The following is a 61,679-nucleotide window of genomic DNA, read 5'->3' as shown; positions in this document are numbered from 1 at the left end:
TCAGCCTGCTTAGCCGAGAAATGGCGTTTAAGGCGTTTATGGGTGATTTTTATGAATTTATGATTCTTTGGGCCCTCGATAAATCCTCTGTTGTTTAATTTCTCTGGAATATCTTTCGTAAATCCTTTTATGTTTTGTAAAATTCCAAATAAGAATCTTATATTCATTATTATTCTGGAGTTTAAATTTCTCCTTTTCTTATCTCAGTTTGAGTTGAAAATGGTATATAGGCTGGAAACCAATAACTTCCATGTGTGCGAAAGCCACTAAGGAAAAGTTTGGTAAAACAATGCCACGTATCATATTCTTCTTTGATTCCAAGCCTCAGATGGTATCAGAGCCATGGAAATAGTCTGGTTAATAATTTAACACTTTTTATTCAAATGAATATTTTCAGCATGAAAGAAATTGTTCATAACAGTTTAAATGAAGAATATGATTTACCTGAAAATTTAGATTTATTGAATAAATGGACTATTCCTAAGATAGAATCTAAAATGATCTATAAGTTAGGAACCTTTGAAAGAATTGGTTTTAAACAGGTAGTTAAAACTACAGAATCATCTGTACCTCTTCATAATAATGAAATGGTGATAAGATTGTTAAACAATAAAGACATTATGCCTTATATGAAAAATTATAAATTTATTCATATAGGATTAATTCAAATTGCTTTTAGACCTTTAACATTAGAAGGTTTACCAGAAAGCTTTATAGCAGCTTTAAGAGATGGAAGAAATTTGAATTGGAAACAATCCCTAATGGGAATAATTCAATCTAGTCTGGCACATGGTCCAGTATACTTTGATGTTTATCCTAATTTATCTTTATCTTTGTTTGATCCAAATATATTAGATGCCTTAACATTAAATGTTAAAACTCATGGTTATAATTATACTCCTGGAACAGAAGTTATATGTATCTGTTATCGTATTTATTATAAACCATTATTTACACTAAATCCTATGTGTAAAAGAATAGATAAAAAATTAAATGAAACTATTCTCATAGAAACTAATTTTAATAGATCTAATATTACAACTCGTAGATCTATAAAATGGGAAGAAATAGAATTTCCAGAAAACTGGATAATTGAACAAGCTGTTCCTAGAAATCCTATAATAAATAGAGATTTAGAACAAGTCATACAAACTAATGAAGGATCTGTTCAAATACAGTTTAATAATGAACAAAGAAGATTATTACCCTCTTCTGTTTATGCTAGATCAAGATCTAGTCATTCTTTTATTTCTCCTCTAGATTATATGGTAGATATACCACAAACTTCTAGAGCATCTACTTCTCAAGTTAGAGAAGAATTAGAATCTACTAATACAGTAGATGATTTAATTATAAATCAAAACAATATAGTTCATAAGAGTAACTTTCAAAAAGTTAGAGAAACTGATACAGTTTCAGAAATGAATTTTAGTATTTAATGGATAGTAAACCAAAAATTGATTTTACTAAAGGATCTTCTGCTAGAGCAAAGATCAATGCAGAATTTTATTTACCCAAATGGGAATCGTTCAGAAATTGGTACTTTAAAAGTTTTTCTGAAGAAGAGTTTGAATATATTGTTTCAACATTTTATAAATATTGTGAAAACCATAATAAATTAATACATTTTGTTCCTTGGTTTTTCAAAACATTTATTATAGATTATATTTCTATTCTTGAAAGAAATTATAAACTTTCTTCAGAACAGATTCAAAAATCTGTTTATCCTCCTCAACAATCTTTTATTATAGAAAAGAATAATAAAATTTTAAATTTTACTGCTTTTTCAAAATTATTTGAGAATGATATGTTACAAATTACTGTTAAACATATTAATCAGATAATTGAAAAACAGAATTATACCAACTTATATCTTACGATTATAGGAGAAGAAATAAACTCTCTTAAAGATCGCATTGACAAGATTATTTTAGCTATTAATAAAATTAAACCAGATGTTCATATAGAAGAACCAGAAAATAATATTGTTTCTGTTGCTACCTCATCCATTCAATCCCCTCCTGATATAAAGGATTTTAAATTTAAATCTTCTGTTTCTGATATAGAAAAATTATTAGAAGAAAAATTTAGAAATCTTAATTTAAATACTCTTAATGAAGAATTTGAAGAATTAGATAAGATTAATAATCATTCTGATGATGAAATTAATAAAATTAAATGGGCTGATATACCTACTACATCCAAATATTATTATAATAAACCAACTCCTATGGATGTTCTTATTGAAGAAAATGAATATATTTCCACTAATAGTTATAATGGGAAAAACATTTATGAATGGAATATAGATGGTTTTAGTGATAGGCAAATCTATAATACTGCTCACAGAATGCTAATGTATAGTACTGTGTGTAAATCATCAGGTAATACTGATAAAAATATTGCTAAAATGATAACAGCAGGTTTTACTGGCCAACTTAAAGGTTGGTGGGATAACTATTTACATTATTCCCAAAAAGATGAAATTTATAATTCAATAAAAATGGAAAATAATATACAATCAGAAAATGTAGTTTATACTTTAGTATTAACTATAATTGAGCATTTCACAGGAAAATTCACTGATAATAGTGAACAAATTAGAACTTTATTAAGTAATCTAAAATGTAAAACACTTACTGATTTTAGATGGTATAAAGATACTTTCTTATCTCGTATTTATGAGATTCCAGACTGTAATAATAGTCTTTGGAAAGCTAAATTCATAGATGGCTTACCTTTCTTATTTGCTGAAAGGGTTAGAAAAGTACTAAGAAAAGATGATATAAATATCTCTTATGATAATTATACTTATGGTAACTTAATTAATACTTGTATTCAAGAGGGTTTAGCTCTCTGTAATGAATTAAAATTAAATAATCAAATTAAAAGACAGAATTTACTAGAGAAAAAACAACTAGGTAAATTTTGTGATCAATTTGGTATGTTCATTGTGACATAAACAAATAGACCTTTGAATCCCCATTACATAGGATGGATGAGTTGGTATGGATTTGGGATGCTTTACGAGACGAGTCAAACCGGAATCGGTCGAGAACCGACCCAAACCCATTAGAAAATTGGTTTTTTATAACGGGAAGTGAGTTATTTTAACATTTTTTTTAAAAAATAAAACATACATAAAAATTATAATTTTGAAGAATAAAAAAAATTAGAAGGACAGTAATATTTCAATATATAATAATAGAGAAGAAAAAATCATTTAAACTAATAAATCAAATATTGATGATAGAAAGGGATGGTGTAAGACGAGACATGAGGAATTATTGGGTCGATTATTTGAATGATAGAGCATCCAAGTCCACTTTCACCACCTACTCGAAAACCCTTAATTTTTTTTTCCTTCTTTTTTTTCCCTAAAAAAAAATAAAAAAAACTAAAAATTCATAAATAATATTTTTGTATCTAAAGAGCACTCATAGTTATTTTATTTCTAAAAGTTTTCGAACAAAAATCTAACGTATTATTCAAACAATTTTTCATTTTCACCCGAAATGGTGGACAATAGTCTGATTTGAAATATCGATTTTTTTAAAGATCGGAGATGAATTATTAATCGGATCTTAAACTCGAAACCTCGTTCCAAACATGAGATATTGATGTCAAATTGAAAACAAGCTGGTTGCTAACAAAAAGAACTTGGAGAATAAGTATATAGTTCAAAATAGTTAAATATAACATAAATAATAAGATATATACAAATGTAATTATTTCCACATATTCCAAACGTACTCTCCGTGACGTTTAAATTATTTATTGAAAGAATTATTGTTGTCATGATTCAACATCGATGGCTCTCAAATGACAAATCCAATAAATTTTGTATCTCTCAATGTCCAAGCAGTTTAGTGACGTCTTCGTTCTCTGATAAGTACTTCAATGTGTATTATATGGTCCATATTTTAGGTCTGGTGCGCGCGCGCACATACACACAAACAATTTTGGTCCTATATATATTTGAATTTTACGGTTCTATATTGTCCAATTTCAATTTTAATATATCAGCTTTGTTCGTTTGTTTTAAAATTTAATCATATTTTAGACATGGCGGAGATGCAATATCAATATGACATTGACACTGTTATGTACACTTTCAAAGAAATATGATTTAAATTATGTATGTATGTATTGGATGCACAAGTTTATCAAAAATCAATGTACGAGTGCGACTATTATAAAATCGTGTTACACTCGATCCCTCCACCAGAAAAATTCTGAGAAGTCAATTCCACAAATTTAATGCTCCATTGATTTTTAGAACACACAAATATAATATATATATACACTGTTTTATTAAATCTGAGACACTTATAGTAATTAATTTTGGTGTCATGGTCTGTTCTAATAATTATATATATTAATAAAAGGTGAAAATTTTAATGCAAGTTATATGTAGTTCAGTGGATAGAGTCATTGTTTCTTGGTGTTTAGGTTATATGTTCAATTTTTTATTATTTTATTTTTCAATATATTTTTTATTTTATATATCAAAATTACAGTGTATTCACTCACTGTTTTTTATAATTATATTTTGATCTGCGTTTAAATATAAATCAAAAATATTATATAAGCAGACAACGCGTGTGTCGATGCATTATTATATATAAATGATTGGGCTGGCGGGCGTACGTGTGAATATGGAAAAGAAAAAGACGCAACATCACACGGCGGCAGCGCAAGCTGGCACGAGACATGATCTTATTCCAAGTCAAAGGTCTACACTACTTTACTCGGTTTTTTTGACTTATTTTGACTTTATTTATTATTATTGATTAATATCATAACAATCGACCTATCTATTAATAGCAGTTGAAATTGAGTCAAAGCAAGCTTTCCCCTTTCACCATAATAATACACATTTTATTACAAGATTATAAAATGATCGATTCATCACGGAGACGAAAAATAATATATGTTACATAAAATTTGTTGCATGGAAGACAAGTTGTTTAATGGAAGCATGTAAAAAGAAGAAGAAAAAATTATGAACCTGATATAATGATATAATTAACTATTCGTTGACACAAACAGACAAAAGTATTTGATACGACATCATATGAAGGAAAAAAAATGCATGTAAAGCTTTTAAGACAATGATACGATGTCTCGAGAAGATCAGTTATGATCATTAACGAAGTCGACATATAAAGAAGAAATATTGAAGAAGTTGTAGTGATTTTTAGAGAGCACAAATATTGTCAATCAAAATTGATAAAATATGTAAAAATATCTCAAATTATCAGTTCTATTCAATTATTGAAGAAGAGTGATTGTAGAATTAGATTGTAGAATTAGAGTATATCAATAGGGTTTTGTTTGGTGAATAATTGTTAGACAAGCATTAACATCTCATCAAACTGATTGAATTGTTGATGTTAGTTCTATCTATGAGTCGGACATCAGTTGAATCGAGTTTGTATGACATAATTGTATAATCTAATGGAATCCTTACATTCATATAAGAAAAAGAGACGTAGAAACATGTAACCTTCAAAGTTCCATAAACAAATATCACGTGTCTATTTATTTGTTTTACACAATCAACTTTGTCACACACTATTTAGCGATTCACAAGCTTTGTTTATTCATCGTTTTGGATAATTATTTCTTACGTCAAATCGAATTGTTTCCGCACTTTATATTAAGTTATACTCGACTTATCGGTTCAAATCAAGAATTATTTTATTGGTTCTTAACCCATTCATGGACGATATATGTGTCCGAGTTGAAGAAAAAACTATGAACTCCAAGTGTGTAAGAAATAGATGGTGTCCACAAGGCAGAAACAAAAATTGAAAACTGGCTTCAATTACTTCACCAGACAACTTGACTGACAATTCATAACAAACAGACAAAAATTAATTTTTTTTCACAGTTTCCAATTCAAATTTCATACTCAATAATACCAAATCTTTGTCCGATCTATTTGTCACATCCGAGACTGAATTGGACAAAATAATTGTACTCTGTTAATCAATTAATTAATTATATTAAACAATTCAACTACTACTCAAGTTTAATTTAACATGGATTTTTTAATTAGTGGTGCTTTGCAATCTCGTATTATTTTTTTGGGAATGATTAATTTGAGGAAAAAGGGGTGATAATAACATATTTTCCAATTGGTGTTGTATTTTCTTAATTTTGAGGGGGTTTAAGTTATTTATTTTTCGATATACGATGGAATTCAAGGGCAGAAGTTGAAAAACATCATTAATACTATCAAGAAATTTAGGGCATGATTCCAGTAAATATCACTAGTCTAGACACATGTTTCAAAATTATCACGAGCCTGAAATCACGAATAAGACCGTTAGAAGGGGGTCAGGATGGTGTCCTGACGTAGTCCCTCCGACGCTCAAGTCAAAGATTAAGAATATAAATGGAGAGCAGCTAAGGGTGCTGCTGAAAAACAATATGGTGAATGAATTATCATACGCTCAAACCTGAACCTTGGTATTTATAGGAAAATGCATGGACCTTTGATGAGCTTGTCTTCCATTTGGACTAAGGATGAGTCAGGAGTAGTGGGCACATATATGAGATATCAATCATAGAGATCAGAGATATTAAAAAATATATATATATATATATATTTTTTATTTTAAATTAAAAGGACAAACTCTTATTTTGTATTGTTTTTTTGTCTCTGAACGATAAAATCACACTTTGAGGATCACATGATATAGTCAAATTAAATGTGCGTGTCCATAAGTCATATTCAAAAAACGTTGTTTTGATTCCAACGAAAAATAAAAAATGTTCAAGTTCGATTACATATCAGAATACTTTTAAATAAAGATATTGTTCGAAGACCAAGTGTATTGGTTAATAATATCGTAAAATAATCAGACTAATCAAGTTTTATTATTTATTTAATTTATTACAAAATATAAGTCGATTATTATTTTTCTTAGATAGATAAAAAAAATAAAGTTTCAAATTAATTTGAATATATATCACGTAATTGTTTAAATATATATAGAGTAGGTCTCTTGTGAGACGGTCTCACGAGTCTTTATTTGTGAGACGGATCAACCTATCAATATTCACAATAAAAAGTAATATTTTTTCATAGATGACCCAAATAAGAGATCTGTCTATCATAAAATACAACCCGCTGAGACTGTCTCACACAAGTTTTTGTCATATATTAACAGGTCTCATGTGCAACGATATCAAATATATATCCATGACACCAGACGGAATTGCTCCATACATGTATAAAAAATGTTACTTTTAACTCAAAACAACATATATACACAATATTTCTTCATAACTAAGAATAATAATACTTTTGATAAAAAAATAATATCTTTTATGAGTTAAGCATAATCGATCAGTTTCACTAAATTGATACGTGAGACGATCTCATATGAACTCGATTATAATTTGATGTGATTTTGTTCCCAATTTCTATGAAAATATTTGGTTTTGGTTTAAATTGAAACCAAACCATAGGTAGTACCTATCTATAAAAGATTATATATATTAAAAACAGCTTAGGATAATCTCTTCTTATGGTCCCCCATATATGCATGACTAGATAAGATATTTTTGAAATTTAAAAATATATAATATAAGATACCTTTTTTCACAAGGATTAAATGATAATGGAAAGATTTTGACTTTAAATATGAAAGGAAATCTGATATAGAAAAGAAACCACATTACATTAAATACACTCTATTACGATTGATGTTTCTTTTTGGTAAACTGCAAGAATGAATTATAAAATTTTCGTGTTCTCTATTTTCGTTAATTATTCTAAAAAAAAAAATTTATGGAAATTTAAAAAATCAAAAGAAATTACTCTAAAATTTTACTGATATAATATAATATAAAAATTGTGAGAATTGTACTTTCTAGTGAGAGTTTCAAAATAAAATTAAGTGTGCCAACGCTGTCTACAGCAACATTTTGACTTGAGACCTTCTAGGCTTTCTTGAATTGAATTAAATTGTAACAGCTGGAACACGGTTTTGATTATCCTCCGATATTAATTTGAAATGTTTAATTTTTATCGGGTCAAACACACACATATATATTTTTTGAACAGGTCTCTTGTGAAATAATACCACGAATCTTTATCTGTGAGACGGGTCAACTCTATCGATATTCACACTAAAAAGTAAGAATCTTAGCATAAAAAAAGTGATATTTTTTCATAGATGACTCAAAAAAGATATATGTCTCACGAAATACGACCCGTGAGACAGTCGCACACAATTTTTTGTCAAATTTTTTTTTTACTAGAAAACTTGCACTCTTTATTCAATAATCAAATGTCATCGGTTACAAGTTTGTCAAAAACGAAAAATCACCCGACGCCTAAAATAAAAGTGTAGGAGATGGAATAGAAAATTTTGCCACAACATGTACTATCGCGTTAGGCAATCAGGGTCAAACCCATATATTAATTAGTCACTTCTACATTTATTTATATACGTATTATATGTTATATAAAATCTTTGTGTTACATTTAATTAATTGTTGTATTAAGTAGTTTGAAAATTAATCAGACTATAATTATAGAGTTGAAATGCTTTCAAACCATTCTATTTTACACTGATTACATACTTTATACCGATGAATAAATAATGGATTATCCCAAAAAACTACTAATAATCTATAAATGCGGCACCAAACCAAGAGGGTTTTTAATTAGTCTATTATTATGAGCTGTAGCTCAAGATTTTTTTACAATAAAAAAATCTTCAAACCTCTACCAAAATTTATCTAAATTTAAGGGGCAACAAACATGGCTTCGTGTATGTACATGGACTAGTCGATGTTGGTAAAAAGATAAACGATGCGCACAACAAATATTTGGCTACGTGTGGTAAGATGACTCGGATCAATTGTCGTATCTATACTTTTTTGGTGGTTTGGTAGATACTGCTCATATAGACAGTGTCTTCATCTACTCAGTACATAATACGTGTGTTGAATGATAAATCATGGTTGAAATAGTGACCATGATTTATCCCTTGAACACATGTGTCATGTGTTTAGTGAATAAAGACGTCGTCTATGTGGGTAACATGAACCAAACCGATTGAACTGAAATGGTAAAGAAATCGAGTTCGATTTACTGCGACAATCCCAGCCGTTGGCTTGCTAAATCGCATCTAAACTCGGCCCATCCGACCCTTGAATTCGCCAGATCAAACTCCATCCACATATCCTGCTGGTGATGGTGCCCAATCACATAAGCCTCGACTCCCAATAAATCTGAGTTCCCAAAAGTGAAGCAGAAGATCCCATCACTCCCCCGGGTCATACCCGGAACCCGGTACAGCAACTTCTCACCCGAAACACTCATTTCAACGCCTCGAAACATCAGATTCACGCTCGGCAATGGCGGCAAACCCGCCCTGTTCAGCTCCACTCTGTAGCACAAATCCATCGCCCCTTGGAACACGAAGTTGGGATCCTCGTACGGCCGCAGAACCCCCCTTGTCTGACTCAAGAACTCGTTTTTCAGCGCCGTGTAAGCCGAACCGAGCAAGAAGGTGAACTGCGTGCCCGAATCCACCATGGTTTGGCCTGCGCCGGTGTGATCGGGCTCGTATACCGACTTGGGCAGTGGAAGGATCGTGTTCGAGACCCGTATGCCTTCGAGCTGGACTGTGTACGCGACTCTGTCGAAATACGGCAGAGGAACCGACATCTGAACCATAGGAGTGTAATTCAACGGCCGCAGCCACTGGAAATTCGCCACGCCGAAGAGCAGAACGCCCGACGAGCCACTGCCCGATATGCAATACGAGAATTGAGGGTAACCCATCTGCGAAACGAATGATAAAGCGCCTCTGTTCAACCCGATTAACCCGGTGGTTTTCGAGTCTTCATCAGGGGTGGTTGTGGAGCTGGAATCCATGCACCCGAACGCCATTTGTGGAGCACTACTCGGCCCGCCGATACTGAAAGTTTCGGACGCTAAACTACCTTCGACAGATGACATATCCGCGTACGAGAGAACCACGTGACAGAGCTTATTTGCATCGCAAGAAACGGGTATGGTGAAGTCCCGGGTCCTGGAAGTGCAGGTGGGTGAGGAACATGGGACCGGGCGGTAGGAGGTGGAGATTTGTGGGCTGAAAGACATTGGTGTGGAGGTTGTTTTCTTGCAGTGGAGCCATGAAAGCTCGCTCCCTGTGTCGAGCACCATGGTGACTTGCTGAGGAGGCGAGCCTACTGCGAGGGAGACGGTGAGAGACACGTTGTGGCGGAAAGAGAGCTTGTTGGGTGGTTTTGGGATGATTTGAGTCGAAATTTGCTGTGCTTTTAGTGGCAGAATCAGTGAAGAAGGAGGGTTCGCAGGTTTGCAGGAACCCAACTGCATGAAAAATGTACAGAACATGAGAAATTCAGCAAAAAGAAAGCAGCGAAACTCCATTAGCTTTGTGTTTGAGCTGTGTGGCATACGCAAGGATGGAATAGTTCTTTTTTTTGGCTTTGTGGGTTTTAAAGGCACGACACAGGTTTTATAAAGGGAATCGAGGAGTAGTAGAAAACAGGGCACACGGGCATATTGGTCCACTTCAAAAGTAGTAATATTCCAACAAAATCGATCTACAAATTGGTCCTGTTTTAAATTTTGATTGTTAATAGTTAAAAGTTTTTATTGTGAGACGGTCTCACCAATTTTTATTCATGAAACGGGTCAATCCTACCGATATTCACAATAAAAAATAGAGTATGTCTCTTGTGACACGGTCTCACGAATCTTTATCTGTGAGACGGGTCAACTCTATCGATATTTATAATAAAAAGTAATACTCTTAACATAAAAAGTATTATTTTTTCATGATTGACCCAAATAAGACACCAGTATCACAAAATACGACCCGTGAGACCGTCTCACACAAGTTTTTGCCTAAAAAACAATACTCTTAACATAAAAAATAATATTTTTTCATGGATGACCCAAATAAGAGACTCGTCTAAAAAAATTAGACCGATTAGATCGTCTAATACAAGTTTTTGGTAATAGTTAAAATTTGGTTTTGGTTTAATCAGTTGATTTTTCTTTTAATTCTGCATTGTTTAATATTGATATGATATTAGATATTAACAATTTTATGTCCAGAGTTACGTTAAGGAAAAAATAACAATGAAATAATTAAATTATGAAAATCCATTTAAAATATTAGTGTTTTTATTTATGAAAAAAAAAATATTTTTGTTTTAGAAAAGAATGTATCTTCTTATCGGTACTCGAAAACAGCATGCTAAGCCTCAAGCAAAAACTCCTATTCGGGTCAAAACCAGGAAAACAACAAAATGTATATAATAATTATTACAACACAATCCATATAATTTGATAAATTTAATATAAAATCTCATAAGATAAAAATAAAATATCACGATATCATTTATATAAATATCATTGCACGATATATTTGTTATATATTCTGATCATGATTCACATTCTGCTTTTTAAAACTTTACTATTTTTTTTTTTAAAACCGTGCCATAAATATTTCATACATTTTCTGAATTAAATAGAAATACTAAGAGAACTTAATTAGTTCATTTGAATTAAAATAAACCTGCACTAAAGATCTGACATCTGGCTGGTATTTATAATATAGCAATAAACAATCTACACAAAAATAATGTGTTAGCTTTAACCAAATCATTGTCCTAATTATTATTACTAGATTACGATGAACAACAACTTTGATAGAGACCTTAAAATTATCATTCAAATCAAATCTATGAAAATATAATTTGGCAAATATCATAATATTGATCTATATCATAAAAGATAAAAATTTGTGTGAGACGGTCTCACGGATCGTATTTTGTGAGATAAATCTCTTATTTGTGTCATTAATGAAAAATTATTACTTTTTATGTTAAGGAGATTATTTTTATTATGAATATCGGTAGGGTTGGTCTGTCTCACATATAAAGATTCGTGAGACCGTCTCACAAAAGACATACTCATCAGAAAATGTAGCTGATGATTTTATCCCATAATCAAAGGTTAAAAACTTTAATTTAGTGTCTTAAAAATATAAAAGTTAAAATAATCCTAGAAGATCATGGAAGACATTAAAAAAGTAGAAGAAAATAAAAAAGCATCGAAATTCCAGCTTGGTGAATCAACAACTACCAACTATTAATTTACGATTGGAAAAAAAAGTGCAGAACATATGAATAAACAAATGGTTAATGACATTATTTAATTAAATGGCTGATACAGCAGACAAGAGTCTCCCATTTCCATGCTTGTAAGAAATTCAAATCTTTGTTTAATTTACGAGTCATAATCACATTTAAAACATCACAATTATTTTTTATCTAATTTGACAACTATTATATTATTGATCACTATTTTCTTATGACTTTAAAACCTCCAAGAAATTGATGTGGAATGTTTCGATTGAGGATTAACTTCAAGTGTCTCGTCGCGCTTTCATTTTCTTGTTCAAATTACATTTTAAAAGTTAATTTTATATATTAATCGAAAAATAAACATCTATGATTTAATTATATATATGTGTTGCATTAAACGTGTGCGAGTCAGAGATTTCTAGGATGGATGGCATCCTAATAAATTTTAATGCGTCGAGCTGTTAATGTTCCAAATCACCTTAGAGAACTGACATCGCCTTTTAAAAAAATTGAGAGAAAAAAATTGTTGATGTTGTACTATTTAAACTAGTTAGCCGGCTAGGTTAGTTGTAAAAGAAAAACATCATATTTTAAAAAAAATTATATTTGTATTATTTGCAAAATAATCTTAATTAATCTACAAAATCCTATTATAAATATTAAAAACACAGACAAAACAAAACTAAAATAAATGTTATTGAAAATTTTAAAACATATACAAAAATTAGTCGATCGAATTAAATAAAATCATAAAACGATTTAAAATAAAATAAAATGTTTTTTTTTATACAAAATCATGTCAACATAAATAAAAATATGGCTTGTAATAATATATAATACCTATCCCAGATAAATAGAGGCTGGATGAATTGTTCACTAATTTAAATAGGAACGACACGATGAAGTATTTAATTGATTCAAGTACCCAGTTGATATTTTAATTAATGGGTAGCCCGGAATCAAAATTTGGTAAAATCAGATAATTTTGTTTACGGTCTTGCATTGTTTTATGTGATTATCTTAGAAGTTATAAATGAATCGAGCTGATTTAAGAGTTTTTCGAGCATACTCAAAAAATATTTTATTCGTATTTGGAATTGTCGAATTCAGAAAATTATCTCGTTGGATGGTTAGCGAGTTGCTCGGAAGCTTTAATATTTTATTAAAATAATATAATTATATATTAAATAAATATATCTTGGGTTTTTATTTTCGAATAGATCAATAAAATATTCAAATATTTTGAGCCGAACTCAAACTCGAACAAAAAAAATTCAAGCTTCAAATCAAATTTGAGCTTGAATAATACACTTATTCAACTTAATTCAAAATTAAATTTTAGCGATCTTGCGTTTGATTAAGCTTGTTTACCATTTTTAAATTAAAACTTTGGTTTTTGTACGAGAACTTCATTTTTTTATGATTTTGGTTTTATATCATCGGAAGTCCAGAATTCTCAAAAAAAATGAAATATGCTTGTAAAGGTTGACGCGACACTAGAAATTATTAATATATTAAAACTAAAGTTTGAAAAATTAGTGAGTTAAAACTCAATAGTAATAAAAAAATTATTTTGGATATATTTATTATATTAAAGAGAATAATTTAATATGAATAATAAATAAAGGTAAGTCAACTAAAATAAACAAATATTTTGATTGCACTCAACATCAAAGTACAGTGATTTGCAAGAAAATGTATTTAATGATGAAATATATGTAACGACGAGCGTGCGGAAAATGATTCATCTAATTTGAATACGTGGGAGATTATTATTATCCTATAAAAACATTAGAAAATGCGTTTGTCTCGATATTTATTTATATAATTATCGACATATTTATAATATTATATCATATTGGGATGACAGGAAAAATAGTCCTCTAATTTTGTTTTTTTTTTTGGGTATGTTTTAGTCTTTTTAAAATTCGAATTTAGTTTTTGGTCATGCAAGTTGATTTTTTTTTTTTGTGCCAAAGTGCTAAGGTAGTGATGAATATCTATGATGTGACATTGAAATATTGCAACATATCCACGAAAAACAATCGAATACCAAAAATTAACTTAATTTGTGTGAGACGGTCTCACGGATCGTATTTGTAATACGGATATCTTATTTGGATCATCCATGAAAAAGTATTATTTTTTATGCTAATAGTACTACTTTTTATTGTGAATATGGGTAGGGTTGACCCATCTCACAGATTAAGATCCGTAAGAAGATCTCACATAAGACTCGCTCTTTACTTAAATAACCAAAAAGATTTTTTTCTAAGTTGGCCTATTTTGTTTCTTTACAGGTCCTATATGTTGGTTATTTTTTTGGCCTTTGGTTTTTTTTTTTTGGTGAGTACATCAATATTTTTTACTGTCATGTCAGAACTCTGACAAAAAAGGACCAAAAGCCAGAGAATAACAAATTTATATGGCTAAATTAAAAAATTTAAATAATTACAAAGCTAAAATACAAAATAAATTAAGTGAATAACTAAACATGATATATTAATAGTTCAAATACGAAATTGGATAAACAAAAAAATGTCTCTTGTGAGACGGTCTCACGAATCTTTATATGTGAGACGGGTCAACCTTAGCGATATTTACAATAAAAAGTAATACTCTTAGCTAAGAAGTAATATTTTTTCATGAATGACCAAATAAGAAATCCGTCTCATAAAATACGACCAATAAGACAGTCTCACACAAGTTTTTACCAAACAAAAATTACTTTAGTAGAATTACATTTGACATAAAAATCTCCTGCACAGCGAGTGGTATGGATTATCAGTTGCTCTTTTTATTTTTATTTTTACTTCTTTTTCAAATTTTACTTATAATATAGCATATTAGTAGAATTGTTTGACTCAAAAATTTTGCGTGCAGAAAAGATGTTGGGGTATAATAATTTTTCGTTTTGACTAGAGCAATCAAAACATAACAATTGAACTTCTGTATGATTTAAAAGATTTTAGTTGTATTTTTACCACCATGAATGAATCATCCATTGGCCCAATGTGGGCAGCAGTCCACATTGAAAGTGGCGTACTTAGAAATTTGATATCTATCTGACCTAAATTTTTTACTAACAAATATAAAACAATACATGTCAAAGATTTTAGGAGCTACAATCATAACTTTCTTTAGAATATTTATTTCTTTTTCTTAAATGACTTTAGTTAAATCCAAAAAGTTTAAATTTTATGGGCTCTATTTTTCTTTTTCTATTTGAGCCACATGAGTTAAATATAAGTTAGATTAAAATCTCAATGTAATAAAAATAAAAGAGCCCACTCGAGCTACAGTCTTGGTGGACATACATGTGACTCCTCCCGTGCACTGGGTCTATAATAACATAATATCTCTTATGTTAATTGTTGGGATGCAATCAAAGTCCCACATTGAAAGAGAAAGATAATGAGTTAATAAAGATGGAATGATATCTCCGTTGGTATGAGACCTTTTGGGTGGTTCCAAAAGCAAAACCATGAGGGTTAAAACCCAAAGTGGACAATATCATACCAGTGTGGAGATAGCCGAATTCCATTGGTCCTAACAAGTGGTATCAGAGCCATGGTCTAGATCGAGCCGTGTGGGTAGAATCCTCGATACATAAATGAAACTCTCGGGGTGGTTAATGCTCCCAGTATTCATGTAAGGTGTGCGCTCCAACGCAGTGAAATGGAGTAACCTCGATTGGAGGACGAATAAGGCTTGAGGGGAGGCTCGGACTATGAGAATAATAGTGGAACTTCGTTTGAGGGAAGGATTGCTGGGATGCAACTAAAGTCCCACATTGGAAGATCTAAAGAAAGATCATGGGTTAATAAAGATGGAATGATATCTCCATTGGTATGAGGTCTTTTGGGTGGTTCCAAAAGCAAAACCATGAGGGTTAAAACCCAAAGTAGACAATATCATACCAGTGTGGAGATATCCGGATTCTATTGATCCTAACATTAATTATGTCATTTGCTACTGTTGTGAGAATGTTTTCAAGCAAATGAGTGATGATTAATTGAATAATATTTCGCCGTTTATGTAGAGGAAGAAATATTTTAGCAGTTGAAAATGAAGTTATTGTATAAAAGTTTCAAAATATAGAGACTCGAAAGTACAAATTGTAAGATAATTATTTTGTGATGCTTAATGCTTACTTGATTAGAATATTCATATATATTTTTTTATTTATTAATTATAATATATAGTTGTCTATACTTAACAAAGATTCTAGCTCAGTCCTTGGTTACCACCAATTATTGTGTTTAGCAAAGCAATAAACCTTTGATCTTAAAAAAATATTTAAAACACCAATTTAAACGTGACAGTAACAAAAATATTCAACTTCTTAAAATCGAACAATGCGTGTTTGGCCATTATATCTAGCCTTAGTCGGATGTCCAAAAATAACAACTCTTTTAAAAGAGAGAAGATTTGGAAACAACAATCGTGAGAGATGACGTGAAAAGAAGTGCAAGTAAGAATCGAAAATACAAATTTGAAATATAAATGAAAATTCAAAAACTAAACTAGGGGAATGTAGTAAAAGATATGATAAAGAAAATGGATAATTTTGTGAGACGAATATCCACCCGGCTCGATTCATGAAATAAATTACATTTTATTTTAAATATTACTTTTCGTTTTAAATACGATTGGTTTGACCGATCTCACAGAAATAGATAATCGAGACCGTTTCACACGCTAAATTTTCAATAAAATGACCACCTCCTAATTGCGGCCCATTTTTATTTAGAAACCATAGCTAGTTTAAATGAATGGACTTTGTTTATTTCTGTTTTAAACAATCTTTAATTGGTGAAGTCCATTAATAATCCAACCATCCAAAAAATGAAATAGGAATTTAATCACCAAAAAAAGATTCCCGACACACGAACATAATGTAACCAAATATTTGATTTTTAATTTGTTTTTCGAGAACGAAAGGAATCACTATTAAGGTAATTTATTCGATTATCCCGAGTCAACTAAACATAATTGATATTTTTTTTTAAAAAAAGCTCTATTATGACAAAAAGGAGTGGAAATTATATTTAATACATTAAGTTGATCTATTGATTATTCATTAGACAATATATAATTATACATCCTTAATCCTTAAGGTACAAGGATGAGTTTTGCTGAAGAGTCTCGCAAAAGATGTGTAAAAAGACTTTGAAACAATATACTTCTGCGCCTCTCCCGAACACGCGGAGTCTTAAGTCGCGTGTAGCTTTAGCCATTCGATGAGAATGGACTCTGCGCCAAACAAGCCCATCCACGAGCTGTAGCGTAGCATAGACCAACCGCGCTTCTAACACAGTGAACTCGAAGCCGGAACAGCGAGGAAGATGGAACCCCTAGGGCGATTTCAGATACGAAGGTATGAGAGAACACTCAAAGATCATGCTTTCAGACACCTGTTCAGTTCAAATTTTTTAAACGAAATAAGCCTTTCAAAACCTGACCAAAACATCATGCTCTACCCTGTAAAAACATATCAGAGAACATGTGTCTGGTAGAAGTTATGGGCCATCAATATTTTCCCGTGCCACATTCGGGGAGCAATGACTTGATGGACGATGGATGATGGAACCGCCTAGTGGCACATTCAAGATGCTAGCTCATCATAGTTGAATTTCTCAATACCTGCATCTTGCATACAATAAACTGCACCAAGGGGTGCGCCATTACACAAGAATTGAGAGATATGTATACCACAAGAATCGGTAGCATCCATTTTGACAACTCTATAACTTCAATATAAACAAGTTCACCAAAAGAGGTCTTTTGAATATTATGATCCATTTGGCACAAGATTCACGGGCAAAGTTAGAAGGCAAAAATACATATGGAACAGATATATATAGCATTTGAAAGCTTCAAAGGAAACCTTAGATGACAAAATTACAGATGAAACAGATATTATATAGCATTAGAAAGCTTCAAAGGCAACATTAGATGGCAAAAAGTACATATGAAACATGTATTATCGAGGATTAGAAAGCAACTACAACGTGAAAAAATGTAAAGGGGAATAACTAGGAAAGAACTGCTAACTTGGAATGCAATATTTTGATACATTAGGCCGGGCACACTATTCATGCTCCGATTTATCAATTCTTTGTTCCATTTCACTCATATTACTTCTCTTAATACAATCGAACAAAAGAGAGTTTACAACAAGCCATCATAGTGTGCCCATAACAATATATGTATTTGATTTGAAATCAAACTCAAGATATCACCATCTCCTGTCATTCCCATCATCAACTTCCAAACCCCATCCTCTATGCCGACTGGATGAGGAGCTCAAAACAGAAGGCAACATGCCACTCCTTCGACTCGTCATAGAATCCAAACTAGAATTAGAGTTGGCCGATCCCCTTCGACCAAAACAAGCAAACAAACTATTGACGAACCTCCTCAACCCACTCCTCTCCCTGGACACATTCCCTCTAGAACCCCACGAAATCCTCCTTGGAACACCATTGCTATTGAAACCACCATCCATTTCAGTGTAAACCACCGGTAACTCCCTTTCGCCACCTCTTCTCCCACCGGAAAACCTCCCCACGGCAAACCCTCCACCTGGTAATCTCCATATCGTCAGTCCTACCGTCTCATCATCATTCCCCACCTCACTCGCAGCTCTATTCACTTCACTTGCATCCGGGTTAACGTTATTATTCTCGTTTTCAGTGGGCAACTCATGTCTACAAACGGGACAAGAATTTTTCAAAGTAAGCCATGGCAAGATGCAATCTTGATGGTACAAGTGGTTGCAGGGCATTTCGCGAGCCTCACTTCCCAACTCGAAAGCTTCTTTACAAACCGCGCAATAAGATTCAACCGCTATATGCTGGTCAACTATCTCCACAGTGGGCATAGATTCGATCGCCGCCTTCGAAGCAGGAGGATTACTATCAATTCTAGCAAGCCCGTTCGCCTCAATTTGAGCCAACTGATCAAGCAACCTGTCAAAACCAGACCCGAGCAAGAATTCAGACATGGTCGCCGGTAATGGTCTCAAACCCGACCCGGCTCCATCATCATAGTACAATTCGAACCCCCTACCACCACCCGCAGCAGCCTCCTCCCCCGCCCGGCTACTATTGGGACCACGAAGAACAATAACCGGGTTGAACGGCGACCTGTCACCCCCGTTCCTACGGCTCCTCCTCAGCCTCGGGCTCGAGCCCGACCCTGAACCAGATCCCGAATCTGGCGTCCGCATCATATACATGGCGGCCGCCGGGAAACGTCGTCGCCGCGAGTCGGAGAGCGAAGATCGAGTTGGGTTATCCACCTCCTCCACGAAACCGCCGCTGCAATCCGGGCAAGAGACAGAATCTTGGTCAGAAACCCTAACAAATCGGTTGCATCTGTAGCACCAATAGGTTGAAGACATCGACATCCACGGATCTTTCTCTTCTTCTTCAGCTACAATTCTTGAAATCAACGAGAATTACACAAGAATAACACGAACCCAGATCCGCAAAATCCAATCTTTGTGCAAGCAGATCGAAATCGAAAAGCAAATAGAGGGAGAGAAATGGGGGATCTTGGGATGTAGGAATGAAGAGAGAGGAGGAAACAAAAGAACGGAGGATACGGTTGGGAATAAAATTGGAGAAAGTAGGGGTAAATGTGGAATAAAGTGGAAACTGTGAGGGTAAATATGGAAATAAGGGGCCTTGACAAGGGGCGGTTTAGTGGGCGTCAACTGTCGGAATGTGAACATTGTACTGAATAGGCGCGTGAGACGTCAACTGGTATATTCCGATCCCATCATTTCTCGATTAAATTAGTCATACATATATATTTTAGGCCAAAATTAGTAATATATCCTATATTTTTTTTAATAAAATTATTAGTCTATGAGATAAATTAATATGCATAAATATAATGAAACGTGGAAGATGGTTATCGATTAGTAGGTTGATTAAAAGTATTTATACTTTTTATTCCATATTTCTTCATTTTTTTTAAATTTTAAAAAGACAACGATGACGATTTTTTTAGATCTGATCATATTGACACGCATCAAGAAGTTTTCATGATATCCATATACCGATCAAGTGATTTATCTTCATATTAGTCGGGAGATCAAATCCAAGCGCCTTCATTCCCTTCTCTGATGTCTGACCTTAGGCCGTCTTCTTCTCCATATGATACGAGGATATTCCCACTGTTATATAGTGTATACATTAATCCCAATACGCCATATTTTCAGTGGTGACAAAGAAAGAAAGAAATAAATTGTTGTAGCAATGACTACAAGTCAAGCTAATTAGCAAAAACATATATTTGAATACATGAGTAATTCAGTCATATGATGAAGCTAAAGAAATTTCCAACGTCATGTCAACAATTTTTGATATCATGTAATCATTTACAGGTTACGAGTCGTCATTTCTCAGCACACAGAATTATTATGGTAAAAAGCCTAAAATTCAAAAAAAAAAAATGCAAATGAGTGGACTAATATAGTGAATTATCTCACAATAAGATACAAATAAAAAGCATACAAGCTAAAAGACAAAAAATCAAATTTTCCAAAAACAAGTAATAAAATCATTCTTCATGTGTTAAGTTTGTCTAGTCTTCTCTCTATAAATCTTGTTCATTGTTTCAAAAAGTTTTAAACTAGACATTGAATATTTGTACTTAAACCTTGATGTTATTGGAGTAACTATTTTGAATTGATCTCACATCAAAAAACTTTTTAATTTTAGCCCAACATTCTTTAGAAATAGAGATTTTATTTTATGTACTTATTAGTATTTTTAAAAGATCTCATTAATCTTTCTTCACATTTCTCTCGATTGTTTCCTATATATTTGGTAATTCTTATGGTAATACCTTGAGGGAACGTTTGGTTTGAAGGATAAAATAAACTAATGATTAGTATGTAAATGATAAAGAAAATGATTGTAGTAGAAATGTAATATATGGTGTAAAATAGTATTTTGTTTGATAAGATTTTTAAGTGTGAGATAATTTTGAATTTTTTGATTAAATGACAAAATTGCCCTTTCCTCTTTTTTCCTTCAACTCCGGCGGCGGCAATCGACATTGGCGACGGAGACGGCAGGTCGGCGGCTGGCCGTGGCCGGCCGGAAGAGGTGGTCGGTGATCGGCGGCGACGGCAGGGTCGGCAGCTGGCGGTGGACGGCCGAAAGTGAGGCTGTCGTCGGTCGGAAGTTGCGGCGGCGGCCGGCCTTTGGCGGGGGTTGCCGGTGGACGGTCGGTGGAACGAAGTGGTGGTGAGTTTGAATTTAGGAGAAGGGTAAAAATTAGAAAAATACGATGGATTAAGAGTGAAATAAATATTCCTAAGGGGTGAGGAGGTATTATTTAACCTACTTAATATAACATAATTATTCATATGAAGGATTGACTTGAATAAATAAAAAATATACCAAACGAATGATTAGATGGATTTTAAAAAAATAAACCAACCTAATCAAGCAAACCAAACATTGCCTAAGAATTCATATAGTTTTTTGACATTGTCTAATATGTCACATCACACAAAAAAAATAATGTAGCTCCCCTTATAGTCATTGGATGTACAGTTGGGTAATACTTCGAGTTAACATCGAAATAACTACAGTATTATTTGAAGCTATATATATGTGGGGTATAAATAAAGCAGACCGAGTTACTATCTTTTTCAGCCAACTCGAAAAAATATATGATTCACATTCTTCGAATTCAAGGTAAAATTTAACTTGTTCGAATTTTCTTATAGCCGGACTCGAGCTCAAATTATATCCTTTGATAATTTATTAGCCGTTCGTGAGATTTATCATCTTATTTTAAATAATATACTTAAATATTATAAATATATATATATCATATATGTGGAATATTTTGAGTTGAACTCGAACTTAATCCTCTATTCGAACCAAACTTAAGAAAAAAATATATTAAACTTTTCGACCTTCTAATCAAAATGGAATTCGAAATTTAAAATTTCGATAATATACTGACAAGACTAGCTACTTTTGGACTTGGTGAAATTTTTGAAGAAAAACATAAATATCACAATAAAATTACAAAAAAAATTCATCTTAATTTAATTAATAAAGTTATAAATAAATTTATTTATAATTGTAATATTTCGATAAAATATTCAATTATCTTTATTTATATACATTTGAATATTTAACTCATGATATTACTCTTAACATAAAATATTATCACAAAGAGTCTTTTTAATTATTTTTATTTTAATATAATCTTTAGATGCTTCTTATAAATATTATTTAACAAAAATTTTAATATATATGCAGAATGCATATGTCAAGGATCGCTAGTATTGTATTATTTTTTAGGCAAAAACTTATGTAAAACGATATAATATGTCGTATTTTGTGAGGCATATATCTTATTTGGGTTATTATGAAAAAGTATTACTTTTTATACTATGGCATAGTTTGATACACATGATAATATAAACATGTGATAAATAATATAAGGATAAGTTAAGGATAAATAAGATGTAGGATATTATATTTAACGTTTAGTATGATTTTAATAAGAGTGATTAAATTTATATATTAGATTTTATTTGACAAAATTAACTTTATCATAATAAATTTTATAACTTCAAAATTGTTGCTTATCGGCGCATGCATGATTTATTTATTTTTACCTAATTTTATATATTATATAATATGATAATTGAGCCCTTGATTTTATGAGTCAAGTCAAATATCAATTTTTAAGATTTATCGAGTGATACTAATAATTTTATTGAGATTTATAAAAATTATTAATATAATTATCTCGAAATCATATATAATTATCATATTATATTATATGTAGGATCGAGTGTTTACCGCTTTACCAAAAGTTATAGCTAATGGTAATGGTGCGACTCAAATCTTTTAAACCGCACAGCAGCACAAGGACCATGGTTCGATCGTTCTACCAAGCAAGGACAATTATTGCACCCAACATAATATATAAAAATAAATAAAAATATTTATTTGATTTTAATTTCTACCTACTAGCATAGATTTATAAAAATCATTTGTAAAGTGAGGGTAATTAAGTCATTTGTAGTACATTTAATCATTAAATTAAAATTATCACACCTAATAGAATGGACATTTTATCCCTCTAAAAAATTATTTATCAAGGGCACATGATATTATCATGGGCTTTTTTTAAAAAAGATACCAAACATGGGATAAGTAAGATTATTTATCAATCACTCCCTTATCCCATGTACCAAACTATGCTTAAGAGTATTATTTTTTTATTGTAAATTTCGGTAAAATTGACTCATCTTACATATAAAAGATTTATGAAACCGTTTCACAATATACTTACTCTTATTTTTATGCACGAGGTACAAAAGATTTCAACTCTCATCAGACATCAGGCAAGCTCGCGACAACGATTTGTAACAAAATCGCATTTTGCGGAGTTAACTTAAGACACGGAATAAATTTGAGGCCCATGCCAATGCCACGCGGGCATTAACATTGCTACAAAATAAAAAAAGGGGAAATAATCTTTTTCTCTAGTGATTTGTCAAAATTTGTATTTTACTCAAGCTTGTGACTTAAGTTTTAATTTAAAAGTTATATATATATATTAAGTTTTAATTTAAAAGTTATATATATATATATATATATATATATATATATGGATATTTTGTAACATCACATTAACATTTTTCAAAGTCGATATTCTAATTAAATATGATTAAAAAAATAAAATTTAATGCATCAAATCAAACTTAAATTATTTATTAGACTAAAATCCAAAATGAAATAATTTAGTGGACCAAAGAAACTATTATCCAAAAGTAAAATTACGATAGCGATATTATTTCTTTTTTTGGATAAATATATTTGGGTAGAAATAAAGATTGGGAAAAGGAAATAATTCATAACGTGGGAAAAATACAAAATTCATATTATAATTAGCCTGTACAAACCTTGACTTTCTAATTGGTCAAATTTTGATTTCATTACACTAAGTTTCCGTTTTTTCACATATAAACCAGTTTTTGCCGAAATTCCCCACTTTAGTTGGATATGTCGGTAATACTTGGTTGAAAAAACACCAAGTGTCCAATTAGATATCCAACTTAAAGCAAAATTTCATGTAAGACGGTCTCATATATCGTATTTTGTGATATAAATATCTTATTTGGGTCATCGATGAAAAATATTACTTTTCAGGCTAATAATATTACTTTTTATTGTGAATATCGGTAGAATTGACCTGTCTCAGAGATAAATATTCGTGAGACCATCTGAGAGACCTACTCTCAACTTAATTACATCAACTGTTGTTATATATATATATATATATATATATATATATGGCAGCATTAAAATTCTAAGTAAGTTACCTAATCTAATATATATAAATGACAGAATCTAGGTACATTTTGGTAGGAACTTTGGACCCTCAGATTTTAAGTAAAATTGTATTAATTCTTACGATGAAGTCGGTTGGGGTTAAGTAATCAAGATTCTTGCTATTTTAACGTGGCGTATACTACTACTATTCGATGTAGATATATCCACCAGTAGACTAAGAACGAAGCCCGAAAACATATATTCTCACACAAATATATTATAAATAAAGCAAAATATAAGCAAAAATTGGTAGGTTTGAACAGATAGATGTCTCTCTTCTTTCATTAGAGCATAGTCAAATCCACCTTCATCTTACAAACTTTAAAATCTTTCTTTTCATTAACCAATCCGAACCTTAAAAGTTGCATTTGATCATTCTTGGAAGGAAAAGGAAACCCCAATGGAGTCTGTTGTTTCGGAGCTTGAAGGCACCCTTTTGAAGGATCTTGACACCTTCTCATACTTCATGCTGATAGCATTCGAAGCATCCGGTTTGATCCGGTTCGCGTTGCTGCTAGCATCGTGGCCGCTGATTCGTCTTCTCGAGCTTTGTGGGAGAGGGGACTATGGGCTTAAGATAACAATTTTTATAGCCACAGCTGGGGTTCCAATATCTGAGATTGAAGCAGTTGCAAGAGCTGTTTTGCCGAAGTTCTACTTAGACGATATCGATATGGAAGCTTGGAGAGTCTTCAGTTCGTACAAGAAACGAGTAGTGGTGACGAAAATGCCTAGGATTGTGGTCGAGAGGTTCGTGAAGGGGAATTTGGGAGCGGATGGCGTCGTTGGGAACGAGCTCTACGTAAATCGATTCGGCTTTGCTACCGGTCTTGTTGGCGATGATTTTTGTTCATTCGGGACGAGAATCGCTGAGTTATTCGGGGGTGAAAAACCAAGCTTAGGTCTGGGAAGGCCTGGTTCTGCATGTGGCTCATCATTCCTACCATTTTGCCATGTGAGTTTTGGTCATAAGTTTATGCGTAAATATTTTACTTAATTTTATCCATGTTAACGAATTCAATTTCCAAACTTGATCATCCCGCAGCATGATGAGTGCACGCATATTATTGATATATTATGTAACGATAAAATTGAATATTGTATATATAGAATATTCTCGTACAAACATATATAGATAGATCAACACCAACTTTCACTTAGCATGGATCTAACACTTGACTTTTCTTGCAATATTTCTATTTGCAACAAACAGGAAGAGTGTCATCCACCATTCTCCAACAACAAGAAACAAGTGCCCCTCACAGCTGTCCCCGTACCGGTAGTGTTTCACGATGGCCGCCTTGCCTTACGACCAACCCAGTCGGCCGCCCTCCTGATCCTTCTATGGATCCCTCTTGGTTTCCTTCTTGCCATCATCCGGATAATCCTAGGCATAATAACTCCCATGTGGGCTATACGCCATGTTTCGCCGCTTTTCGGAAGCAGGGTTGTGGTAAAAGGAAACCCTCCTCCCCCAGCCTCCGTCTCCACATCCGGTGTCCTCTTCGTTTGCACGCACAGAACCCTGATGGATCCCGTGGTCCTCTCAGCTGTCCTCCGCCGCAGAATCCCAGCTGTCACTTACTCCCTTTCTCGCCTATCCGAAATCTTGTCTCCCATCCCGACCGTCCGTCTGACGAGAATCAGGGACGTTGATGCGCAGAAAATCAAACGGGAGCTCGAAAAAGGAGACCTAGTTGTCTGTCCAGAAGGAACTACTTGTAGGGAACCTTTCCTTTTGAGATTCAGCGCTCTTTTCGCTGAGCTAACGGATCGAATCGTTCCTGTCGCCATGAATTATAAAGTAGGGTTCTTTCATGCAACCACAGCTAGGGGTTGGAAAGGTATGGATCCAATATTTTTCTTCATGAACCCAAGGCCGGTTTACGAGGTCACGTTCTTGAATCAGCTGCCAGCAGAAGCTACTTGTTCTTCGGGTAAAAGCCCACATGATGTTGCTAACTATGTTCAGCGAATCTTGGCTGCGACTTTAGGGTTTGAGTGCACAAATTTTACTAGAAAAGACAAGTACAGGGTGCTCGCAGGGAATGATGGAATTGTATCCCAGAATTCATATGGGAATCCTGCCATGCAATTGGTTAACACTTTGAAGGAATTGGTGGGAAGTTTCATTATTCACTAATGGAGAAATAAGCACCAGGCCTTGGTACATAAATATTATGTGTTTCCATTATTATTTTTATAATATGTTTATGGGTTACTTTTATTTGTTTTAATTGGGACATTTTCATTATCAAGCTAGATATTAGTCCATTGGGACATCAATTTTCATATAACACAGAGTATGATGAAATAAGCAAATATAAATTGGGAATCTAATATGTAATGCAGTTAACAAGAATTTGAGAAAGAGACGTAAAGCTTAAGAGAGAACGTAAGATGCCCAAGTAACGAGGTTTACGATGAGTATCACTTTCAAGCAAGTCAAAAACTAGTGTGATACGGTTTCACGAGTCGTATTTTGTGTATAAATATTATATTTTTAAAAATATATGTTATTATTAAATTTTAAATGTAAAGATCTAATTGAGGAACATATTATATATGTCAGATTTATTAGAAAAAAAGAATAACTGTTAGTAATTCACTGCCGTAGATTTTTTATCATAGGAATGAAAATGTGTTTTTATTACCTAAAGTAACCATTTTTGTTAGCCTATGAATCTTTCTTTTTACACAAATTAATTTGAAACCATCTCACATTATAAACTTTGTTAGACAGTTCACTGCAAAATTATCATTTATTGTTAGTTATGCTACGAAGAAATATTATGTAATAGACGTTCATTTGTGTGAAAAATATTTATTTTTATGTGAAAAATATATTATGTAATATATGTTAATTTGAGTAAATCATAATATATTTAAATAAAAAATATTACTTTTCACCGTTGATATAGTCTGGATCAATTCGTCTCATGAATATAAGTGTCTCACAATGCTACGCAGGAGATATACTATTCTATTTATATAAAAAATGAAAAAAACAAATAAGAAATACTCATTTTCATTGCAGGTGTGGACTGCGGAGATTCGTCTCACAAATATTCGTCTCACAAATATAATTTATGAGTCGTGTACATTATATCTATTATTCTATCTATAAAATAAAATAAAAAATATGTACAATTCTATAGGTTGGTGCAAACATAAGAAGGGTATTTCAGGAATCCATGTTGAGATATATCAAACCTACACTCATATTTATCATATCGTATAGATAAATACTAAAACATTTCTTGTTATTTCTATTTGTAAAATATTTGTTGTTTGCTTTCGAAACAACATACATATCTTACAAACATGTTGCCTGTTGGACGCACACTTGTACATACAAAAATTTGCCTTTTCTGCGCACTAATTATCAAAACAAATTTTGATGTTGGACGGACACTTGTACATACAAAAATTTACCTTCTCTGCACTAATTATCGAAACAAATTCTAATGTTGGTTTTCTCGTGTCAAGAGCAGAACCCAACACAATTCCTGTTCCTATTTTGTTGACGCGTTGCAGGAACAGATTATGGTATTCGCAAATACTGAGTCTCTCTATCTATATATCTATCTATACGTATGTGTAGGTAGATAGAAACTTGTATGAAGGAAAAAGAAGACAAAACAGAATCAAGTAGTCAAGCCATGGGGGAAGTACCACAAAGAGCAAACTCACCTCATATTGTCATGTTACCCACCCCAGGAATGGGGCACCTCATTCCACTGATCGAGTTCGCAAAGAAACTCCTAGAACAGAACTGTTTCACCATCACCTTCCTCATCCCTACTGACAATTCACCTCTGCATCTACCTCAAAAAACCTTACTCCAATCCCTGCCTCTAGATTCCGTAAAGACCATATTTCTACCTCCGGTGAGCTTCGACGACCTTCCGGAGGACACAAAGATCGAAACTCGAATCTCTCTCAACGTGATCCGATCCCTCCCCTCACTTTCCAAAGTACTGAATGAACTCAACCAGTTGCGCCGGGTTTCGGCCTTCGTGGTCGACTTGTTCGGTTCATTCACCTTTGATTTGGCTGAGGAGTTGGGCATCCCTTCGTTTGTTTTCTACACTTGCTCCGCTATGACCTTGTCCTATTCGTTTCATTTACTTCAGCTCGATGCATCTGGAAAGTGTGAACACAGAGATTTGCCTGAGACAGTTGGGTTACCGGGTTGTGTCCCCGTTCACTGCTCGGAATTGCCGGACGAGATTCATGATCGAAACGACGAAGCGTATAAAATGGCTGTAGAGTTGAGTAAGAAGTATTATCTAGCCAAGGGAATACTGATCAACACTTTTCTGGACCTAGAAGCAGATACGCTAGAGGCATTTGAGCAAGGACGCTTCAGCAATATTCCACCAGTTTACCATATTGGACCTTTGACCTGACCCAGCTCGAACATAGATAACAAGCCCGAATTTATGAAATGGTTAGATGAGCAACCATTGAAATCGACTCTATTTGTTTCATTTGGCAGCGGTGGGACCTTATCAAGAATCCAACTACAGGAACTAATTTCTGGTCTAGAACGAAGTGACCAAAGATATCTTTTAGTTGCTAAAAGTTCAAACGAGAAGGCTAGAAATGCGGCATACTTTACAAGCAATGAAAACGAAGCAGATGCTCGATCCGACTTTCTGGATCCATCCCCGAGCAGGAAGGGTTTTATTCTGTCACAATGGTGTCCTCAAATCGAAGTTCTTAGCCACAAGGCTATAGGGGGATTTGTGACACATTGTGGGTGGAATTCAATCCTGGAAAGCATTACACATGGGGTGCCACTGATCGCGTGGCCTCTATTCGCGGAACAAAAGATGAATGCTGTGCTGTTGAGTGAAGGTTTGAAGGTTGCGTTCAGAGTAAGGGAGGATGCAAATGGGGTTGTTGGGAGTGAGCAGATATCAAAGTTGGCAAGAAGTTTGATTGAGGCAGAAGAAGGAGAAGAGCTAAGGAATAGGATTAGAAATCTCAAGGATTCAGCGTCTCAAGTGTTCAGTCAAGTTGGATCTTCTGCTAAATCACTAGCTAAAGTAGTTGAAATCTGGAAAAACAGTGAATAAATGTTGTTTCGATGTAATTTGTTTTCCATTTTATATTAATTATATTTTATTGTGTCAGGTATATCTCCAAAACGAACACCATTACCCTCATAATAACTAAAGACACGTTGCAAAGGACAACTATGCCTAAAGCTGAGCATAGCAGAGAGCCGAGAGCCAGAGACACATGTTAAAAGCTCATCGTCCGAAGCCCTCACCACTATCACTCCACGACCAAACCTTTTCACTCAGGAAAGTATTCACACTCTCACTCAACGACCAAACCTTTTCACTTGGAAGAGTAATGTGATTACGCTAATGATTTTGATTCATAAACACATCCATAGATAAGTCTATCTTCAAGCATCGTGTTTTATTGGTTTACAGAAGAAGGTTACAATCACAATGTTCAAATTCTTATCAGTTGCTCAAAGATAAAATTCACTAATATAAAAGAAAGCTATATAGATTTGTGGTGTAAGAATGGTTGCAAGGCCTCTGGGTTGGAGATGAGTCTAAAGGTGCACGGGAAGCTAGAAAGTGCAAGGCTACAAATTTCAGGGATGGCTCAAAATTATGTTTTTCAGCGAAAGCAGGAAGAAAATCAAAGTGCACGAGAACTGATCCCTAAGTTTAGTTGCTCCTTCAATTTTGTTATATGTCATTAAATAAAATCAAAGTGCACGAGAACTGGTCCCTAAGTTTAGTTGCTCCCTCAATTTTGTTATATGTCATTAATAGAATTACAAGACGAGATGAAGGGAAACAAAATTCATGCCACACCAAACCAAACTTACCAGATGCACATACCTAACTTGATCTGCATTCACAATCCATGATATGTCCTCAATCAAACATTCGCATCCCAAAGAAATACAACATAGGCATCCAAAATAATTAAGAAGAAAAGCGAAAAAAGATATGGAATAAGACACGGTGGCATACAACATAAAAAGATGGAAATATTACTTTGGTACATATCAAAAAAGTTCATTAATAGGACAATATTTCTCATACTTTATCAGCAAAATGGCAGAGAAAGAATCTACCCACTTCGTTTTTTCATTGCAAGAAGGTTTTAGATGCTTTATATATTGTGTGAACATAGTTTTGAAATAAAATATTTTGTGCATTTATGCACCATACTTAGGGAGTTTTCAGCAGCATGCATAACCTTACGGTTCTCAAAACTTGATGTGCCATTCTCTTTTAATCTTTTGCACAGACTTCATCCAACATTAACGCAACCACCACGCTCGATCGAGGCTCTCCAACCAACAAAGTATTACGTCAAATGGATATAATCTCATCTGATTTGTCTACAATACATGTCTTCCACTTCAACTTTGTTAAACTTTGCTTTCAATTATCATCTCATAATAACCGAGAAGAGCATAAGCCTCAAAAGGTTTACCAGTATATCCACATTAAACAAGACATAAATTTAAACAAATACTATTGAAATCAAAATAAACACATCAAATTCCATGTAAAAGATTCCATTTTTTCATATTCATCAAAATAGTAAAATTACAATGCCAAGTATGATGTATACCTGAACGAAATAGTTGCAAGCTTATAAAATATCCAAATTCATCACAGCGCATATTGGGACGGTGCCCTCGCAGCCATACTAGCAACCTGAGCCTGCATCTGAACTGCCCTGACTTTCGAAGCCGTGGCTCGATGGAAAAACTGCTCTCGCGATAAAAGCCTCACATTTCTCAAGTATTGATCAAATGGCACAGCCCCTTCTTGCACCGCCTTATCCAATGCATAAATGGTATCTTCCACAGCCAAATCCGATGCTGTACAATCCATCATCTGCTTCGACAGAGTATCAGAAAACTCAAATGCTTCGTCTACATCCACACTACTGAAATCTTGGCAGCCCAATTTTCCTTCATTATCTCGTAACCATTGGTTCATAACATCGGTATTCATCAACACCAACTGTAATTGCTGCTCCAATCCCTCTCTTTCATCCCGCATTTCCATCAACCCTTTCCTCAGTTCTTCTTCCCGCTTCCGTAACACATTTTGCGCGCTAAAAAGACCTTCCATTTCAACTTCCCTCCCCTTCCTCATCTCTCTAATGTCAGTAGTAAAGCCTTCCACCAGTTTGTTTATGGCGTTCTTCTTAAAAACATCGGCAGGATCCTCCATTACTCTCCCGACTCCATATGGCGGCGGCGGAGTGGGGGAATAAACCTTTGGTGGGATCGCCGGCCGCGGATCCGACGATCCTAATGACGAATTTACACTACCATAACCGGAATTCAAATTAGGGTTCAAATTGGGAGATGAGGCCTTACGCTGCGAGTAAAGCGGCGGATCCCGAGCAAAAAAATGGCTCAAATTCCTCACCAACTCAACCAAATTAGATCCGGGGAAGACCCATGAATGGATGTACGGTATAGAAACGACTCCGTTGGGCGACACGAAGGAGTGGGGACGCTTGATGATCATGTCGCGGGTTGGGTTCACGAATACGAGAGGCGCGTGACGGGGGTACGTCTCCATCATCCAGATGATAACCGGGATATTGTACGTGACACCCTGGAAGGACATCGGCACGGTGCCGTCGGCTTGCAGAAGATTGACTGTGCGGCCGTCGTTGTGGTTGAAGACGGCGGTCTTGGGCTGCAGCGAAGGGTACGCCTCCGTGAGGAACAACAAGTGCTGCCGGATGTGCCACTTCATGTCCTCCGCGTACGGCAGCGCCGACGGGCCGCGCTGCGACAGCACGCTATTGAGGAATTGCTGCGTGTATTGCTCCATTTCACCAGAAAATACGTGTACACAGATCTCGATCCCTCCTGTAAACCAATTATCGATCCAAAGAATTTTCTACCGCAATTAATAATATTTGAATAAATCGATCGAAGAACCAAAATCAGCTAAGAAAAGACGACGAAGGTAACTGGGTGAAGAAATATCGTAACACGCGTTTGCAGAGCGGAAAGCGCTAGATATATTGACTCATATATATAGTAATGGTTTAATTTCACTTTGCCCCATAGATTGTTGTCAATATCCATTTAACCCCAATAAATTATGAACTGCATCAATTAACCCATTAATTACTTATAAAGCTTGATCAATTTTTTTTAAAGGTAATCGCAGTATGTTGTGAAGCAATAATTATCTTCGATAGAATAGTATTCGGAACTTGACATTTGAATTGTTGTAAGGTTCAGAATATTTGAATTATTTCGTTACCATCAGCTACAATTTTATTTGTTAAAACGACGATTGTTACATCCTACAATTATTTAAGAATCAAAGTTATGTGTTCAGTTATAAAATACTGCAAGAATTGAAATTATTAGGTAGAATGATTTTTAGGTGCAATAATTTCTTCTATTAAGAGAGTGATCGACGCGTGACGATTGAATCGTTGTTCCATTTAAAATATTTAAATTACGTTGTTAGCATCAATTATATCTATTGATAGAACGTTAAATGTTTGATTCTACAAAACACAAATATGATTATAATATATGTATAAAAATTATTCTGAACAGTCTTGTGCCTACATATTAATTTCTGTGGACATTATATAATTAATAATTTGAGGGCTTAAATGGATGTTTTAAATAGTTCGGGGTGAGCCGGTGAAAAATTGACCAAAATATAATAATAAGAATAGCTATTTGTATGAATTAATATTATTTTATAAATTGTATTCGCTTTTGATTAAATCACACATTTTAAAGTCAATGATTCCGAAAATATTTTTAATTGAAATTGTCTCATTTTTATTTCGAAAAGAGTTGAATCCCATTTTTCTTGAATTAGTGTGTTTCAATGTTTTCCCTCATTATTAATTTGATTTAATCAAGTTGGTTTTAGATGTTCATTTTTCTTCATGTTTGTTGTCCAATGAACATGTAAGGGTGTGGGAAATTAGTATGTTCCTTTACTATCGACCGTGCTAAACTATGTGCTAATCAATGACGTGTCACTCACCTATTGGATACAAAATTTGATATGTTCTAATAATAAATATGTATAACAAAATTACAGTGTACCAGTACATGAAACAAGCACCAAAGTTATAGGTACTCCCAAGAACAAACTCATTGTCATTCAACATACACCACAACACCTATACAAGACCAACTTATAATGTGTACGAGCATGTTCCATCGTCACTTCTGGCAGTAGGATCAAAGTTGTTTGCATCCGGGTCGGCGCAACCTTCGGGTACAGGAAAATCAACCGTCTGAGCGGCCTGGCCTGCATTACAAACATGTTGCATAAAGGCTGGGAAATTTTTTCTGTCTTTACGTTCCTTGATTCGAGAAGGGTGTCAATAAACATCATATTCTATGTATCCTGCAAAGGAGAAGAAGTTAAATCGTACCGTAGAAAGTCCCTCGGTCGATAGAATCCTTGTTTGCATCTCCAAGTGCAGCTTGATTCATGTACTTGTCAGCCAATCGTACCCTCTTTACATTTTCTTGCTCTTGCACCAGCATGTTGCCATACTCCAGCAGCTTCTCTAGAGTTATGTTAGGCTGCTCAAATACCGGTGGCCCCTCCCGGAGTTAATTAGTTTTTTGCCAATGTTGTCGACTCCAACTCCTGATATCCACTTCCTCACCTCGTCGTCGTACACTCTTGCCCTCAAAGCACCAAAGAAATCTGCAATGTATTGTTGTTCAGAAAATCGTTGATTTTCGCGGCCCTGAAAAATGTTTCTTGTTTCAACAGTTCAGTGAGTTTTTCCCTAGGTGCAGAGGCAGATCCAACATATATTTGGAGGTGAAATTTGATGGTTCAAAAAAAGTACACATGACATTTCAAGTCTTGTCATTCTCTAGTACCTATATCGATGGACAAAGTGATACTGAGATCCTGTTCCTATTGAAACTAAGATAAATCTTACCAATAGATTGGCCAGGGAAGGTATCCACAAGCGTGACAACTGCCTCCACTGGTACGTTATCACTTCGAAAAATACCTCTACAAACACCGATGCTGTCCTGCACGTGTGGGAGCCCAGTAAAATTTGTCCATACGCCCGTCACGTATCAAAGGGGCATACAAGGTCGAAAAATCATTTCCCGTGACGATTATAGGCACTCTGGGGTTCTCCTCTTTGTTGTACATCCCGGGAGTTGCACGCTAGTCGGGTTATCTGCTATGTTCATAAGCGTGGCGTTAACCATTTGGTTGTTGACAGTGTATTGCGTCGTCCCCCCCATACGACCAGCACCAGCATCGAGATCGTTGATGAACAGGCAGCACATTTTGCCTTTCTTGATGATATCGGCTGCTTCACGGTACCGTTGCCTGATGAGCTTCGCAGGTTCTCCTGCGTTTCCACTCTCGAGTTCTCCGGCGCTCATCATGATAGGGCTGTTTATAACACATTTTTCAGGATCTCATCCATATTTTGCTTAAATAAAATGGATATAAGTATGCTATGTTACCTACTTGATACCCATCTTAGCAAAAACAAGTTCACATTGGAATGATTTTCCTTGACCTTTGCCTCCCCAAATGCCCAAAATAAGAGGAACCTGTCCCAAAAAAACCTTCAACCAATGTTGGGTTTCTTGAAAAATTATAAAACAGAAGCAACAAACAACACCTTGATGTTAGGCAAGCTCATGAAGTTCTTGCTCAAGTGAACAACAAGCTTGTCCTTGAAGGCCGGAGCAATGTAAAATCCGGACACCATGTTATCGCCAAAGCTATATCTGTTGGCAACAGAAGCCATATAAACAACTATCGCGATTTAGAACATTACAAATCGATTACATACTTTTGTCGAAACAGAAAGTAGTCAGTCTATTACGTTCTAAGTCCCTGGCTGATGTAGTCAAAGGAGGTGAGCACGGCGTTGTGCGTTCCCGTGCCTTGGGGAGCTTGAAAGAGAGCATCAACCGCACCCTTGCCTCTAGTGATATCTTGCTGATCATCGGATACATCCGTTACGAGACCCTGCCATCTATCTGCTTTAGTCGTTTTCTCCTCTGCCACGATCTTCGAACTCGAAGAAGGGGACCTGGGAATGTATACCTGTGCTCGATTTCCTTTAAAGTTCTGCTGCCTAAAAAAGATGAGCTCGGGATTGCTGCTCCACCACTTGATCCTTTCAACTTCAGCTGCATCAATATGATGTAGCCAGAACATAAACAAAAAGTTACAAACACATTGATTCACGTAGAATTATACCTAAGACAAATCAAAAATAGACAAACTTCAGATAGTTTCATTGAATCAACTGTTTTATCTTAAAATGCGTCCAATATTATAAGTCAGAATAAAAGAGTAAACCCAAAAATATTTCCAGCAGGATCGGTGATTTTACGAGGAAAGCAACATGTTGTTTTATCATAGGGCCATTCCACCTAAAATTTATCATCCAATCTGATCCTCGTAACGATTATTTTATGATCCTTGCTAATCATAGAAAACAAAACCATTGAGTTTTTCACAGGCAAAAAATGTAAAACAGTCTCGGATTTCATTCCGTATATATAATCAATCGTAATCTTGTTAATCTCCAAAAGAAATGCAGATCGCTGCTTCACTATACAAATACTTTGCAAGAAAAAAATCTAACAAATTTAATTAACCACGTAAAAACATATATGAAAACACAGAAAATCAAATACGGAGCTCGGTTAACAATGGCGTATCCTACGGTGGAGACGGTGTTGCCATTAAAGACTTGCGGCGAGGAGTAGCTGCAACTGTGAAGGATTTCCAGTACTAATTTGAACAGAACTTGAATAATAATGTACACAAGTTAGAATCCAAAAGATCGGGGATAGAATTTCAACGGACCACACAATCAAGATTGATTGTTCGCATGCAACTTGTAAACCAATAATTGCATTGGAATTCTGTTGGAGCACACAATCCTACAAGAAGAAAGACATATGATGGACATTAGATATTTTTTAGTAAGTGTTGTTATCAATTCATAATATCGACACTTATAAAAATAATAACCAAAAGAAAATATTAGGATATTTGTGTTGATATTTTTAATAAATGTCATGCGATTTTTGTTTGGCAAAAACTTGTGTTAGACGAATCTTTTATTTAGATCATCCATTAAAAATTATTACTTTTTATACTAAGAGTTTTATTTTTTATTGTGAATATAGGTAGGGTTGACCCGTCTCACAGATAAAGATTCGTGAGACCGTCTTGCAGTTAAATATTCGTGAGACCGTCTCACAAGAGACATACTCTTTCCGTTTATTGGAGTCATAGATAAAGATTCAGTGAGACCGTCTCACAGTTAAACATTCGTGAGACCGTCTCACAAAAGACATACTCTTTCCGTTTATTGGAAGGACACAAAATTATTTTCCCATTCCAAATTATTTCCCTTAATAAGTGTTATGATTTTTGTTTATTGTAGAGAACCCAATTATTTTCCCATTCCAAATTATTTCTCCCCTATTTATAAAGAACTAATAATCCAAAAAATAAATAATATATATGATCTAAAATAACGCCCAAGTGTAAAAAATACACAAGTTAATACACACTCATATATACATATACATACATACATACATAATATATACACACAGAGACATATACGACTTCTAATATTTAATTTAAAACAAAATAATAACTCAAAAAAGAACAAAATAAAAAACCCGGTCACCAACTCCATCCCAATTGTAAAACTCGCAAATTTTCAGCTTTGAATATTTTTAAATTCGAAATTGTATTGGATAATGTCGAGATTATGTAACGAGTAAGTTTTTAAGTTTGCATGAGATTGTGGACTCAATGAGCTCGAAATTTAGCCAAGAAATATACATATAAATTTCGAGAATGGTAGATATGGATCAAGATGTACACTACAAGATAAAATATAAGGTCTAGAAAATTCAAACTACGTAATCTGATTGCATGCATTTTAGGGTTTTATTTAAAATAGGTGTTTAATGATTTTTATGCATTGGTTGCATGATTATGGCATGGATATATGTTTTTTCTTGTTTATTTAAAATTTTATGCATTTGGATGTTAAGTGACATTTCGCGCTCGAACGAGTAACAGAGACCGGAGATAATCAGGAAAAATATTTTTATTGAATAATTAATTTTAATTATCTAATATAAGGTTTATTTAAGGGAGAATTTCGAAAATGGGCCTTGGTTGGGTATTTTTACTCGCCGGACCGTATTTTAAACCGGTACGCAAATTTTATCGATATGGAAGAATTTTTGAGTGTTCGAGCAATATTTTCAAAAACGTACCAAAATAAAATATTTTTCAGGAGTGTTATTGGCCTTGATGGGTTTATTTTAGTGCTTAATGGGCCCAAAACCCTTTTAGCTCTATTAAATTTTAATTAAGGACTCATTAGTGTATTAATTTTTGACTTAAACCTAAAGAAGCTAAACCCTAAACCTAATAACCCCAAGTGGCCGCCCCCTCCCTCTCATTCAGTAGCTTTTCAAAAGAAAATACAGCAGCCTCTCGATTTTTCCCTCTAGTTTTCAAGAAAAATTCTTCCCCGCCTCTCTGGTGCAAGTCCTACGCACATATCTTCAAGTTTTTGAGCACACAAACGTTAAGGCACGCCATGTATCTCTTTTTCCCATCATTTACACCATTTATATGCTGATGTATATGTAGTTTCATGGAAAATTCTTTGATATATCATGTGGTGTCATTGTTGCAAAGTTTTGTCATGAAATATGCATTCTCTTGACTCATACTCACGTTTTTCCTTGTGTTTCTTTAAAGGGCTGCCAAGTCATGACCCTAGGGACTGTTCACATCAAGGACTAGGATGTCAAGGGGCTGGAGTCGGCTAGGGGTCGAGATTTGTGAGGGTCGATCGGTACTTTGTGGTTCTTTGGCTTGGGTAGGGCTAGATCGAAACATTTGGGTGTGCCGTCGTGCATGGCTCGATTCCAGCCAGGAAGCTGTCCCTCTTGGTCCTTGACAGGGCTGGGAGAGGGACATGAGCAGCTGGTCGTGGTCCATAAGGTTGTCGAAGGGTTAGGTTGAAGGGTGGCTCGGTTTGTTTGATGTTAAGGGTAATCGGGTTGTTGTGCACGTTTGCGAGCTTGGGGCTAAGGGAATGGTTAGGGTGGTCTAGGAAGGGGCCCAAGGCTTGGTCATGATCCTAGGGTGGTCTATTTCAAGGCTGGTCCAGTCTAGCATTGAGCTAGGGTCGAAAATTTAGAACCAAGGTGCACTAGGGTTTCGGCGTTCTTAGTGCAGAAAATTTCAGTAAGGACCAGGGGCTTTTTGAGGGTTCTTAACGGTGTGAAATGAGTTTTACGAGGTGTAGTTAAGTAGTATTAAGTCACAGTTTAATTTGGAAAATTTGGTTAAGTTTCGGGTTAAAACTGGGACCCCTGGTCCAAATTTTAAAATGAATCGTGTAAGTTTTGAAACAGGCTCGAGCTCACATCTAAGAAATGCTTAATATTATGTCTTGAGGTGTTTTAAGGAGTTTTGTAGGCTTCAGGTCGAAATTTGAGGTTTAGGGATAAAATGGTCAATTAGGGTTTTCAGGGGTAAAATGGTCATTTTGCACCCGAGTTGAGTTTTTAGTCCTGGCAGCACCCGAAACACGGTTTGTCATGTTTTAAAATGTTTTTTTTAATCATGGATATGACTTTTTATGTAAATATAAAAATTATGTTGCATGCTTGGTTTTAAGGAAAATTTACGTATATGCATGATTTTATAAATGATAAATTTGATGACATGTTTTTGAAGGAAGAGAGTTGGTTGTGCCTAATACGATGACACAATAATATGATGACATGTAAGGCCAAGGCTCAGTGGATGGGTAATACTGTCGCTGATGTCCCCGTCACCGGATACCGCGGTTATACGTAGATGGATCTATCGCGTAATACGATGATACGAAAGTCACAAATAATGAATGAAATTCAAATTAAGAAAACGAATTACGTATATGTTGATATCATGAGATATGTTATGATAATGTTTATTGTTGGAACTTTTCAAGTTCGCAATCTGATTTTGATGATAACAGAACTTGTTAATCTGTGTTATAAATAATCTACCTTAGTGTGCAGTAGCTAGGATCACTCACGAGCTGTTTATATCGCAAACTGAATACCTAACTGATCGCACAAACTGAATCAATCTAACTGTTACGTCAATTGAGCATTCCAGTTGATAGGTGGTTCAGCAGGAGAAACTCAGAAGCCTGGTCAGCCGAAGGAGTGTTCAACTGATGAAAAACCCAGATGACCAGTTCAACTGAACGAGAGTGAAATCAGTTCAACTGACGAGTCAACTGATTTCACCTAGCCCAACTGAAAATCAGTTCATCTGACCAGTTCGAAAGCATCAGTCAAAATCTTTCAGTTTTAGATGAGGACAAACTTTTTCAGTGGATTCCAGCTGTACGTGAAGGTACTAAGCCATTGTCCAGTCAAAGGACAATAATTGACGTTGCATGAGAACATTAAAGACAAAACGTTTTAGAAGGTCAGTCGAAAAGTCGAGACACAAAGTCCAAGAAACAAATTCAAGATGTAACGGATACAATAAATGAGTCTCACTGTACGATCAGTTTTCCCACCTATATAAAGAGAAGATTAGTGAAGACGCAATATATAGAGACGAGAAGCTTTAACGCAAATACTAGAGAAAAGAAAGGGCACGTTTATTGCACATCAGCTTTCAGAAGCAATCGGCCATATGGGACACTTTAACATGTAATATGCTTAGTTTAGAAGTTTATTTCTCTCAGTCTGTGAGAATATCCTTGTTCAGTTCTCACACACAAACACTCTCAACCACTCAAATGCAGTCTTGCACAAAGACGTTAAACTTGTGTATGTAGTCTTTGACACATAGTCATTAAAGAAGTGTTGGCTGGAAGGTGTTTCCTTCAGTCGTAGCTATGAGTTCAGTTTAGGTAGTAGTGTAAGTCCTAGCTGAGTGGGTTTGTACAAAAGTGTTGTATAAATCAAAATCTTCTAGTGGATCTTACCCGAGGCGGTAGACGGGGTGACGTAGGAGCAGTTGAAGTCTCCGAACATCCATTAACATATCTTGTGTATTTAACTGATGAACTACTGTTTTCAAACTGTTTGGATCAGTTAGTGTATCCGTCAGTTCAGTTGTTACCATAACTGAACTGATTAATGAAAAAACTAATCTACCTTTTTTCGGTGATTCAGTTTACATAAGTTAAAATGTTTTCTAATATAACAGTTTTCTTCACGAAGGATTACTTCGAATTTCTTCCGCTGGGTTTTAACCAACCTCGATTTAATTCATCGATGTTAATATTCTTAGAACACGAGCTATTGCAGCTCATTGGAGAATATAGTATTCGAAATACCTTCGAATGCACTAGCACACTCGATCCTTCATTTATGCGTCGACAGGTTATGATTATGCATGTGACTTTTTAAGTTCATGAAACTTATTTTTATTACAGTACTTTTTATTGTTGTTTGTTATGTATATATACTTGCTATAACATTGTAGGTGTGTTGAGTCTTTAGACTCAGTAGGTGTGAATGATGCAGGTGAGCATTTTGATCAGGAGACTGGAGGTGCCGAAAACTGAGTAGGCAGAGTTGGATGTGCGCACACGAACCCGAGGACCATATTTTCCGTACATTATGTTTTGAGTTAGGAGTGATTAAATATTTTCATACTTGCTCATTTTTATTATGTTGATGGTTGTCAGGATTTTTACTCGTTTCATATTTGTTTTCTTTTTAACGTAAGTCTAGTGTTGACGATTTTTTGATTTTTTTAAACTGCAGTATTTTCATTTATTATTTGATTACATTTATTTTAAATTTTCAATTACTATTGCATGCATGCTTAAATATAATTTTAGAAAAATGAGCTTTCAAAAAAAAAAAAATTCTAGTAGACGTTTTATAAAAAGAGTGAGTCTTATGTGAGACCGTCTCACGGGTCATAATCCGTGAGACGGGTCAACCCTACCCATATTCACAATAAAAAGTAATACTCTTAGCATAAAAAGTAATACTTTTTCATGGGTGACCCAAATAAGAGATCCGTCTCACAAATACGACCCGTGAGACCGTCTCACACAAGTTTTTGCCTTATAAAAAATATTCAAGATAAAGAAATGTGATCTAAAAAAATATCATGTATAAGATTGTATATACATAAATAGAAATTTTATCAAGTTAGATGATTCAAGATAGAATAATTTCTAAGATAAGAAGATAGTGGGCATACAATTCGAAATTATGCATGTATATGCATATATAAATCGAGATACATGTATATAAATATATACTTCAAGATGAGGAGATTTGAGTATCAATAATCAAGATTGGCTTATCAAGCACATGGGAAAATCGAGATAGGCATGCCAAGTTTTCGAAATATGCTTATCATGATGGATAAAAGATTTAAAGAAGATCACAAAATCAAATCTTTGATCACGATATATCCCAAATTCGAATTTCAAGATTTCAACTTTGAACGAGAAGCTAACAGATGGTCATGATAGTCTCCACACCTCTATAAATAGGGCAACACCTCATTCACGAAAACAACATCTAATACTCCATCATATTTTCGAGAATTTGCTCTCCAAGTGCTGTTGAGATTTCGAAAATTTTACAAGCCTAAATCATGTCCAAACGTTGTCTGGATTCAATCAAGAGTCCAAGATTTTTTATCCAAGCTGCCCTTCGTCACATTTTCTTCATTCATTCAATATTAAAGTAAGTGGCTTATTTGTATGTAATTTCGCACACTTGTTCATGTAAGTGGGCTTATTTTTAAAAAATTAAATTTCGTATATGGCTTAATTTGTTTTTTAAAGTTTCAGTCGAGCATAATTTTTCTTCTTCTCCTTCTTGTGATATGATTAAGAACCACCATATATTTTGGCACTGTGATGATTCAACTAGATATGAGTGGAATACCAACATATGATATGTTTATTTCCCTTACACGGTGAGATTGTAACCGTTATATAGTCTCCCCCCTTAGATAAGTAAAATTTAGGAATGATATCATCAAACTATGGGAAAAAATGAATATTAGTGCCAATGTTATGCTTACGTTTATGTTATGCTATATGTTGTACGAAATATGTTATGCCATAATATGTTGTTTTTTTGAAATTTATGTATAATTATTATGTATATGTTCGAATAGCCCTCGCTAGTTGAGTGTTTCCCCAAAACACTCGCCATTCACTATATCCTCCCTATATAAGTTTGAAGAACAGGGTGAAGATGAGAAACTAGAGTAATTTTGGGGCTGGTGAGAGAAACGACCCTGTAGAAGATTGTTTCGTTATTTATTTTCAAGTTTTAATTTAAGTGTAAGACTTTTCCACAAGTTGTACTATATTTTGAGACTTTTATGTTGTAAAAAAAATAGAATTTATAAAATAAAATGGTTTTGGATTATACTTTATTAAGCTTGTTGTTTGTCGATTATCTGATTGTTGAAAAACATCAATGTCTATACGCCTCGGTCTCGGGGATTGACATTTAAATGATATTAGAGTCGTGAGATTCATAATCTAGTTGGGATAATTTTTTTCTAAAAAAATGTCAAATTTGGCAAGGGCAAATGTATTTCCCTCCGAAATGATCAAACAAGTAATAGTGGTAGGGTCCGAATTCACGTAATTATTTTGTTTAGGCCTCCGAAATCGTGTTTTTGCCATTTTAGAAAAGTTTCGTAGAACCCATTAACTTATAGTAGGAAATTCCAAATTGATTCCGTCATTTAGTTTGGAATCTTCTTAATTTATGCCATGATTTTGTCGATCCATAAAATTTTCATTTTTGGACAATTTTCGTAAAATCTCATTCCAACCATAAAGCCCAAACGGCCTTAGTAATTTTTGTTTGTTGTTTTGAATGTTCATATGATTATTATTATTGGATCTATCCCGAGTCTTTGCATTTTGTAAAACCCGGGATTTTGTAAAATCGGGATCATATCAGATTAGGATCATATGAATAAATTGAGTATGCTTGGGTAGAGTAATCTTGGATATTATCTAAGATTTGAGTTGATATAGAGATACCGAGATAAAAATCAGACAAAGGATAATAAAATCCCTAGAATTCCAAATTAATCAGTGTATATATATGAAAATTTCGAAATTTGTATGGGGTAAAAGATTTGGAATTCGGTTATCACCCAAATCACGGATAGATATATCACGATTCGAGATAAAAGATTTAAGTCAGATTTCAACGCGATATCACTCGATCCCGATAGCAGCCAACCCCTATAAATAAGAAAGCCACCTGACTAAAAATCACACCTAAAATTACACCAAATTTTCGAAAGTCTCCCCTAGTCTTCTTAGGAATTTTCGAACACAGCGAAGCGCTGCCGCCTGTCCAGCCAGTGAAGTAGGAATTTCGAAATTCCTATGCAAGCAATCCCAGTTATTCACGTTTTTTTCATCAAGAATTCAAGGTAAGTGGGCTTGTTTTAAAACTTAAAATTTCGGTTTTTATGCATATAAGATTTCGGTTTTTTTGGTTTTTAAAATTTGGTCAAGCACCGTCGTTTTGTCTATGCGTTTTTACGAAATTTTGGTACGTTTATGTTTGGCACTGTGAGGATTCCCTGAAAATGGGTGAAATTCCAACATATGGCCCTTAACAGTGGGATAGAACTGTTTTACGGCCTCGCTCCCTTAGAGGATCAAAACTTAGGGACTGATATCAGTAAACCATAGAAGGTGGAAAAATTGCAAGTGTTATGAATATGATGTTACGATTATGAAAAGCATGCTATGTTATGATTCGAAATTGTTATTAAATGTTATGTGGTATTCAAATTCCCCCACTTGCTGAGTATTTCCTAAAATACTCACCCCCTTACACCATTTCCCAGATAAATCCGAAGAACATGTTGAAGAAGAAGAATCTGAACAATTTTGGGGATGGTGAAGTTTGTGATTTAGTTAGTTATGTTATTCTTTTTTTTTTTTTTAATTTTAGTACTTTCAATTTTATGTTAGACGTTTCCGCAAATTTATTTTATTCAGTTGTAAAGACTTAAGTTTTGATAAATTATGAGATAAACTGGTTTTCGGTTTATACTGTGATACGAGGCTGGTTGTTTTTAATTGTGTGATTGATAAACAACGCCGATGTCGACTAACCCCGGTCTCGGGGCGTGACACATTTTCCTTGGTTTCAAGACCTCGCTTCAACAGCTCCTTTGAGACCTGCACTTGCGCTCAGGCTGATGTCTGCATGAAGCAGCTGATCGCCTGATTAAGCATCTTAGAGCCCGAGTTGTTGGAGGAAGGCATGAGAATGAGGTTTCAGCCGCAACCAATCAGAGGTAGAGGAACGACTAAACAAGACATTTCATCAAGTTGAGTATTTTAGTGGAGATAATATCGCTTTGAGAAACAACATCGAGATTGGCGAATATCGAGAAAATAGGCCACGTGAAGTCATCGAGTATTACACCTAGTGTTGTAACAGAATGGAGTAGCTTTGCGAGCTTTTCGATCCAACTCGATAAATATTTGATTAATATTCGACTGATCGTACTCGAGAAAAACTTATTTTGTTCGATAGTTTGCGAGCATCTCACGACCTTAATATTTCATTAATATAATATAATTAGTTTGTTCAAACATTGTCCTGATTCAAGCAAGAGTCCAAAATATTTTCGATCCAAGCTACCGTTCTTCACATTTTCTTCATTCACTGAAGATGAAAGTAAATGGGTTTTGTACATAATTTGGCACACTTGTTTCTTTAAATGGGCTTGTTTTAAAAAAAAAAAAAAAAATTCGTATATGGCTTGATTCATTTTTGAAAGTTTTGGTAGAGCATAACTATTCTTCTTTCTGATCTTGTGATACGATTAAGAACTACCACATGTTTTGGACTATGATGATTCAACTAGATAAGGATGAAAATCCCGATCGATAAGTTTATGGCCCTTACATGATGAGATTATAACCGTTATATGGTCTCGCTTCCTTAAATGAGTAAACTTTAGATACTGGTATCAGTAAACTATAGAAAGAAGATGAATTTCAGTGTAAATGATATGCTTACGTTAATGATATGTTATATGTTGTAAAAAAATATGTTATGCCATAATATGTTGTTTTTCGAAATTTATGCATCATTGTCATGTATATGTTCGAACATCTCTCGCTTACTGAGTGTTTCTCCAAACACTCACTCTTTACTCTCTCATTCACATATAAGTTTGAAGAACATGTTGAGGACGAAATAAGATGATTTTGGGGCTGGTGACAAGGATGACCTCGCTGAAGATTGTTTTTTTTTTTTTAATTTTCAAGTTTTTATTTAAGATAATGTTCGGGAAATAGTTTGAAGAACACAACAAAATATTCAAACATTTCGAACCGAACTCGAACATCATTTTAAGCCGAACTCGAGCAAAAAAAATTAATATTTTTCATATTCAAATCATACTCGAACTCAAATATACTTAATTTTATTCGAACTCGAACCTTACATTTTTACTAACACACACCACACTTGTGGACGAGAAAGATGAACATTCTAGATTCAGGTTGAGCCCCACAAGTGAATAAACTTATATACGGGATAACGTGGTCCAATGAAGATGGATAGATATGAAATTTGTTATGGTCTGCGCATGCGGCTATTCAATTCTATAATATATATTCTCTCAAAAAAATTATATTCCATATTTATTTATTATTTTATGTTGTCATTATTTTCTAATATATATAAATTTCGATTTAAAATATGATATACATTTTACTTTTAAGGAGTCTTCTGATTAATCCAAGTACATGACATCGCTATATAATTCATAGATATTTTGGACATAAATTAATATGAAAATTACGTATATGAATGTCCAAATCCAGTTAAACTGAGAAAGAATTTGATGATATCAAAAAACGTACTTTAGGTTCTCTGATGAGCTCAGCTAATTCTTGCGGGTTCAGCGTGGGTCGGACGGACAAACTTTTAGCTCGGGTATGCATGGACGAAAAAGTTAGAGTAAATCACAAGTGTTTCTGACGTAACTCATCCGAAACATAAGTTATTGTTGGGACAAAAACTTAATGATGCGATAGAAAATAGTATTAGTAAAAGCAATGCGTGGATGAATAACATCGTGAGAAATACTTGATATTTTTAGAGTTAGGATGAGTTAGATATCTTGCATGAGAAGAACTCTTGCTAAGATGAATTGATGAAACACCAGATTCACATAGAGATACGTCCTGAAATGATATGATATGATCTTATTTTTAATAGATTAAGAATTTTATGTGTATAATGTTATCATTTTAGAGGAGATTTGACAAGATATTTTGCATTAATAGAACTGTGTATTTACCTTCATAATTAATTGGTTGAGCTCGGCTCGAACGATCATGCTCCGAGCTCGATTGCTCGTACATTTCCATCTTGTGTTTTTTTTTTCTCGAGTAGAAAACAGTTCGACTTTTATGTAATATCTTGAGCCCTTACTCTGATCTAATCATATCAAATATGGCTTATCAGCTTTTTAAACGGGCTCATTTGAATGATTCGAGTCGGATCGGGGTCGAATCGGATGTAGGGGATCAAAATTAATTTAAACTAGTTACTCTGCACACGCGTTGCATGTGTGTACAATCTTTTTTATCATTATCGATGGACTAAAGTGAAAATTGACAAATTATGGAGGGACTAAATTGATATTTGAATGATTGAAATAAAAATAAAAGTGTGGGTTGAAATTAAAAAAAAAACACAAAAGTGTAATATTAATATAACTGTAAAAGTAAAACTGGAAAAAAAGATGGTGTCCTCCTTGGCAGTTTTTCTAAGGTGTTCAACCTTAATAAATAGTATAGATATAATTCAAATTAATGATAATTTCCGTCAATATTATATATGCATGAGGTTGTGCTATAAAATCAATGATTGAATAGAAGTATTTTGACTCATAATTTCAAATTTATTATTCAAGTCAATACATTGAATTGTAAAATTTCAAATGTCAGTGTATATCAATTGCCATCAACGAAACCTTTGATTTGGATTTGACTTCATCGCAAATCCAACGGTCAAAGCGTCACCTAATCAAACTTAGAGACTGAATGTTGTATAATCAGAAAACGGAGATTTTAGCAAATTTCTTTCTAATTTTAAATACAAGTAAATGAATTTGCAATATTAACTCATATGAAGTTTAAAGCTAAATGAAAGTTGAAAGTTTTAACAAACGAAAATAGCAGCCTCCAAATTAACATTTTGAAAAAGAATAGATCTTTTGTGAGACGATTTCACGAATCTTTATCTGTGAGACGGATCAACTCTATCGATATTCACAATAAAAAGTAATACTCTTAGCATAAACAGTAATAACTTTTCATGGATTACCCAAATAAAGATCCGTGTCACAAAATACGACCAGTGAGACCGTCTCACATAAATTTTTGCCTTTGAAAATTCCTTCTGGTATTAAAAATTTAGCCTTTTTCTCATTTTTGAAGGGAAATAATGACAGCAACTTCGTTAGGATCAAACGTATATCATTAGATCAAAATTATAGTTGTTACTCAATACATAGTTTTATTTTATTATATTTAATGCTAATGGATCAAACTTTAAACCCGTGAGTCTAAGAAAATATGTGTCTATTTACAAATGTTGTATCATATTCCTTAGATATCAGTCTTATCATCTCTCTCATCGGTCATGTCCTCAACAGATATAATATTACTCATGACGTAATTCTTTTAAAGTCAATCAAATCAAACAACATAATATTAATATAACTTGATGCACGAAAACTTATCATAATGTCAATCATTTATTCTTGACCTAACAAAAGATAAACGGGACCAATAAAATGGGGGACCTTTCTTCCCCAAATGCATTAATTCGCCGCAACTATTTCTTGTCGCATTCTTCTGGCTAAATTCAAATTATACAGCTCGCCAGGAAAAAAAAACGAATATTGAAATATCGGGTCGAACTATAATTTAAAAAAATTATATGATTCCAGTTCCAAGTTGCCAAAATTGGCTACCAATGCTTATCCCATTTTTAAGTCCAAAAAATATTACGAAATTCGTAACACGAGCCAATCCCTTCTCAGACTTTATATGTTATTTTAACAGAAATATCTAAACAATATTATAATTATAACATAAGAATAATCGGTTACATTAAAAGATCCAGAACAAAAATAATTATACCACAATTAAAAAATGGCTTCGGGGAGAAAAAACAAAACAAACTTCGTACCAAAGGTTGATCTCAACAGGGTTTTACTCCTCTAATTACTTAAAGATCGGCTTACACAGAAGCAAAAGCCATATAGACCAACTTACATGATCAATATTGTTTTTCGCCCACGCGAACAAAACCGAGCATACAATATATAACATCTTGTCCCATTGGAATCAATAGCAGGAACATTAAGATCCTTAAAAACGAGACAACTTCCTTCGCACGCACGCGGTGTTCTTAACCGAATCCAAGACTTCCAAGGCATCATATTCGTAATGCAAGCTTAGCTTCAAACAAGTTGTGCAACACTTGATAAATTTATAGATGTAGAGTCACTTATCATGGTCATATAACCTCTATCTAGTTCCACAGGTAGTATCTAAAACAATACTTATGTCGATAGATCTGCTCGATCCGTCTAATACACTTGTTAAACTAAGATTTGCAACTCGACTATCGCATCATCTCCCTAGTCTCTACATGATTTACCAATCCTACTGTTAGAAATGTATAAGCGCTATCGTTTGTTATCTTCACAAATTCCAAGAGGTACCTAATGTTAATGGCCTCCCAATTCACCAACTAATTCATTTCATTTAGGACTCAGAATTATAGTCACTTGTGCCCAGGGACGTAGCCAGGAAATAATTTGAGGCTGGGCTGAATGCTAGTCAGCCCAATGCTAGTTGCGACGGACACTAAGCGTCCCTACTAGCGACGGTTTTATCAAAACCGTCGCCGATTTGTGCCCTAGATGACCCTTTCAAAGATCACAATGAATTGAAGCTACTAACACTACCTAAAAAGTGTCAAGTTTGTAAGATTTAACAAGGACAAATGACAGCATCTAAATCAAAGATTTCAGATCCAATTGACATCAAGAAGCACAGTGATTTAAGAACATTCATCCATGCACAAATGAACCACAATAATTTGATAACACATAAAGCTCACAATGGGTCCCTTCTTAACCAATTATATTCATTGAAATGACATTTTACAAGAGAATACATATGAATCCTTCTAGTAATCTTTTCTACTGATTAATAGCATCAAATCACTAATGAATAAGGAAAACAAACTATACAGAACGAATTTAATACCAAGGATATCATCTTGAATTCGACAATGAAATCAAATTGCTAACCAAATTTGGAATATGCTTATTGAAAGAACAATGTCATGGTTTTTGTTCATTGGTTCATTGGAAAATTAAACTAGACATAGCAAAAGATAACCTAGAGGCCGAATTCATTTACAAATAGTACGAAAGAGCCAATAAATTCTAACCTTGCTTCATGATCCTAGCTTACAAGAAGTACTTCCATAGAGGTTACATACTCAAGAGTACTACCAATTAAGCATTTTTTTCGTCACCTCAATAAGGGGGAGGGCGTGGCGGAGGAGCCCAAAAGACATCGGGCGGCGGCATTTGTCCATTGGGTAGTAAATTAGGAGGTAAATTATATAAAGGAACCGACGCAGCCGATGTCGGGGGATCGGCCACCGGTGCACGAATTGATCCGGTATTCGCTCCCGAAGTCTGTATTTCCATTCCTTCATTAGTAATCTCATCTTCCAGAGGCAACCTCTCATATGTCGCATTTGAAAATGTAGCTGCTATTACCATCACCGGTCCTGACGCCGTCAATACACCGACCACGGTGCCGCCAACCACCTGCCCCTGGCCACCAGCCAAGTAGACAGTCAACCCCGTAGCACCTGGTGGCGAAGGTGCTGGTAAGAATGCCCCCGATAAAGATAATATCTCAAACCTTCCATGAAGAGAAATCACTCCACTTGGAGCAGCTGGCTGGCGCAATGTCACATTCGTAACAATCCCACTACCACTCAAAACCGAAACACCACAATGGCGCCGCTGTGCAAAGGTCGCAATGCTCTCGGAGATATCACTGCCACTGCTAACTTCCAAGACATGGCTTCGGAGGCTATTTGCACTCTCCTTAGTTATAACAATAGGAGGTTTGGGCTTATTCTTCGAACCAGGAGGTCGTCCTCTTGGTCGACGGCCTGAGCTCGATGACGGTTCAGAGATATCAAGATCACCAGCTGGGTTAAGATCTTCCTCATTGTCTTGATTATCTCCATCATCAGGGTTTTGGTTAGGGTTGCTTCCACTACTATTTGATGCATTTGCAGCGTTCAAAGCAGCATTTTCTTCTGCAGTGTTAACTAAGTGAAGCGATTGAGCTTGATTCATTCCCACATTTCCTGCCCACCATCTATGAGCCATCTTTCTTCAACAAATTCCTCTTTTTCCAAGAAAACAACTAAATAAAACAACGATTCGCACACAAATAACTAAGACTTTCTTGTTTCTCCAAACATATTTGTTCAACAAAAAAACAGAAACAAACAAACAAACAAATTACTCTTCAATGCATCAACCAGCTCCCTTCAGTTACATCTCCGTAAATCTCTCCCCTTTAATTTCTCGTTAAATACTAAACTATCCAGTTCAAGATATCCAAGGAAGAAAAATCCCCAAAACTATAATATAAAACTTCAAATGTCCGGTACTTGTTTATCTACAAAACCTCAATTCTTACCTCGAAAGAATAGAGATTCTTGCTCAAGAAAACCCTGATTTAGACACTGCAACAAGGTTTCATCAGAGAAAGAAAACAAAACCGAAAAATTCAAACAAAAAAACCCACTTCAAAAAGAAAACAGAAATAGAGATCTAAAGCTCAAATGGCTATAAAGAACCAACCTTTTACCATTCCCATTCATTAGCTTACGTTTATACTTCCAAGAAAATATATAGAAAACCCCGCAGATATGACCTGCTAAATATATACAAACTAAAATACCCGTATGTTCTTCCAGTTAATTATTCCAGAGCAGAAAGATACGCCAAATATGGAAGAGGGAACTTTAATCAGTACCTCAACATGAGATTCAGCTGGTACGGGGCTAGCGTTTCGGGTCAGGTCCTTTGTACTGAGGTTTCTTTAGTATTTTCCTGAAGCATTTCTCATTTTTGGAATTGGAAATAGCCCGAGCCTGTACGATAAGGAATTGAATAATGGAAACTAATGGATGTGTGCAGAAGTGTACTGGTGGGGGTAGTCATGTGTACTGGTGGGGGTAGTCATGAATAAAAGAGGAAATCAGAAATTTTTTTATATTATTTATTACAGCTCTGCTTTTTTTAATCATATTTACTGGTTACGTGTTCTCTCGCAACGTCCTCGTCATTATTATTATTGGAAGAATCAATAATGACATGACCATATATTAAATATATATATATATATATATATATGAGTGAGTATCATGTGAGACCGTCTCACGGGTCATAATCCGTGAGACGGGTCAACCCTACCATATTCACAATAAAAAGTAATACTCTTAGCATAAAAAGTAATACTTTTTCATGGGTGACCCAAATAAGAGATCCGTCTCACAAATACGACCCGTGAGACCGTCTCACACAAGTTTTTGTATATATATATATATATATATATATATATATATATATATATATATATATATATATTGGCGGATTCTCTGAAGATTATATTAATTAATTAAAATTAAGAATACAGAAATATTGGAGTTTCATCGTTGATTTAATTTCAAAATTTATTGTGAAACTTCTGAAAAATGAGCTTTTATCGAATATTTATCTTGATTACGAAGTTAAGGACAAAAAAAATAAAAAATCTAAGTTGGTTTTTTTTTCCCGAGACATCTCACGGATCTTTCTGTTTATATTTATAATAATATATTTCTTATAAAATTGATCTGTGAAAATATTTTACATGAGTTTTGTGAAAATCTACAAAACATGAACTTGCTAACCAAGTGACTCATGAACTTGCTGGTAGAGCAATTTGGCTTTTTTGGACTCTTTTCGTTTTTTTATAGCAAAGTTTTAGGTCATGATTTGTTGATGAAAATTGATTACTTGTTAAAATAAGTTGTCTAATATATATGAAATTTGGCAAATTTCAGATTTTTATTAATTTGTAACATGAATATACTGATAAATGGTATCAAATTAAAATAGCACTACCGTTCGAATACCAAATGTTCAGAATAAATAACTTAACAAAATTCAACAAGAAAATTTTTTCACTTATATTTTTTTAGAGTATATCTCTTGTGAGACAGTTATCTGTGAGACGGATCAACACTATCGATATTCACAATAAAAAATAATATTTTTAGCATAAAAAGTAATATTTTTTCATGGATAACCAAAATAAGATATCTGTCTCACAAAATACGACTCGTGGAACCGTCTCACAGACATTTTTATCATATTTTTTATATCTATCATAGACTAATCTGAAAGTCTATTTGTCGATGGATAAGTGGTAGGTTGTTTGATGTGAAACACCGTGGCATCAGCACTACTCAAAAATTTAGCAGTGTTATAAAATTAGAATTATTTGTCTATTTATATTATGTTTATGAATTTTTTATGTTTTTTTAGAGGGAGTAATTTTTTATTTTATTTTTATTTTGTGAACACAAAACTAAGAGCAAGGAAACGGTGAATTGATTGGCTAAGAGTTTGAATAAAAAATTAAGCCCAAGTAACATAATAAATACCAAAAGTTTGAGTTTAGTACTTGTCGGGACAAAAATCAATGTACACCTCAACTTGTATTCAACTATTCTTATTAATTATAATTATTATTAGGGTGGGGACTTCTTCAATTCAAAATTGATTATTCAAACTTTATTTCAAAAATGGAAAATAGCATATTGGACCATAAACAAGCAGACAAAATAATCAACACTAATGTTCCGGAAAAAAAAAAAAACAACACTAGCTAGAATTATTACATGATGTACATGAACACGAGTTTCAATTTATAACATAGAAGTACTTATATATTAAATTAACTTATCCAATTAAAAAGAAAAATCTCATTCTTACATTGCTATGTTCAAGTCTACAACGATATCATCTGATCCAATACATTGAATTAATAATATAAATAATATCGGGTTGCAATGGATGGAAATATTTAATTTTAATAATAGTGTCAAGATAAAGCGTTTATCATTAAAGTAAAAGTTATATTTGTTAATCAAAATCAATTTTTTTATGCTTGTGATAACAATGATTACACTTCATTTAGTGTTAATAGGTCGGGATGTTAGACCCTGAGCTAAGGAAGGTGCGTGTATATCTGCTGATGTTGTCTCATATATTTTAGAAATCGGTTTACCATTTCCCTGTCGTTGTATGTCCCCCAGTGCAAACAATATTACTCGTTAAGATTCGGCGTCACTCTTTTGCAGTTCAACTAGCCAACAAAATCAAGCGGCGATCACTCATCTCAGTATTACTCTCAATCATGCATGCTTAACCCAATATTCTTCCTAAGAAGTATATAAATATTCTTCTTGGGAGATTTGAACTTATGACATCGCTGCTACCAATTTTCTGGATTAAGCGCTTACCAATTAGCTAAAAGCTTTAGCTGTTAGCTAAGACACAACTTTATTTTCATATATACGTGATAACGTAAAGTGCACATACTTGGTTGCTAATGGGTCAGGATGTTAGACCTATGAGTTCGGGGAGATGAGTGTTTATCTGTCGTGTTGTCTCATATCTCTTAGATATCAGTGTTACCATTTTCCTACCGTTGGCACCGTCTCCAACAGATAGAGTAATACCCGTTTAGATCTGAAGTCACTCTTTTACGGTGCACCTAGCCAACCAGATCAAGCGATGCAACGTCATCAGCTTGACGTACAAGAACTTCTCAAGAGGTCACTCATCTTAATATTACTCTCACTCATGAAAGATTAACTCAACAAAAGAATGTGACAAATCACTAAAGAAGATATATAGAAAAATAAGATGAATTTAAAATATGTACCTCAATTTTTCACATGTACGTAATTTATAATCTAGAGTCAATATTATTCATTATGATCTAAAATCACTTTTAAATAGCTTACCAAATGAACTAGATCAAAGACACAACATTAATAACCTGATACACAAATTTTTTTCAAAATATAACTATCTCAATATTATTATTTTATCCAAATATCATATGCTCGTATTTAAAAAATATATATGTTATATTAAAAAAACTCCAAGTTTACTTTAATAATATAATATAATATAATAATTAAAATGTTCGGTAAAGGGTAACACAGCAGTCCCCGACCACTCTTTTCAGGGACTAGTCATTTTATTATTATTATTATTATTATTATTTGTTTGTCTGGTAGCATATTATTATGTTTTAGTTCGTGGTTACATGCATCCATTCTTTTCGTGTATTAAATGTATTCAGCGCTTCGATGCCAACAACAGAAAATCTACACCTCAGCACCCACCAAGATTCAATTCAAAATAAATATATACATACAATTTCAAATATATATATATATATATAAACTTTTATAAGATCAAACATATTGTATTTTAGAAAAAAAAAAATTCACCCCTCCTATTCAAATTCTAGATCCACCCTTTGAATTTAAAATAATTTTTTTACGAAAATATAATAATATTTTCTAAATTCTGCTATATATTTCCTACATGTCTATATGGTCAATGTATTGCTTGTATTTTGGTCACATTGTGTATAAATTGTGGATAAAATATAAATTTATATGTTATTCACATTTTAATTTTTACAATGTAAAATAAATGGAAAAAATGATTAATAAAAGATAAATATATTAGAAAAAATTAATAATTATAAATAATGGGTTATTTTAAATAATTTTAAAAAAATCAATTTTTTTTTATTTAATTGTAAAATTTTCTTTGTAAACTTTGTGACAAAAACTTGTGTGCGATGATCTCACGAGTCGTATTTTGTGAGACGAATATCTTATTTGGGTCATACATAGAAAAATATTATTTTTTTATGTTAAGAATATTACTTTTATTGTGAATATCGGTAGGATTGATCCGTCTCACGGATAAAGATTCGTGATACTGTCTCACAAAAGACTTACTCAAACTTAGTAAAAAACCATGCGCTAGCATATCTAAAGAGTCAAGCCTATATGAACGGCTGGGTAAGTAAAAGTTTGGTTGCACCAAACTAATTGACTAATTACGTTGATTAGGTAATTAGATTCATTAATTAGGTAATTAGATTCATTAATTAGGTAATTAGATTTGATTCGATACAACTCAGATACGATCGATGGAGACCAAGGACAAAATCAATCAATTTAGGAAAACAGTAACCTTACGGTTATCGTTCGATGTTCCAAAGTTCCGTTTCTCTAGCAATAGTTTTAAATCGGTTTAGGTTACAAAGTAAATTTTTGGAGCCACTTCGAACCGAATGCCTGTTTCGGTATTACCGGTCGGGTTCGGGGATGAATCGGAGTGGTTGTAGTGCCTATTATTTTTTTTAATATATTTTATAAGCATGAAATAAAAAACGAAAGAAAACTATAAAAAAAATTACAAATTTAGAAAAAGTTAAAAATATACTTAATGAAGTTTCAACTTAGAATAAAATGATTACTATATCTCAAATTTTTTATTGTAAATAATTAAAAAAGATTGTTCTTATTCTATGCAGTTTTGGCCTGCAAATTCATTGCTATCTCCAATTGTCTTCTTTTTTTCCTGTGTGAAACCAATCTTGTAGTTAATATATGCATGAAAAGGGACTCTACATATAGATTGATTTCTATAATCTCCAATTATTCTGTGGCATGATGAACAATTGAGAAAATTACAATTTTAATTACATATTTTGGATTTTAACAATTAACTAACTTGGATTTTTTTTTTTTGATTTTTCTTTTTTCTATTGCCTATTTGGTAATGATGCTCATCTATGTAGCTCACGTGGCGACAATACAACATATATTATACATATTTAAATTTATCTAAGAAAGTAAAGAAAAAATTCAAAAAAATTCCTCCCATTTTGAAATATTGAGTGTTGTTGGGGTACAATAATTCTTTCTGATGAGAAGACGATCAAACCGTTGTGCTTGGACTGTTATTGGCGAAAATATTTAAGTGCACCATTACTATTAGATATAACTTTTGGTAAAGTGGTAAGAGCTCAGTCCTACAATTAATATCAGAGTCAAAATCATGTGGTATACTTCTTTTGATTGCAATGAATGTAATTATTGGAAATGAAGTGCAATAATTATCTCCGATGAGAGAACGATCGAACCATGACACTTGTGTTGTTGTTGTTTTAAAATATTTGAGTTGAACCATTGACATTAGCTATAACTTGTGATAAAACGGCACGCGTTCGCCATTCCTTTTTTCCTCTAGGAATGTATCACTAGAAGATTTTGATTTATACAACTCCTTTTACAAACTCATTTTGACTTAGAAATTATACATTGCCTAACCGAAACTCCTAGAAAACTCTCAATTGTAGGTCAGAATCTTAAAATCCACATAATCTTTAACGTCTCTTTGGTCAAGACTAGAAAATAATCTTTAATGTCTTTGTATAATGACTATCACTCAATTAAACTTTGAAATTCAACTCTCATGTATATGTGTAAGTGATTTGTATGAGAGAGCACTTAATCTTTTAAATTTTATATATATATATCACATATGTATTCATACACTTGGGTTTGTTCTCATTCTAGCTAAATTTTTTTTATATAGGATGTCCATGATTTGAATCTCCTTCAAAAGCTTGTATTTAATTTTCAAGATGTTGTATTTATAAGCTCCAAGAATGATATATACATTAGATACAATAATATGATCGTTTGAGAAGGTTCTGGACAGTTTCTGACATTGAAACTGTCAAACCCGTTTTGCTGAAGTTTTTCCCGATCCCTACAGATTTTGAGGATTTCAGTCAGTTAGGCTCGTCAGCTAAGCTGATCAATGAGCTAAGGTCGTTTCAGTTGGACCGAGCCTAATTGATTTGAGGTCTGAGCCTTGCTGATTTCATCATGTGCACAAGCATCAACTTCATTGCAATTTACAGATTCTAAACTATGTTTTAGACTTCAAATAGTGAAAATGATTTATAGATCATCGTCTTAGTCTCGTATATCACATTTTGAATTGGTCCATCCCAATAACTGGGCTGATCCGTATGACCAAAATACTGTAACTGCTCAATGAGTAACTGATGGTTATTTTCATTATACATTCAGATTGGTTTGAAACAATCAGTTTGCCGAGATAACATTCGATTTAGTCTGATTGACCAAATACAACTTGTATCAAATTGAGTTATCTGATTATTCATTTTGACGGTTGATAATTTATATCCTCGAGTTATAAGATATCATCAAAAAACTTTAGCTCGCTAGATTTTCAGCTCGAGTAATTTTGTTTTTCAGCTTTAGACTTGAGCAAACAACTACATATTTTGTGTAAATATTTTAAAAACACAATATTTTTTTTATTATCATTGAAATTAAGATTATATAATTTCTGCAACCCAACAAAAAGTTTAATACGTTTAAATTTTTGAAAAAATCTTATTTAAGATTTTAAATAATATATAAATATATATTTTTTATTGTTATTTGTATTAGAAAATTTTTTATTTTCCAAAAATTTTATACATCCAGATACTTTTATAACAAAAATTTGTGTGAGACGATCTCACATGTCATATTTTGTGAGTCAACTATCTTATTTTGTTCATCCATAAAAAAATATTACTTTTTTATGCTAAGAGTATTAATTTTTATTATGAATATCGGTAAGGTTGACCCTTCTTACAGATAAAGATTACTGAGACCGTCTCACAATAGACATACACTACTTTTATATACTTGTAAAAATATATATATAATACTAAATGTTGAGATAAACTTTTTTTATTATGTCTATATATATATATATATATATATATATATATATATATATATATGGAAATGTTTTAGAATGTAACATTGTTAATTGCTTTTTGTAAAGAACATTATAGTTCTTGATATACACGAGTTTTGTATTTAGAATTTCTAAAATAAGTCAAGATTTTGTAATTTAATGAAAGTATATGCAAGAGTAACTTTTGTCTAACAGTTAATTATTAAATGAGGTGAAGTGTTATTAACAATTTTTGGAGTGTAAACAACACTTTCTTTCATAAGAATATATATACAAAATGAATCAATTTCACCTTATTCTTGTTCGTGTTCAATTATGTTGCGCAATTTAAAAAACCAAAAAATGTTTGTTATTTTTATAGAATTAACAAAAGAATATTTCCTAAATTAACCTAAAATATTTTCTGAAAAAATGAAAAGTTTTTAATTTTTAAAAAATTCAGTAACAAAATTTTCTTCTTTAAAATAGAAAAAAAAATTAATTTTATTTTGTAGTCACGATCAAGTTTGGGTTTCAAATGGGTCAAATATATTGATATTTTCTTTTGTGGATCCAATCAATGTGGTGAGAATTTCAATTCCTTTTTGAAACGAGCCCATGATATTTAGCTATCTTGTTTGAATAGGCGAACAAAATATTTCACTCTACTTTGGATAAAAAAATATATGTATATATTTCATTATCCTAAATAATTTCATACTTATTAATTTTTGGATTTTAAAATATTTTTAATTTCATAGTATAACACTTGATGGAGATAAAAATTATTCCAATATAGTTACACTTTAAATTTAGATTACTTAAAATTATATTTTATAATTTTATTATATATATATATATATATATTAAATATATATATATATATAACACTCATCTAACATTGAGGAGTACTCATTTTTTTATATTAAAATATGAGCAGAGGTCTCTTGTGAGACGATCTCACAAATATTTATCTATGAGATATGTCAACCCTACCGATACTCTTATCATAAGTGATATCATCTCACATAAGTTTTTACATTAAAATATAATATTCCGTTGAGAACGGGAGGTGACTTAAGAAGTACTTCTCAATGGTAATATATAACTAAAATTGATATTTGAATAATTTACATTTTCTGGGTAAGATATTTGAATAACTAAAAAAATCTATTGCTAATTTTTCTTTACGATATTCTCTTGTCTAGTACTATTACTAAAGTGTCCTTTAATCAAAGACAATGTTCGGTGTAATAATTAATCATGAACATGTTAGAAGAATGATGGATATACGATACTGAAGTTGTTGTACGTTTTAAAATATTTGTTGTACATGTTATCACTATCTATAACTTCTAAAGAAACGGTAAATATTTAATTTCGCGTACGCCATTTCTTTTTTTCTTTTTAATTTTTTGGCCACTCATGAATCATGACGTTTCATATAAACCGAGTAGACAATCGACCCATTAAGAATTGCCCCGATGCATGGAAGCCATATTGGATAATAAAACTATATTCCGATCAAATAATAAATTCGTAGGGAACATTATTTTATCCCTCTGTTTATTTATTTGTGTCGCTTTCGAATTCTATTTTAAGTCAATGCCCAAGTTCCATCAAGTTTCCATGAATTGTGCAGCAACCTTCGGTTAATAATAACTTCTCGTGACTACAAATTAATAGCCTAAACTAGGGATTTAATAATGAACCAACGAAAAGAGAGGACAAAAATTTGTGTTAAACGATCTGGTGGGTCGTATTTTGTGAGACAGATATCTTATTTGGATTATCCATGAAAAAATATTATTTTTTATGCTAAGAGTATTATTTTTTATAGTGAATATCGGTAGGATTGACTCGTCTCACAGATGAAGATTCGTGAGATCATCTCACAAGAGACCTACTCAAAGAGAGATTAGTTTGAGGTCACACTTCACACCCAATTTTTTTAAAAAAATTAGGTTTTGTGTTTATAAACATAAGAATGAGATAATTTTTGTTTTTTTTAGGTGAATATTATATGAGAACCATTTTTTTCTATCCGAAAACGATAAATATAAACACCGTTTCTAAAATTTTCCGGGAATTATTTTATTTTGTAAGCAAAAGGATTCAAAACTATATATTAACTTAGCTAAGTTTTGTTTATAATATATTGACACAATTATTAATAACACATTCAATTTTTTGTCATTATATGTTTTCAACTTGATTTATCGCATAAATACAATGGATAAAACAAATAAAGATAGCAAAAGGATGATATAATGGGACCTGATTGAGATGTGTACGTTAGACCAGTTTCCCTATTTTAATATAGATTTCCATCCTATAATTGCAATTTATTAAAAAAATATAAGTTTAACTTTAATTGTCACTATATGTGTGTAGGATAGTATTATACAGGGACAATAGCAATTTTGTTGAATTTATATGTTCATCGATTTGTTTACGCGTACGATTTTCTCTTTATGTTGTCGAATTGCAGTTTTAGTCTATTATTTTTTTTTACAAATTTAATCTTTTTTTCTTACGTGGTGCCAATCACTTGAAAAAACTAAAATTGCCAAAATATGGAAGATGCAAGATTAAAACGAAAATTTGACTATATACCAGATCTAAATTATATACAAAAAATGAATATACATGACCAAAATTGTATTTTTTTAATTATATTTATATTGCATGAGAAGATTTGTTTATTTTTCCTACGGGGGATTAAGCTTAGAAATTCTTTACTTTAACAGACATTTGATGACTAATATAATTTGTTTAACGATTTATTTTTAAAAATTGTATTCTTTACAAGAATTTAAACCTAATTAATATTCACCATCAACAAAAGATTCCAAAAGTCTATCCAATCTCCTCACCTTTAAATAATTTATGCAGAGAGACATTCAACAAAATACAAAAAAAAGGATAAATAAAAATATCATTAATAATGCCTTTAATTTTATAATATTTTATGTTGGTTCACGTGAATATTTGAATCGGTTACAATTGATTTTACCTTCATTATTAATCATTTTCATAAAACGATGACAAATGCTAGTAATTGTTCTGTGATGATATA

At 33.2% G+C, this 61,679-nt stretch overlaps 5 protein-coding genes and 2 pseudogenes across 14 annotated transcripts; 2 read left to right on the top strand and 5 right to left on the bottom strand.

Annotated features, from left to right (window-relative positions):
• Window positions 1–8,778: 8,778 nt before the first annotated feature.
• LOC140807820 (aspartic proteinase PCS1) lies at window positions 8,779–10,600 on the bottom strand. Its single transcript, XM_073164785.1, has one exon. The coding sequence runs from the start codon at window positions 10,448–10,450 to the stop codon at window positions 9,113–9,115; it is 1,338 nt and encodes a 445-aa protein (XP_073020886.1). The 5' UTR covers window positions 10,451–10,600; the 3' UTR covers window positions 8,779–9,112.
• Window positions 10,601–18,123: 7,523 nt separating this feature from the next.
• On the bottom strand, window positions 18,124–19,758 carry LOC140807215 (probable E3 ubiquitin-protein ligase RHC2A). The gene has a single exon (XM_073163966.1). It carries the CDS (start codon window positions 19,562–19,564, stop codon window positions 18,392–18,394), a length of 1,173 nt encoding a protein of 390 aa, XP_073020067.1. The 5' UTR covers window positions 19,565–19,758; the 3' UTR covers window positions 18,124–18,391.
• A 5,022-nt stretch (window positions 19,759–24,780) lies between these two features.
• On the top strand, window positions 24,781–26,730 carry LOC140808362 (glycerol-3-phosphate acyltransferase 5-like). The gene is made up of 2 exons (XM_073165463.1): window positions 24,781–25,491; window positions 25,750–26,730. The coding sequence occupies exons 1-2, from the start codon at window positions 24,937–24,939 to the stop codon at window positions 26,677–26,679; spliced, it is 1,485 nt and encodes a 494-aa protein (XP_073021564.1). The 5' UTR covers window positions 24,781–24,936; the 3' UTR covers window positions 26,680–26,730.
• A 1,254-nt stretch (window positions 26,731–27,984) lies between these two features.
• Window positions 27,985–30,268, top strand: LOC140807694 (hydroquinone glucosyltransferase-like; annotated as a pseudogene).
• Window positions 30,269–30,951: 683 nt separating this feature from the next.
• LOC140807659 (protein ELC-like) lies at window positions 30,952–32,552 on the bottom strand. The gene has a single exon (XM_073164610.1). It carries the CDS (start codon window positions 32,378–32,380, stop codon window positions 31,196–31,198), a length of 1,185 nt encoding a protein of 394 aa, XP_073020711.1. The 5' UTR covers window positions 32,381–32,552; the 3' UTR covers window positions 30,952–31,195.
• Window positions 32,553–33,586: 1,034 nt separating this feature from the next.
• LOC140806875 (ribulose bisphosphate carboxylase/oxygenase activase, chloroplastic-like) lies at window positions 33,587–35,724 on the bottom strand (annotated as a pseudogene).
• A 14,229-nt stretch (window positions 35,725–49,953) lies between these two features.
• On the bottom strand, window positions 49,954–51,913 carry LOC140807581 (AT-hook motif nuclear-localized protein 15-like). 10 transcript variants are annotated; one of them, XM_073164501.1, is made up of 4 exons: window positions 51,726–51,913; window positions 51,551–51,623; window positions 51,387–51,432; window positions 49,954–51,107 (listed from the first exon to the last, which is right to left on the bottom strand). In XM_073164501.1, exon 4 carries the CDS (start codon window positions 51,068–51,070, stop codon window positions 50,195–50,197), a length of 876 nt encoding a protein of 291 aa, XP_073020602.1. In that variant the 5' UTR covers window positions 51,071–51,107; window positions 51,387–51,432; window positions 51,551–51,623; window positions 51,726–51,913; the 3' UTR covers window positions 49,954–50,194. The 10 variants fall into 10 exon arrangements, with proteins under 10 accessions (XP_073020602.1, XP_073020604.1, XP_073020600.1 ...); XM_073164503.1 differs by having other exon boundaries at window positions 49,954–51,089; XM_073164499.1 differs by having other exon boundaries at window positions 51,551–51,913.
• Between the last annotated feature and the right edge of the window lie 9,766 nt (window positions 51,914–61,679).

This window comes from Primulina eburnea, chromosome 12 (genome assembly GCF_022965805.1).
Source record: "Primulina eburnea isolate SZY01 chromosome 12, ASM2296580v1, whole genome shotgun sequence".
In the NCBI taxonomy this organism is placed as follows: domain Eukaryota; kingdom Viridiplantae; phylum Streptophyta; class Magnoliopsida; order Lamiales; family Gesneriaceae; genus Primulina; species Primulina eburnea.
This window is presented reverse-complemented; position numbering and strand designations above follow the sequence as displayed.

Coding starts and splice junctions, on each gene's coding strand:
- LOC140807820 (XM_073164785.1), bottom strand. CDS start 10,450: ATGCCACACAGCTCAAACACAAAGCTAATGGAGTTTCGCTGCTTTCTT.
- LOC140807659 (XM_073164610.1), bottom strand. CDS start 32,380: ATGGAGCAATACACGCAGCAATTCCTCAATAGCGTGCTGTCGCAGCGC.
- LOC140808362 (XM_073165463.1), top strand. CDS start 24,937: ATGGAGTCTGTTGTTTCGGAGCTTGAAGGCACCCTTTTGAAGGATCTT. Junction 25,492..25,749: donor CATTCCTACCATTTTGCCAT/GTGAGTTTTGGT, acceptor TGCAACAAACAG/GAAGAGTGTCATCCACCATT.
- LOC140807215 (XM_073163966.1), bottom strand. CDS start 19,564: ATGTCGATGTCTTCAACCTATTGGTGCTACAGATGCAACCGATTTGTT.
- LOC140807581 (XM_073164498.1), bottom strand. CDS start 51,070: ATGGCTCATAGATGGTGGGCAGGAAATGTGGGAATGAATCAAGCTCAA.